This window comes from Dreissena polymorpha, chromosome 6, assembly GCF_020536995.1.
Source record: "Dreissena polymorpha isolate Duluth1 chromosome 6, UMN_Dpol_1.0, whole genome shotgun sequence".
Classification (NCBI taxonomy): Eukaryota; Metazoa; Mollusca; class Bivalvia; order Myida; family Dreissenidae; genus Dreissena; species Dreissena polymorpha.
Genome location: NC_068360.1, coordinates 962052 through 1034140, shown reverse-complemented (window position 1 = coordinate 1034140; position 72089 = coordinate 962052). Strand labels below are relative to the sequence as shown.

The 72089-nt window shown below is 36.0% G+C and overlaps 2 protein-coding genes and 1 long non-coding RNA gene across 3 annotated transcripts; 2 read left to right on the top strand and 1 right to left on the bottom strand.

Annotated features, from left to right (window-relative positions):
• Positions 1 to 32153: 32153 nt before the first annotated feature.
• Positions 32154 to 42314, top strand: LOC127836192 (uncharacterized). Its single transcript, XM_052362671.1, has 4 exons — positions 32154 to 36602; positions 39887 to 40014; positions 41053 to 41253; positions 42168 to 42314. Exon 1 carries the CDS (start codon positions 32176 to 32178, stop codon positions 33796 to 33798), a length of 1623 nt encoding a protein of 540 aa, XP_052218631.1. The 5' UTR covers positions 32154 to 32175; the 3' UTR covers positions 33799 to 36602; positions 39887 to 40014; positions 41053 to 41253; positions 42168 to 42314.
• On the top strand, positions 38827 to 41252 carry LOC127834117 (uncharacterized). The gene is made up of 3 exons (XM_052359737.1): positions 38827 to 39214; positions 39937 to 40014; positions 41053 to 41252. Exons 1-3 carry the CDS (start codon positions 38827 to 38829, stop codon positions 41250 to 41252), a joined length of 666 nt encoding a protein of 221 aa, XP_052215697.1.
• Positions 42315 to 61583: 19269 nt separating the features above from the next.
• Positions 61584 to 69769, bottom strand: LOC127834561 (uncharacterized). Its single transcript, XR_008027995.1, has 2 exons — positions 69531 to 69769; positions 61584 to 65281 (listed from the first exon to the last, which is right to left on the bottom strand). It is a non-coding gene; the product is annotated as an uncharacterized LOC127834561 (long non-coding RNA).
• Between the last annotated feature and the right edge of the window lie 2320 nt (positions 69770 to 72089).

The following is a 72089-nucleotide window of genomic DNA, read 5'->3' as shown; positions in this document are numbered from 1 at the left end:
AATGAGTGTTTTTTCTTATAAATAATTATTTAATTGGCATGATCGAGTTAATTAATTCTGTCAATGCGTCGAAAAATCAAGCAAGCGATATCGACAAAAATTGTCGAAGTTGAAAACGCAGACATACCAAACATGGTCAATGGTCACACCGTCGATATATCAGGTAAATTGTTTTGAATTTGTGGAAGTTGCTTCCGACAAAATGTTGTAAAAGAAGCCAATCGACCCCCTAACTTTCACGTGGGATGTTTGTTTTAACTAAACACAGTTGGTGGGAATCATGGTAAGTGATAATCGAGATTTTTTAAATATGACCATGCAAGGGCAAGTCGTCTGGCAGTTTAGACCAAAAAAGTGATTTGTTTGCATCTTGCAGATTATTGTACGAAATTGTGTGAAATCAGTTCAGGTCAACTCGTATACATTCACACGATTGTCCGATTTCTTTGGATTTCCGGCGCCGGCTCTGAAGAGCTACGGAGAGTGACATACCCCACAAGTTCACGACAGAGCTATTTGTTCTATGTGCTCACGCCGTGCTCAACCGTGCTCAGGTGAGCGATAATCCAGCATTTACATTTTTTTTAATTCTTCTTATGATTTCTATGTATCGTTGCACATGACGATCATATGTATAAAAGCAGTCTGGTTTAAGTTGTTAATGTACGTTGCAATATCTCTTTAGTTAGTTTAAACTTTCGTGATTGTTCATAGACTCAGAGATAAAAAGAGACGTTTACCGTTAATTCTCCAGACGTAAGTCATCTTTAATATTGTGGCTGTATCGTTTCTTATTATATACGTTGGTTTTTTTATTATCAATGCTGCAATGTTTGGCTCTTTTTGATTCGATTAAAATGTGTAAATGGTCTTTATTTGTTAATGATTTATTAGAATTGGTAATGAGACGCGATAAGTAAATATGGTTTTTCTTTTAACTCCTACTTACAGCATTATTTTAATATAAAGCAATTCTAAAAATTGGTTTTAGTTACGTATTGGAACCAATCCTGAAATCATATTCGATTATTTGTATATTCTAATTACAATATATTCGAATATTCGATATATCCTATGTTTACGCCCCAAGATACAAATATCCGCCCTTTTCAACTTCTGAAAAAAAAGGATATATTCTTTATGTGTTTTTTTCATTTCGTATATTTACTTTTTTCCGATTGAGGTGGCTGCTAAATAATACATACATTCTATTGTTCAGACAAAATAGGATCGAGATTTGTCATTGTATTGGGACAATGCATTAATTGTCTTTAATATTCATGAATTGACGTACCAATCAAATATTGACTTCGAATTGAACTGTACGTAAACGTTAAAGGGGCCTTTTCACATTTTTTGGCATGTATTGAAGTTTGTCATTAAATGCTTTATATTGATAAATTAAAACATTGGATCTAAAAATCTCCAGTAAAAAATCATGAATAAAATTTAAAAAAAGAGAAAAATGTAACCCTCAACAGGGCTCAAACCACTGACCCCTGGAGTCCTGGAGTAAATATTCTCCCATCTAGACCAATCGGCCGTCCGTAAGCATACAATGGTTGATGTATTTCATACTTTATATAAGCAATCCTCGTAGGTTCACAAAATATAACGACTACAACCGAACTCTCCAAATTATTCAATCGTTTCGCGTTGCAACGCTTTATAATTTTCAGGTTTTAAAAATGTCAAAAGATGCATCTAATGGCTATTTTAGAGCGTGGTAAATGTTCAGTATTACTGTTTACTCACAAATATCATAACTAAAACGAAAATTTGCGAATCTGAAACAACTTTTTTTTTAATTTTGTCAATTTACCAAAACGTGAAAAGGCCCCTTTAAATCATCTGTTCTGCACAAAAGCACGCAAATTGCATTCAATAACTTAACATACAACGCCTCTTCATCTGAGCGGCGGAAAGCGTGGGACATTGATTGTCAAATAAAATATTTGCAGCGCATAGTGCAATGTATATATAAATGGTGTTATTTGACGCTTGACTGCCGAAAGTTGTAATAAGTGTTAATTTAAGAATTAACGCAGTATAGTAAATATTTACATCACTGAAACAGCCATCGATTTATGTGATTGACAAACTGCATTTCAGCGGGACGAAAAGTGACACAGCACTTGTCAAAAACGTTTATACCATCAAGTATCCAATTATCTAAACAATTACGACAGCTTCATCAAATAATTGACTGCCGCACTTTATTCGTCTGCACAAATATTTTATAAAGTTGTTCGATCTTACATTTTATGTATAATCTCAATTATGTGAATTTCAACAAATCGAATATTCACACCGGAATTTGAAAAAGAAACGCTCAACCGTCCAAAATGTATGTGGTGAGCCGCAGAAACCACTGAACATACCAATTAATCCTTATTTCAAAATAACAACCATTTAAATTAATGAGACCTCATGATAAAAGATCTCACAAAACGATTCACACAATCTTGTTTAACAAATGATTATGTTACAACAATCTAATAAAAAATATTGTAATTATTTAATTCCCCGGTTATACAAAAGACAACATTAAGTTATTTTTGGTAATTCAAATGTAAGGCTTATCGGTACGACGGGTACAACGTACGGAGAAGTAATATAATATATAAAAAAAATCGATGGCAAAAAATTATCATTTTTTCTGATCAACTCTCTACGCTGGAATAAAACTCATGATGCAAGAGTCGAACACATCTATTTATTAGATTAATGATTTCATAAAACGTTGCATCTTTGAAACTTTTAAAATAATCCTCTTATTGAATGTCTTGAAATTGTATTTTTGTGTTTTTATAATTTAAATATTCCCCATTCCATTGATTTATTTTTATTTTTAAACTGTAAGTTTCTATCATTTTCCGTTTAAATGCATTATTTTTCTTTTAAAGTAAATCGTATACGTATGATGTAGTTTCTGTTCACATAACGCTATTCTATTGAAGGCGACGTGTTTATATTAAAACATCGTTAAGCGTCATGGTGTTGATTCCGTGAGGTTAAGGACTCATTATCGAACTGATTAATGCAAACCGAGTTCAACTACTAATGGGCAAGACTCGATATAGGTTAATTAATATAAATAAAAGGTATTTATTTTGATCCGATTTCCTTAAATGTCATAAATTATTTAAGAGCATGCTTTCGTCCAGCACAAAACACGTTAAAACATATGATCCACTGGTCTCAATCCATGCAGTTACAGTACATGTATATACATCCACTGAAGGTCATATTCTGACGGTGATCAAGTTGGCGAAAGTGATTTAGTTCGAGCTTGATTTAAAATCGGTGTTGTTTAGCGTAATTATACATCGGAATTATTATGAAATCAATAAACACATTTTAATATTTACAATTATTTATTATTCCTCTTGTTTACGTTCAGTTTTTAAATTAAGAGATTACTTGTATAACACATGTGATTTGTTTTAGTAACCATGCTGTGCGTTGTTTTCGCAATTGCCTTTCTGGCGTTTGGTGGCACATCAGCATCGACGGGTAAGAAACGCAGACAAATTGAGACAATTGCGGAAATGAATATTCATAGTTCCATAGTAATAGTAGCGAGTGTTTTTGCTGCCTTCGCGAACCACGTCCACAACTATCAGCACGATATTGTATCGACCAGGCTTACATATTAATAATTGATAAAATACTATCGGTTATAATAAAGGATGAACAAAAAACTTATTGTTTAGTTGTACAGACGTAAACATTATCACTGACTATCTGAACTGTTGTCAAATTAATATCTTCGAAAAATATGTATGTTCACAGACTCAAAGATTTACGATTCGTTCTCCCGTGTGGCCGAAGATTTTCCACAATCTTGCCCAATTCTCACAACTCGTTTAGTAAAATTAAAATATCCATTTCTTTAATCGAAAACCTCAAATTTAAATACGTTGAATGTAATTTATGGCTTGTTATTGTGTGTTAATTGTATAATAAATAGTATATGCACAACAAAAGTTGGGTTCTTTATGAACAGAGCAGAACATAAAATAATTACGACTTAATGCACATATCAAAAGTTCATGTGAAGAGAAAGTGGTCATACAGTAATACGTACTATACATACAATTTAACTTTATACATGACAGTAGTTTGGAAATAAAATCGCCTTTAAAAATATGTAGGCAACAGGATGACTATAATGCTGTTTATATTATTTTAGTATGAATTTCAAATAAACACTAATAACTCTGAAAGTTGGTTTTCGTTTATTCAATTTGTGGAACTAACGAATGACTGGCATAATTAATTTGCTTCATGACACGGCAAACCGATAATAAACAAGTTTTGCTCAATAAAAAGTATTATGCCTAAAGTAAAACATACAAATGAAAACAAGCTGGAGAGATTGAGCCACAACATCACCATTCCATGTAGAATAACTCCTTATTGGCCTACTTGGAATATGAGAAAAAATAAAAATATCAAGGAAGGATGCCTCCAAATGGCCAACCATGATCTTAAGTAGCTGACAGTCTATGCGAAATTTAATGAGTCGCAATAATAAGCAAATCTAATGCAACGTTAATGCTCCGCAATAATGAGCAAATCCAGCAAATCCGCAATAATTAGCAAGGCAAATCCAGCAAATCCGCAATAATGATAAATTCCAGCAAATCCGCAATAATGAGCAAACCCAGCAAAACCGCAAAGGTAACCTCCATCCTGCAAGTCCATTTAACTGCATAAAAATATGCCAAATAAGAGCTGGGAGTTACCTATCCGAGCAAAACCCATCTCCATAAAAAAACTTCTTTTTTTTTAATCCAGATGGTAATTGCCCAATGATGTTTACATTAATTTTGTGGAAATAAACAAAATCGAAAATTGAGTAGCATGCGTATACCATGCGCTATATTATATTTATGCTAATAATAGTAGTACATGTAATAGCAATAACTATGTTTCATTGATAACATAGAATCCAAATAGCAGCAAATATAACAATAAGATAAGTTCGTTTTACATTTTGTCTTTAATTTGTTAACAATATTTTATTAATCTTATGTATATGTGGATATAAAGAGGATATTAAGATTTCTAGTTCTTTTGATTTGGAATAACCACAGGCTTCGTACGAATAGTTAAGTATAGGTGTTACAAAATGCATCGAATAGTTGACAAAATGTTTCCGTAAGATCAAAGTCGTCGCATTTGCAAGATAACACATTCAAAGATTTTAAGGCCTATCAATTTAGATGTTCAATGTTGTGGTTTTTTAATAGTCACAGTGTAATTAAAACCAGTGCCTAGATTTTTAAAATCATCGACTTCTTCAATTCGTTCGCTAATAACGTCCTTCGTTTCCGAAAACCATTATTTTTGTTTTAGATTATGTTTGTTTTCATATATTTTTTACATTGTAGAAAGTAAGGAAGTTGTCAAAGAAACAAATATTTTGGGTTTAAGTAATTTATTCATCATTTATATTTTTTTGTCATCTATTAAAGAAACAAGAGTCCCATGAGGGCCTGAATCGCTCTACTGCTATAAACACTGTGTAAGTTTGGAAAAAAATAAGATGGAAAATGTGTACTTAATCGCGCAAACAAGGAGAATATTCTCAAATTCTCAAGGGGAGATAATTGTGTTATTATTTCTCCGATATTGCTCATATTCAATAGGGTTCAAGTCCTCATTGATATAAAGATACTGTGCAAATTTGGAAATAATTGGATAAAAACTGTGGTATCAATTGCGTAAACAAGCGGGATTTCAAAATTTTCTCATATTCAATGGGAAGTAATTCTAGACTTATTGCTTCGATATTGCTCTTTTTAAACAAGGGCTGTTTATAAAACATGCATGCCCCCCATAGTGGTTGTCAGTTGTAGTGGCAACGATTGTGTGAATACGTTTTTTGTCACTGTGATCTTGAACTTTGACCTAGTGACCTGAACACCAATAGGGGTCATCTGCCAGTCATGATCAATGTACCTATAAAGTTTCATGATCATAGGCCTAATTATTCTCAAGTTATCATCAGGAAACCATTTTACTGTTTCGAGTCACTGTGACCTTGACCTTTGACCTGACCATTAATAGGAGTCATCTGCCAGTCATGATCTATGTACCTATTTAGTTTCATTATCCTTGGTGTAAGCATTCTTGAGTTATCATCCAGAAACCATTTTACTATTTCGAGTAACTGTGACCTTTGACCTAGTGACATGAAAATCAATAAGGGTCATCTGCCAGTCATGATCAATTACCAATGAAGTTTCAAGATCCTAGGCGTAAGAATTCTTGAGTTATCATCCGGAAACTATTTTACTAGTTCGAGTCACTGTGACATTGACCTTTGACCTAGTGCCCTGAAAATCAATAGGGTTCATCTGCCAGTCATGATCAATGTACTTATGAAGTTTCATGATCCTAGGCGTAAGCATTCTTGAGTTATCATCAGGAAACCATTTTACTGTTTCGAGTTACTGTGACCTTTAACTTAGTGACCTGAAAATCAATAGGGGTCGTCTGCCCGTCATGATAAATATACCTATGAAGTTTCATGATCCTAGGCATGAGCATTCTTGAGTTATCATCCGGAAACCATTTTACTATTTCGAGTCACTGTGACCTTGACCTTTGACCCAGTGACCTGAAAATCAACAGGATTCGAGTCCTTATTAATATGAAGACACTGAACAAGTTTGAAAAGAATCGGATGAAAACTGTGGACTATATCGCGTAAACAAGAAAAAGTCTAACGCACGCACGCACGGACGTACAAAAACCACGCCATCCCAATAGCTCTTCTGGCCTTTGGCCGGTAGAGCTAAGAACCTGCTTACATTTCCTATGTTAACAATAACCAATATTGTTAACAAAGGGAATTTAAGCATGTTTTGGCCCAAGTTAAATACAATTAATATTGATAAAACTCTAAATTAAAACATGCTAGTAATGTACAGGTCTGACAGTTTATTGGAAACTGGCATAAAACGCCACCTTTAAAATGTTGATTGTCCCAATAAAAAATGCATGACAGAAAAAGACTGTTTAGTGTTAACAAGTTAATATGTGCCTACTGTCTGAATAGATTTTAAGAAAACATTCTGGTCCAAACGAAGTTTTACCGGTCAGGACTGCCCTACAGTCAATATAAAAAAAATACTGGTCTGATTACCAGGCACCAAAATAGATGTTTGCACAGTTTTGGCTTTTGTGATTTGTTATTGGAATGAAATGTTCAAAATGTACAGAAACAGACTCCTGATTGTTTATAATTCATACCATACATTCTGTCTTGCAGTGTGTGGAGGGGTCTTGTCTGGTAGTAACCAAGGTAACTTCTCGAGCCCCGGTTACTCCAGAAACTACCCAGATGACCACGATTGCGTCTGGTTGGTCAGCGTTTCCCTTGGCAACCGCATCATCTTCTCATTTGCCACCTTTCAGCTGGAAAACCGTTCGAACTGCTATGACTACCTCGAGGTAGACATTAAAGCCTCAGTTTGGGAAAACTGGGCTTAATGCATGTGCATGAAGTGTAATCCCAGATTATCCTGTTTATGGAAAACAAAATTGAAGGAAGAATCATATAAACGAAAATCCAATTTAGGCGGAAATGTCGTCCCACAGTCCACACAGGCTAATCTTTGACAACATTTTATGGATATTCAGTAAGCCCAAATATCACAGAACATGATTCATATGTATGGTGTATTACAGCTTGTATCATTGTCACTACTATTTGCTACTGATATGGTATTAACTTCAAATGATTGCTGCTAAAGCATTTAAAGCCCTTTTTTAAAAACCGTGTTTTCTTCCAAATAATACAATTACATATGGTTTGGGAATATCATGTGTTTCTAAATAAATAATTAACTTTTATTTAAGAGTCTCTCCATTTGTCATTGGATATTAGAGTTGGAAAACATTTCACAGAAACTGTTATACATTGACCATTATATGTACACTTAAGACAGCTATGCCATTTCTGAAAATCCTCAATGTTTAATGCGTGATAGTCGGATGATTTTCGATTGTGCCTAAACTGATTAAAGTGCATGCACAAGCTTAGTAAGCTTTTTCCAGCTAGTTTTGTTGGTAGAGCACAGCACTATCTATCCAGGGATCAGAAGGTTACTCCACGTACTGGCCATATAACTCGCATATAATTATTTATGCCAACATTGTGTCCTAAACTAGGATTCCACAAGAACAGTTCTCATTTTCTGTCATGAGTGAACATACTTACCATGACAGGAAAACTGCAAAGATTGTATAATCTTTCCCTAAAACATTGTGAAAGTTCACCAAAGAACTATACTATAACATAACTATGTTTCAGATTCGCGACGGTGGTCTGGATACCAGCCCTCTGTTGCAGCGGTTCTGTAACACGACCTCCCCACCCCCTCTATCCACCACAGGACCCAACGCCTGGGTGAAGTTCCATTCAGACGGCACCTTCTCCAACAACGGATTTAATATCACTTACCATGCTCAACTTAGTATGATTAACTCTTTTTTTTAAAACGAAAAATCAGACATTTTGATGAATGCCAAATAGTAAAAAATTATCAGTGGGACCTTATATCAAGAATATAAACAAAAATCAGACACTTTTAATGTATGCTAAATAGTCGAATATTATAAATTAGATAAATCCTTATATCTGACAACAATTCGGTTATCTCAACTAAATTGATCAGTATACGTCAGATACATTCTAAAGCTTAACTCTTCCATACTGATTTTCGCAAAAATTGTGCAAAAAATGCCAAATCATCAAAAATACGAAAACTAATCATGAACATAACGGAATCCTCAAGACTTTTATAAACCTGATGTATGCACGCTTTCAATCAAGTGAGCGCCAATTTCACGTGATTTCCACTTCCGCGCATTTCAAAACAAAGAATGACTATTAAATAACACAAGCAATTTATAAACAAATAATGTCTACGGATAGCCCTAGCGAAGTGATTATAAAACATGTTGTTGTCTTAATGGATAAATGAGGATCATTGGGTATTGAATATCATGTTCGTAAAAAGTCAGAATGCAAGCTGATTGCATAAAAACGATTTCTCAGATCAGAGCGAATTCAATAAGGCCGATTTGTGTATTGAAAACAAAAGGAGTTTTTATCAAGCTTGATGAAAGTTTATTGAAATTTTTGATTTATATGCATAGATATTGACAACAATCACGCTGCAAAAAAACATTACGCTGCTATGTCCTGTCTGTTTGCTTATCTTTGTACTGAATTATGGCATTTTTTGACCGATTTTGACCAAATTTTCTGACATAAATGCAAAAACATTTTGACTAATTATCTCCTTTTTGCGACACATAACAAAAATGTGAAAATATACCAACATCAACTCGGGGGGTTTTAATTCCCATTATAAATCAGTTCTTTTAATATATACATTATTTATGGAAATAATGGTACACACATATTTTGCAGTTGACATTTTGCTTTGGTCCCATTATAAATCAGTGTAATAAACCAGTAAATAACTAATGAAAATGATACAAAACCGTTTTGGAGTGGACCGTTTGCTTTGTTTCAATTACAAAGCAGTTCACTTGATATATCAATTACTAATGAAAATAATGGTATGACACGACGTTTCAGTGGACGCAGGTTGCGGTGGCGCATTCACCTCAGAGAGTGGCGTTCTCCAGTCACCCAACTATCCCAACGCTTACAACCACGACGCCCAGTGTGTGTGGACGGTCACTGTGAATCCCGTGGATAGGATAACGCTGCGTTTCACCAATCTGGAGCTAGAGGGACCGATCACCTGCCAGTATGACTATGTGGAGGTGAGATGGTTAATAGCTCTTAACCGTTTAACGCTCAGATACCCATTTGTGCACTTTTATAGTAATTCAGAAAATAAAAATTAAAACCTTTCTTTCTTGTTTCAAGCTTTAAAGTCTTCATTTGAAGCCCTAAGATACTGATGTACAGCAGCAAACAGCATAATGCCAGAACCGCGTGTTAATTACTCGCAGACTTCTGGTTTTATTGTGGTTGCATAAAGCAATCTCCACTTTGCTTCATAGTTGAAAAGGGTTAAGAAGGGATTGATTGTTTGATTATGGTATATAGACAACATATGAATGGACGGCTGGTTGATTATGTCAGAATATTCAGTCAGTAAATAAATTCTAACTATTTTTTACGAAAATTAACCCAGAACTCGAGTTCAGCATAAGATGAATAATGTACATTTTAATTCTCATCAATTGAATTTAGTTTACATAATTGTTCAGGTTAATATCAAATTTAGCCAACAGATGCGTTTTTGGTTAACAGTATATGTCAAGGCTAAATATGATTATTTCCTAAGGTTCGAGCTGGCAATACTAGGGGCTCCCCATTGATGGGTCGTTACTGTGGCAACAACCTGCCTGCTCCCATGACAACCTCAGGCAACATGCTCTACGTGAAGTTTGTGTCAGATTCCACAGTGAGCAGTGCTGGCTTCCGTGCAACCTGGGATGTGGGGTGTAAGTTGGCGGGGGCGGTATTTCATAGCTTCTTTATCGAGGATATTTATTAAATCTTAGTAAAATAAAAAGTCGACAACTTCGTCGTATTAAGCCGGTTTAAATCGAATGTGGTTTTTATTTGAATTCTCAAATGTGTTTGTGGTGAAATAATATGTTCATACTTCTTGTATTAAACGTGGATTGCTTGAAGTTGCTTATATTCTACAATGTTGGTGTAAGTAGTGAAAATACTTTTACGAGTGAAAATACTGGGAACAGTCTGTACCCCACCAACTTCTTTACATCATCATCTCGACTTGCGATCTTTTTGGTCAATGACTCAGTATGCTTATTATCTGAATCTTGTGACCATATTTTGAAGTGTTTCAAGAGAACAACATATACACCGCCTCCACACAAAATATTATGCTACCAGCTGGTGACTCCAAGAATTTTCTCGCGCTTTCGTTTTTGAAAACAGGTTCGTTTCTGAATTTCACATGTTAATTAAAATTCAACGAGTCGGCTTGTTATGAAAAATCTTAGACAGTCGTTTGAGCCTTATATTAGTTATTATAATATAATATAAGACGCAGAGACCAAAGGTGTTTTGTTTAAAAAGGTTCCTTCCTTTTTCTGACCCCATGGTATATAACTAACGAAGCGAAAACAGAAAAAAAATCAGGTGTTGCATTCGTTTTTGTACATAACCTATACCCATATGCAATCAAATAAGATCTGCAAAGTGCATACCACTCATATGCACCAAAATGCAATTATTAAACAATATCTTGTCTACGTTCATTGTAACTTGCAAGTTTGGCAGTGATTAAAACTGACTTAGAACAGAGCGATTATTGTGTACAATCCTATTCCAATTAAAATTTATTTCTGGAACAGGTTTTTTTCATTTCTGAAACTTTTCCATACACAGTGTTTCTTTATAATTTTTGTGGAAGATGCATTATCCCTGATAAACAAGGCTTTCTTTGAAATTTCCACAAATTTAGCAAATCTTTTCCTATTCTCAAATTTTGACTTATCCCACTTCTGGACCCCAATTTGTTATGCTGTATTACACAGAAGAAAACAAAGGGTTCATTAAAGTTTATACTTTTATATTTTCACTTTCCTTTATGACAACATATTATAACAATATACAATTAATAATTCACAATATTTTCAATAACAATATTCATACCTGCATCTCTACGACTTTATACCTTTTATTAAATGTTTATATTAATATTACCGTATAACAAAGAAGAAAACAAAGGGTTCATTAAAGTTTCTATTTTTACTTTCACTATCATGTATGGCATAAGATTATAGCAAACTATCATATACAATAAATAATCCACAATATAATCAATAACAATATTCATACTTGCATCTCTACGACTTTATAACTTTTCTTAAATGTTTATATTAATATTAAGTATCCTTATCATCTATTTAAATGTTTGATCTTATCGGTTTAAATCTATATTCGAAACTGAAAGTTGTTTATTTTCGAACCCGATACCCAGTGGGCATCAAACGTTTAACAAACGTTGTTGAAACGTAATATTTAGGTCGCAACGTCGGCAACCACTACCAAACGTTGCCATAACGTTGCATTCTAAACAATACCATGACGTTTCATCATAACGCTGCAAGGACGTTTCAGAAACGTTGAATTCTACTCGCGACATTAGGAATCACGTCCGAACGTTCTGCAGCGTTGCATGCGAAACGTCGGTCGAACGTTTGAGAAGGATGTTGCAACAAGTTGCTTCTTGTTCATTGTGCACTGTTTTAGCGTCTGCAGTTTTTCTGCAGTTTTATCCCTGGTATTCAGGATCGCCGCTAGGTGGAATGTATACTTTTTTTTAAAATAATTATCTTGCTTCAAGAAACGAGTGGTAAGTTTACAGTTCTTTATAATAATAGATTTCCTGCATCGCATAAATGAAAATATGATTTCTTGTAAATTTTATAAATTCATTTTTTTTACTTCTACAGATCATTTGCTCATGTACATTTACTAAAAATCGCTGAATAAAATATATTGTTTAAGTTGTTTGATGCATTAAAATGGTAGAATCTAGTTTCAATGTTTCAACCCCCCAAAAATGGTCAACGAAATTTGCTAAATTGCAAAATGTCGCTGTGGTGTAGTAGATGAGGTGTCCGCCTAGCGATCAGGAGTTAATAGAGTTAATATAACGTATTTAGCTGTTATCGGTTAATGAAAACTACTTCATTCCCTATGAAAAATTAATATTACGGCAATCAACAAACGACACTTTAAAAACAAGAAATTACGTTCGACACCAACGGGGATAAATAATGTTTAAAACACACACACACAAACTACGAATATAGATATATATGTGTGTTAACATGTTAGATATTTGTAACTCATTCTCACTAGTAACGAGTTTTCAATATACATGAATACACAGTTCAATTTGCATCATGTTAAGTTTTTCAGTTGTATGTTAATATTTCTCAATTAAGTCGTTCTCTTTACACGAACCATCCACATCATTTGCTCATGTACATGTTAATATTTCTCAATTAAGTCGTTCTCTTTACACAAACCATCCACATTAAAATATCATGTAAATACCGTCATGCACTTCGCTTTTAATAGGACTTTGTAGTGCGTTTATTTTCAATGCAATCCTTACACTTTTTATCACTCATTTTGATCACGCTAGCGTACTCATGCCATTGATAAGTATAAATTTAGAATTAGATGTTTTATTATTTCAATTTATTGAAGCTTTTATGCAAAAATAAAATCAAACGGCTTATGCATAGAGTTTTTTGTCGTGTCAAATTGTCGGTCGTTCAGTCTTCAGACAATCTGTACTTTGATGCTAATGACGCGTTTTTTTTAAGATGCAAATACATGTATTAATAAATTATTTTGGCATTAAATATTATATTTTTTTAAATATTATTTATGTGTTTTATTTCGGAATCTTTTCGATTTATTGACTAAACACGTGTCGTTACCCATATGTTTTGCGTTACTGAAACACATGCTTTTGACTACCAGTGCATTGCGCATGCGCGAAAATCCGGATTCAAAGCAATAACAACGAACTGATCTATACGAAATGGCGGATTAACTGAATAAATGCGATGCAAGCGTGAACAACAATAATAAGTTTAATCGTTGACAAATACACAAGTTTAACAATGGGTATGACTCTAAATCAATTGATAAGATAGTTATCTTTAATATTTAAAATAAATACTTTAAGTTATGATATGATGATTTTCAATCGGAAACGAGCCTTATTTACATCTATCTATACAATAACGACTGTGTGTTGTAACGGCTTTGCAATATATATACTCACACGGTTATTGCACTGACAATTAATGGTTTCAGTGGGTCTAGGCGACCAACAGTACTTCAGCAATGTGTGTTACGGTGCAGATGCGGCCTGCGACTTCTTCGAACTTCAGTGTGCAGAACAATCGGTTATTCGGTTGATAGACCTGATTGTGGGACGTAAGGATGCTACGGTAATCCAAAAATAATGACGAAATAATTGCAGTATTTTGTAATCGATGTCGTCATTAACGCCAAAATATTGTGTGTAAACACAACATGATTAAAGGCTAAAGCCTTCTGTAGATATATCGTGAACATTGCACTATAGCTTTATATGGATATATCTCGTACATTGCGCTATAGCTTTCCATAGATATATCGTGTACATTGCGCTTTTTTTAAATAGATATATCGTTTACTTTGCCTTGTAGCTTTCTGTAGATATATCGTGTACTCCTCGCTAGAGGTTTCTGTAGATTTATCGTTTACTTTGCTCTATAGCTTTCTGTAGATTTATCGTGTACTTTGTCAAGTCAAGTACTGAACCGTACTGTTGGCAGAACAGCTTTCTTGATATCACTTCAATATTTGTTTCATTCTCCATTGGCTGCAAAATAAAAAGCTAAAATTAAGATTAAAACATTCATTAATAAATAAATAGAGAGATATGCATACGAAAAGGCGAGGTTTGCCGAGCAAATTTATTTAAGTGATACACGTGATTTCAAATACTCATTACATATATGTTTTATATTTGTTAATTAAGATTTCCAATGTGTTTCCGGAGTGTTATTCTTCGTAAAATATTGTTTAAACGTAATACCTATAGAACAAAAGTAAATCTCTCTATCACCAGGTAATTTCAATGGATTGCAAGCCAAGTAAATAAACCATACGAAGTAACAGTACAACCGAGTACGCGGACTATCAACATTTATAACAGTAGTAGTTGTAGAAGTCAATAGTTAAAGGAGTGATATACTGGTTCTGGAGATTGTATTTTAAGCGGCGGGAGTTTTTTTTGCTTCATGTCCTGAGATATTGATTTACTGCAGCAATGCCTCTATGAATACCACTGCGACAATAGCAGTAAGTGCTGCGAATACAGCCAAGAAGACCGTTGGTCAGTCTTAGCCCTAGAGAACAGGTACAATACGTACCGCCACTGTTCCGGACGCTCCAACTGCTCCGAAATCTTGAAGGCGCCTAGACAGGTGATCGACACCATCACAGGTGAAACGTCATCCTATATGGAAGTGGCATATAACTGCAAAGAAGGTAGCAATCATTGTATACACATCGCCGTTCTGTTTTCTGTCTATTTTAACACAAATAGGGATGACACATATCATACGCTATGACTATTTGCAAAACGTTCCCCCCCAAACTATACTAAAATAATGATAATGGTAATTATGATACTGATAATAATAATGCTAGTGATTATGATAATACTAATAATTGAAATTGTAATAGTAATAAAAATAAAAATAAAAATTAGAATAAGAATAAGAATAAGAATTCATATTGACATCGATACAGATGTTTGTATTGACAGATATGTTAACACAGAAATGTTTCATGTTTTTCCCTTAATCTCGATGTCCTAAATTTTGTTATTGATAAACGAACAACAAAATTACCACAGTCATGAAAACGTTTTCATTGGTGAATTTCAAATTATCAAAGAACAGACAAATATGATATTAGATGATTTACACTAACAACAGCTTAATTAAACATAATTTACAACAAAGCACTGAAAAACAATCAAAGCTAAAGTCATCTTCTTGAAGTGGACCCTACAAAGTATTGAAGGCTTTAGCTGGTTAAAAGTAAACCAAACCTCAATCTCAGCCATTTTTTTCAAAATGCATTTATTACAGATCATATCTCAGCGCTCACTTTTTTAATGCGAATTGTTGACAACATACTTATTCGTCATCAATAAATGAAATCCTGCTGAAAATAAATGATGTTGATGATCCACAGTGGCTGATATTATTCCAATGTGCGGGGGACCCTTGAAGAAAACCACCAAAGTCACCAAATCCACCGATATCTGGTTTGATGGATCAACCGAGACCTTTGACCCTTATAGACGCAGCAAGGAGTGCAAGTGTTCGTTCACCAATCTGCACACACATAATTCGACCGAACTCTTTCTGGCATTAATAGACGTACGTCTTGAGAGCCACAACCCTGACGTCAACGCCTCTACAGCAATGTGTTCCAATGCAATATTGCAGTCTGTTGACTACTCTTGGCGTTGTAAGGAATCAACTGAGCATTGGAAAGATAACTTTGTATATCGTACATCAGAGGTCTCTTACCAGTCAATTACCTTGTCACCAGGACAGACAAGGAATGTGCTTCTAAAGGACATTCACAGGAACGGTCCACGTGATATCCCAGCTATGATCTGGTTTTATGCCACCGGTAAACATTCCATATTATGAATTATGAACATTTGAATGGTTTTCTGGAGTGAGCTTGATAACATATTTTGGAGGATGAAATTTCGTTAACGCTATTTGTTTATACAATTACCATAAGAGATTATACTTCAAAAAGAAAAGATAATAATGTCTAAAAACTAAAAATAAACCAATTATATAAATGCTTAAAATAACTACACAATGTATCATCGTTATCAATTGTATTGATAACATATCATGTACTTGTTATAGTCACACCACAGAATTCTGACCTGATGCTGAACATGACTTGCGAAGAAGTAATACCCACAGAACTTACAACTTCTTTAACAGCCATTACACAGCAACCAACAGCAGGTACACTTGAATTATTTGTTCTCGTTCCAATTCGTTGACCAGAGATTTATTCATTTATGTGAACAGTTTTTGGCATTGTCATTTACTCTGTATAGACAATTAGTCACGGATGTTAACAAGAAAGATCGCCGTTGTGTAGTGGATATGGTGTCCGCCTACCGGGAGGTCACAGGTTCGATTCCCAACGTGGGAGCGTTCTTAAGAATTTCGCATAGACACCAAGTATTAGTACTAGTCCCAGGAAACTAACCCGAGAGCGTTTCAAATAAGCCTTAGGCTTAAGATTCAATCGGGCTAAAATAAATAGGTTGAAACTAACAAGAAGTTCAGTCATTATCAGTTAGAAACTAAATATTTAACTGGCAAAAACTTTTTTTTAATTCCAATTTGCGGAGAAAATGTAAACAATAAATACAGTGTATATATTTAGGTAAGGTAAAACAGAATATTACATTTTAACTAGAATTCGGGTACAATATGTAAACTACACGTGGGATTCGTTTTAATTCCAGCCGATACAACACGGGCCGATACGATGGCAAGTGATGGGAATCTTTCCACAGGTGCTATCGTTGCCATTTCCGTCGGCAGTTGGGTCGCTTTAACCCTAGTTGTCGTCGTAGTGTCGAGCACTGTGTACCGCGCTCTGCGCACAAGGTAAACAAACAACAAGTAAATGTTTTAATTGAAATATTTAAAAAAAAGTTTCTTAAATCATTAGTCAGTAAAGTCATTTTACAATCTCAATTGTGTTACAATTGCAAAGATGCAATATCCGATATAACAAAATAGTATTGATTACAATTGACTTGCTTCCAATCGTATGTTGTTTACTATGGTGTTGCTTAAATATATAAACAATTAAAGCATGCATGTACCATGTACCACATTTCGCAGGAAAACACATACTTCTGTTGAGCTTCATAGTCCTGCGCTACATACCTTAGACGATACAAATATTGCGTCCACTCATAAATGCGAGCACGAAGAAGATGATATTGATGGTACTGTGTACCATACAATAGACGATACACATATTGCGTCCTCTCACAGCAACGTACACAAAGCACAAGGCTACGAGGGCTTTAGCAGAGGTGGCGACTATGACAACCATGAATATCTTGGTGTTATGCCTGCCGACAACACAGTAGTTCGAGAGCTACGTGACTATGAAACACCCAATAGCCATATGTATATAGACTTAGAGCCTAGAAATGGAAATACAAATGACGAACACAGATACAAAAACGTGTAAACACGATGCCCTGACGACCCTTCCCCTGGATGTAACTATATCGCCTACAACGTAGATGAAAACATTACATTGAGATGGACTAGTTTGGGTTGTTTTGTGACGGCCCGGGTTACATAGCATCACATTACGTATTGTAGAATTGAATCAACTTATTTACATTCGCGCACACGAGTTCTAAAATGTACGGGGGGATTGTAATAACCAAAATATATATTTTTATCTTTGCTATAGTTTAGTGAATATTGTACCTTTTTAGCTCATCTGACCACAAAATGCCCAAGGTGAGCAAGTGTGATCACCCTTTAGCCCGGAGTCGGTCATGTGGTGAAAGGTCTGTGCACTACGACATCAACTGTTCGTCAGAATGTTTATCTGGTCAATATATAGCTTGACTTTCAATCTGATTCACGTGCGTCCAAAATATAGTCACCATGTAAAATGCTAGGAACAAACATGTAACCATGGCAACAGCTAGATAAAGTTGGAATCTGGGTCAGGTGCGTTCACAAACTTGGTCACCAGGTCAACTGTGAATAAAACCTTGTAACCACTCATAAATTAAGTCATAAATTAAACTCCTGTTACATGTGAGGCAACTCTTATCAATATTGAAAATGGGACTGATGTATTGCCAATTATGTGTGCGTTATTGTTAGCTGAGGTTCGATTAGGTTCGGGTCCCCTTTCGATAAATGCGACACATGCATCAGTGACAATGTCCATCTGTACGTCTTTCCGTCTGTGCATCTATTGGAAATTGTATATATCAGTCATAACTTAGCCATATATTTATTGATTTTTGTAATAACTTTGCACTTATGTCCACCATTATAAGAATACATGTTGAGTGTAGCTCCCGTCTTCCGATTTCAAAGGTCAAGGAATTACTTAGTGTTAAAGGTCAACTTAAGCCATAAAATAGCTTGAACAATGCTTGCAATTTTTCAGCCATAACTTTGCCATATAGGGGTGTTTGAATAACTAGCCAACAAGTTAACTATCATAAGATGACATTTCGCGTGTAACAACCGTCCCTCCACATCGAAGGTCAAGGTCTCATGTAGAGGTTAAAAGTCAAAATTCACCATAAACACATTGCGCTTTGAAATAAGCGCAGTTTTGATAAAAAATAAATGTTGATACATCTATAAACACATTTCTTGTTCATGTAGGTCTAACCTATTGATCTTTTTTAATAGGTTGGTACCTTCTTCAAGTCTTGAACAATTAGTGTCCGCCAACTAAGGTGAGCGCTTAAGTGCATCGTGACCCTTTTGTTATGGAAAGGTTTAATTCGCCATCTACATTTGTAATTCCTTTTTTCCTGAGAGATACGACGACCATTTTTTATCAAAATAACGTGTTGCGATAAGTCTGATCAAATGAAGTGCTAGTAGGTTTAATTAATTTTAAAGTGAGGGCAATACATATAAAACAAAATGTAACTTTATATAACTATGTACAGTTGCATTCATATGTACGTTTAGGTGTTTGTAGCTGAGTAACTGATTGATTGGTAGCTGAATAACTGTTTGATTGTTTAACTCATGCTACAGTGTTACAATTCACAACTAAAACAACCTGAACATTCTCTGATTGTATAACTGTGTAATGTATTTCTAAATTGTACTAGTCGTTCAAAATAACGATTAATCTAAAGAACTAATTATATATAAAAATGTAAAGGTAAACGTTACCATGTATAGTTAAATAAGTATATATACATGTATGTGCTTATGCGTATGCGTGCCTGTGTGTGTGTGTGTGTGTGTGTGTGCGTGCGTGCGTGCGTGCGTGCGTGCGTGCGTGCGTGCGTGTGTGTGTGTGTGTGTGTGTGTGTGTGTGTGCGTGTGCGTGTGCGTGTGCGTGAGCGTGTGCGTGTGTGTATGTGTTTTTACCAAAATTTACATACTTAACGGACCATACGCGCATGCCCAGACAGTCGGCGTACGCTGCATTTTAATGGTGCAACTAGATTTCGCATTTTACATTATATTGCATGTAACATACATTTACTTATTTTATTTTATGCACAGTATGTCTCCTTTCAGTTAATAATTAAACAGGCATCACTAACTCATGTTGGAACTACTTTCCATAATTGCTTTCCTTTTGCTTAAAGTTCCACTTTCACTTTCATTTCTAATTTCAATTTCATTCGGATCTCTGCCGGGTACCAAACAAAACATTTTATTCGTGCCTCTTACAGGACAATACATTGAATGAAAGGTAAAATCAAAGGTACTGTAGCATAGAGGGAAAGTCAAACAAGCGTGTGGCAGGGGCTTGACGGGGAATAATGGGACCTCAAGGCAGCTGGGTGGGGCTTTGTGACCGCTGAGTGCTGTGCCTTGCGGTACAGGTCTAGATGGAACACTCGTGTGTGTATAAACGTGATAATGTTTAAATATTCCTTAAATATTTCCACGGTTACTGTCAAAGTGTTTGCTTCGAGTTACTGTAGCAGTTTATCGGTAAGATACTGTCCTATTTTATAAGGACCGTATTTGGGGTTTGAAAACATTTCTACAAAAAGAAATGTGAAACACTGTTATTTAATGCAAGCTATTGTCAAACTCTCATTTTCTGATGGAATTACATTGCCCAACCTATTTTGATCTATTCTGTTCCTGTGTACTTGTATACTATGGCCATTAAATAATACGGTTAAAAACATTGGAATGTGTTCAAAAGGCTTTTTTGCAATTTATAAGAATTTCATTCTTTTGCTTTTACACTAATTTAAACATATTGTGAGCTCTTTGGGTATTATCCCTATATATTTTCACTGTGGCAATACATTTTATTACCTGTGTTGTGTTTGTTCTTTATCCCTGATAAATTGTTTACTTAGCATTTAAATCAAAGCTCTAAGAATGTATGTTACAAAGTTTATCTCACATTGCAGTCTTAATTTCCCTGTAGCCTGCCAGATACAGTATCATAGAAGGCATTTAGATAATCTTTAACATAATGAATCCAAAATATAGGAATACAAGACAATGCAAAAATTACACAACATCATTAATTAACCCATTTATGCCTAGTGGACTATCCCATCCTTCTAAATTAGATCAATGTATTTTCAAAATAAGGGATGTCTAGTATATTTATTTCTATATTATTAGGGATGTCTAGTATATTTATTTCTATATTTGGAATATTACTTACAGAAATTCCTTTAAGCAAACAGCACAGACCTAGAGGAGACGCCGCATTATCCGGCGTCTCATCAGGGTCTACGCTGTTTCTCAAGGCCTTTTTCTAGGCGCTAGACATAAATGGCTTAATGTAGAGGCTTAAAGGGTGGAGGTAGATGGCATTTCAAAGTCCATTTATAGTTATTATCCATGTATTGACTTTGACCAATACATGACGGAATGACAAATACAATGACAACATTTGTGCAGTCGGAAAATGTGATCCTATGAAATATAATGAAATTAATGTAAAATAAATTAACGCACTTTCCAAAACAATATCATTTTTATCGATACAAACACTTATTTAACTTTCCAGGTTGGAACACGTGTCAACCAAGAGTAGCGGAGTTGAGTCCACTACACGTTCATGGTTTATGCAAGCGTGTTTAGTACATTTAGAAGATCTAACAAAGATTTTCATATGCTGACCTATTAGAATCTTGCATCGGAGCAAGAACTGACTTTAATTTGACACTATTGCATCAGCCTGCATTGGTGAATGCACATTTGAGAGACGTTAACATTCCCTAAAAAAGTTTATGTGCATTTAATAAAAAAGTTCTCCTGCTTATAAAATATGAACTTTGGTGAAAGTCTCATTCAATGGGTCAAACTATTCTATACCGATATTAACAGTTTAATCATTAACAATGGCTTCTTTTCAAACAGTTTTAACATCGAACGAGGGGTTCGACAAGGATGTCCACTCTCATCATCGCTATTTATTATCTGCATCGAGTATCTATCACATCACATCCAATCAAATAAACACAATCACATAAAAGGCATATCACTAGAACCTGACGAAGAAATCAAACAGTCCCTATTTGCTGACGATGCAACTTATTTTTTAAACGACACTTACGATTCTTTCCATAACCTAATAGAATCGCTAACCCTTTACGGAATGACATCGGGTCTGAAACTAAACAAAAGTAAATGTACTGTGCTACGAGTAGGTAAATTAAAACAAAATAATGTCCAATATAAAAAAGAAATGAAATTTAATTGGACATCCGATGAAGCCACAACGTTAGGAATTACTTTCACAAATAATGAAAAAGATACAGTTCTTAAAAACATACTACCTAAATTACAGAATTTTAAAAACTGCTTAAAATCATGGCATCACCGTAAACTTACACTTATCGGAAAAAACACAGTATTGAAAACGTTTGCACTTCCTAAATTAATTTATGTATTAACAGTCCTCCCAAATCCACCAAATGATATTATTAACGATATAAAATCAGCAATATTTAATTTCATATGGGACGGTAAGCCTGATAAAATAAAACGAACTCAGTTAATTCATTCTGTAGAAAATGGAGGTATCCAATTAACGAACATTGACTCATTCTTGAATGCAATCAAATGCAGCTGGGTTAAAAGATACCTAGATAATGCCAATACAAGTAAATGGAAATTATTCTATCAGAAAATTCTAAAAAAATATGGTGATTCCTTACTCTTTGAATGTAACATCAGCAATACTATCTTACATGAAATTGCAAACGAAAACATATTTCTGTCTGATGTTCTATCAGCATGGAGTGATGTCACTCATAACCTAGAAACCCAAACAAGCAGCAAAACTATTCTATGGAACAATAAAGACATAACTTCAAACAATAAGACGTTTTTCTATAAAGATTGGTTTGAACGAAGCATTAAATATGTCGACAAATTATATGACTACAGAATTAAGGATTTCTACTCTTTTAATGATATATGCTACATATACGGAATACCTTCAAATAATTTTTTGAAGTACTACACATTAATCAAAAGCATACCCATACATATTAAATCTGAAATCAATACAAATAATACACCATGTACTCAAACAACATTCGTAGAAAATATACTTGGAAGAAAAAACAAAACAAATAAAATATTTTACACACTACAAATTAAAAACCCTACAGAAAACTCAAAAACCCAAAATAAATGGCAAGTCCTTTTCGGAGTACATGAACTTAATTGGAAACACATATTTAACATGCCATATAAAGCAACTATTGAAAGCACTCTGAGAAATTTTCAATATAAATACATCCATAGAATTATAGCTACAAATAAATATCTCTTTAAATGCAAATTATCTAACTCAAATCTGTGTGACTTCTGCAGTGAAAACATCGAAACTATAGAACACCTGTTTTGGGAGTGCAAACACATCCAGCCTATTTGAAATCAATTAACATCTTTTCTTGAACAACAGCAACTAAACGTTAAACTATCTTTCTTAAATGTAAGTTTCGGAATTTACTCATTGAAATCAAAAGATTGTAATAATATTGTGAATTTTATTCTTATAATGATGAAATTGTTCATCTTTAACATGAAGTTCAAAAAACAAGTACCAAATTTTAATTGTTTTATCCATAGTCTCAAACTTAAAGTCCAGATTGAGAAAGAAATAGCCCTCAGTAATGACACATTACAAAACTTTGAACAAAAATGGAATCGGATTAAATTCTCATGATGTTTTTCCACTTATATACATTTCACTCTAATGTAAGTTTATCTTTCTAAAATATTTTTGTATGTTTTTTTTTTCAATCTTATAAGATCATTTTGAATATACAACGAAACACACAAGTCCAGTATGCTTTCTTCCGACTTTATACAACTCATCATTTTTCATAACAATTCTTCTATTATTTTTTTCTTTTCTCTTTAAAAAAAAAATACATATTAGCATATCTTGTATAACATGTCTGAACTTTATTGCTTTGTACAATCACTATGTTGTATATATTCATGTATACATTGTATGTATTATATTGAATAAAAAAAAAATTTAATAAAAAAGGAGATAATGAATAGAATGCACTATATAAAGTAGCATGACAAATAATCAGAATAAATAATTAAGGACATCACCTTAGTCTCAAACAAGGTCAATATATATAAGTAGCAAATTGGTCCCAGATTTGCCTCTGCGGATTGAACAGGCTTATACAGGCTTATCTGTGACACAATTTTCACACATTCATTAAAACAAGTTTTCCCAGAGTGAAGCTTATTTTGAAATATTGTATTTACTAAAAAAAAATTAACCAGTAACCAACCTTTCATATACGATTTTCTTCAGTAAAAATCCACGATTCTTTATTCAACAAATGCATATCCAGACCTACAAAACATGGTCAGAAATAATTTCAAAAGAATCAATGAACTTCGTTTACGTTTGACATTTTTTTTCATCGCGATTTTGCAAACAAGGGAAACAACGATTCACTCTGTAAAGTACTTCGTACATATAAACATTAACCGAACGCTTGATCTAGAAAGAGAAATGTCAAGCTTGTAGATTTACAAAAAATGCAATACAATATTTGTGTTTAACATTTGAGAAAACGTGTGTCTAAGAGCGCGTTCAATCGCATAGAATGTCATATTGCAAAAGCTATGATGGTCCTTGACCATGCCTAACTTTTACGTCGGAACTTGCGGATTTGTCACCAGTGGTTTCTTAAGAATTGTATTACAAAACAATCGGGTTTTCTAACGATCTTTGCAAGTATTCGTACGAAAGATTACCTTTTCCTACGAACTTTATGAAACGCGCCCGATATTTTCACTTGCTCTCAATAAGGTTCGTGCATTTATTGGACTCCTTTTTAGAGAGTTGTCAACATAGCAACTAAGTTGTACGCTACGTTCGGTTTATTAACGCATATAGAAAAAAGTACATAACTTTATATGTACGTGACTTTTCGTCCGTAAAGTTGCGTATTGTACCAGAAACGCGCCCCTGGGGTTCGCACTGGCGAACGCAAGTTTCATGTTGTTTATACTTGATATTATAGTTAAGTTTGGTGGAAAGAAAACGTGACACCCTTTGACCTAAAAACATATGTTGGTCAAAGTGTTCGACAGATACCATGTGTCTGTCAAGTAAGTGGTGGATTTCAGTCTGTTGGTCTGCTGTTTTGTATGATGCGTCTGATTTAACGTAACAAAGATGACGTAACACAGAAGGCGTAACACAAGATGACGTAACAGAGATGATGTAACACACATGACGGAACGCAAATTTTTATGGACAGATCAACCCATGCGCTTTTCAGAGGTTCATTAAATACAAACTATGTAAATGTTTAATAATATATATTCTTTATTTCCTCCGATATCGAAGATTCGAACAACATAGTTATACAATAATCACAAATAATCACAAGGCATGTTTAGCAAAGCAAGGGTGGCATGATTTACAAAACATGTAATCATGAATAGATAAACAGAAAAAAAACTTAATGATATCATTTCACCTGTTGTTAAGTTTACAATATCACATACTAAAGTCGAAAGCGAAAGTTGATGTATTATTTGTTAACTTATAAAGCTATTTTCTCATAAGAAGTTATTTATCTAATACCAAATAGTACGTAAATAAACATCAAGTATTCGATTACCCCACTATTTTACTGTTATTGATAACATAATATACTTTACCTTAAACGAAAATTTAAGCTAAAATTAGGCTATCAATAATATATTGACAATTTTATCCTGTCCATTTCATGCCATTACAAAGAAACATTAAAGTCGATTTCAAGCGAATGTATCATAATCAAGTTAAAACAAATCACATATGAGTTTGAGTAAAACGAAATTTCTAAAGATGTCATCTTCATTAACTGTTAGTGCAAGACACACTAGATGTCTACTCATTGCCATTACTGGAAGAATCATAATTTGCATAAATTTGCAGTGCCCAGTCACTGTGTACAATTCAACAATAAGATTATTCCTTTTGGATTCCGTTTTATCACAAAACCAGAGAGTATGGTTCACAATACTGTAGGTGAACTTATTACAAATTGCACATTTACTTGCAAACTGCCTCGACATCGCCATACTTAGAATCTTCGTTGACTTGTGGATTATCACAGAGAGTGAAGGTGACGTCTTACAAATGACGATGGCGGTTAGCGTTCTATCAGCTTTAAATAGCTTTGAGTCCTCGAGGCATGTAATTTCATTTGCATTGTGTGAGCGTCTTTGTCTATTTGCCATTCTAACACTTTGTTTGATTGTCCGTTTCCATGACATCTTTCCGGGGAATACACCGCGTTCCAGGTACGTTTCAAGAGTAGGCATCAGACTGTACTTTTGTAAAAGTCTGTAGATGTCAGGAATCAGTCCTTGCATATTAACGCACCCTAAGCAATATCGTACTAGTCTATGGATGAACACTTTCTTGGCCAAAAATCTCACTGGAAGCCGGCACAGTTGCCCAAAAAACTCAAGTTTCTCAAAGTCTATCAGTTCTTCCGCGGATTCAATGTTTAAACATGACAAAGCAACATCGGTGTTTGTGTTCCTACCGACGTTAAGAATTTGTTTAACACATCTTCTATGGGATACTTCAAGTTGCATTGTGTCACTATTAGAATAATTGCACCATAGCGGCGAGCCGTATAAAGCTTTGGGCAAAACCACATTAACATATATGTTTCGAAGTGTTATAGGATTAAGTTCGGCAGGATTAAATCCTCAATGAAGAATAGAATTGAGAGTACCTCTCATGTTCGACGACGCTTCACACATCAGTGCACCGCTCGACATGTTACGGTCACATTTAAGTCCAAGATGTGTGTACGATTCTGCTTCCTGTATAGCTTCGCGACCGAGTGTCCAAATACGTTCCGGTCGACTGCATCGCTGTTTGTTGAATATTTTAACTGCACATTTTGATGGATTGTATTCAAAGCGCCATTTGCACGAATAGTCATAGCATATTTTCATGATGCCATCAAGTGCGTGCTTTGAAAATGCAAAACGAATCATGTCGTTTGCTACTGTAGGACTGTTCACATTCAATCCGTACATACAGAAACCTAGGCCAGAATGTTCAAGAGCATTGATTAAACCATTAATATATACTAGATAGCAGATCGGTGAACTTTTCCCGCCTTGGCGGGTTCCCTGACGAACAGGGAACCATTTCGATGTATGGCCACGAATTTTCACACAACTACTCATGTTCGAGTATAATTCCATGAATGCGAGAAGTGAAGTGTTGTCTATTTTTGTTCGGAGCTTGTAAAAGAGGCCGTCATGCCACACTTTATCGAACGCTTGTCTCCCATCCAGGTAGCACACGTATAGCTTTGATCCATGTTCACGTGCAAAATAAACACTTTCGCGTAACGTGAATGACGTCATCAGACAACCAAGGCCCTCTTGGAAACCACACTGTTAAATGTTAAGGTCGGTCATCATATTTGTGCTACATCGCTGTAGCAGTACAGATTCAAAGAGCTTTAACACAATAAAGGAAAGGGTTATAGCTCTGTAGCTATCCGGATTGTCCTTCGGTTTCGATCCTCCTTTATGTAGGGTTATTATAACACCACGCTTGAGAGTGTCAGGAATGTACACTGTACGAAGAACTGCAGTGAAGAGATTAGCTAATAATGGCGAAATAGCACTCACTACTGGCTTGAGATGCTCGTATGTTATACCATCATATCCAGGAGCCTTTCCATTTGGACAAGAACGTATACACCTCTCAATGTCTTCGGGCATTACTGTGGCGTTGCTGTCAGGTATCAGTGCCTCACGCAACGTTTTGTGACACATGCTCACGCCATTTGCCATCAAAATGTTCAGAGTTAGATGGCGAATATAGTCTTTCAAAATAAAATCCCCATTGTTCCGTAATTGCTTTCTGGTCACGATATACCATTTCACCGAACTTGATACCAGATGTGGACGTATTACAGTTATAGGTCGTACGACGTGTGTTGACCTGTTTCCAGAAATCATTCGTATTCATTCTGCAGATTCGTCAATTTACCGGTTCAGCTGCCTCATATGCTCACTTGCAGCCTTTCTGTGAGCTCGCCGGAAGTCCCTCTTTGCCGCCTTATAGGACATATACTCTGTGTTAGTTTTGTTCCTCGGACGTCCAGCACGACACCACTGGGACCTATTTTGACGCATCTGTTTATGGTATTCACGTAAACCACTATCCCAGCACGGCTTTAAATGAGACTGAAATGATCTATGACCGATACAAGTTCCTGCCGCCCCTGTCAGCACGTCACATAACATAGTATATGTTGAGTCAATACTTTCTTTACTATCGCACGTATAAGTACATTGATTCAAAGAGTTTGTAACATTTCCCACATAGTCACTTATTTGTGCATCCGTGGCTCTTTTCCAGTTAATACGTCTAAAAGATTCTTCACTGGCGTTGAATTTCCCGTCTGACACAGGAAAGTTTATGCTAACTGCGACCGGCCTATGTCTAGATACATTAAGACAATCATCATCTAAAATTTCACAATGCATAACGAGATCAATACAGTCACTGGATAAACAGATATAGTTAATCACTGATTCATATACATCATCATATGATACAAATGTAGATTTCATACCATTACAAACTGGCAAACAATTTACAGGTATATCCCGCGAATCTGAAAAGAACTGCCTAAGAAGAAAACTTCTTGGTTTGTCATCAAGAACAGAACAATTAAAATCACCCATAAAAATTACCATACCTAACTCACAATAGGCACACCAAAGTTCATACAGTTTTTGCACGTAATCCCTGTATATCACATAAGAATGATTGGTACATGGCAGATACACTTGAAAAATAAATACATAATTACTTGGTGATATTTGTAACTGTAAACCAATAATCCTATCATCATCAATTTCAAGGGGCGATACTCTGTCATTAAGATCATGTCGCCAAAGTAGGGCTACTCCCCCTTTACCAATTTTCCGTTTGCTAGGCAATAATAGATCTTTATCACACTTGACAATATATCTATATTTTTTAAAAGCAGAGACGAGAAAATGTACACTGTTATGAAGCAACCAATGTTCTGAAATACCACAAATATTTATGTGAAGGTTAGTCAATGTTTTGCACAAGTATGATGCGCTGGACATAATACCAGTTGCATTCCATGTCAATAGTTTTAACGTATAGTCTTCCATTTTCCACACATTAAATAGAGCCATTATCACACCCACACTCGGGTTAGTGCACCACCATATCCAGATTGCTAAATCGATTTGCCCAAGGGTCGTTATCGTAGGAGTCGAAGCGAGGAGAGTACACCCGAATGTCCGAACGTTTACGTCGCTCTCGAAGTCTCGCGATTGCTGTCTTGCCGCCCGTGTACGCAATGGCCTGCAAGAAATAAATCTCGGCCAAAAGTCATATTCTAACAAGCGGTCGGCCATGTCATTATTGTAAACGTTTAGACGAATCACAACCTTTCCTGGACTTGACTTAGAGGGGAAAACACGCAGCATTGACACAGTTGGGCCTTTTCGTTCTAAAACTTGTGTAAGATTGTCTGTGTTAACCTTTTCACTAAGGCCAAGTAGACAAAAACGACGCGTCCGCCTGAGTCGTTTCACTTCAAAGTCACCCCCTCCTGCCATTCGCCTGTAGGTATGTCATCTGACCGCTCTGTGACACGTACCGGTATCGGGAGTTGCTGCGACGAGTGTTTTGTCGTTGTAGGAACACGAAGCGAGAAGGCACGATTGCTCAGCTTTTCAACCTTGTGAGTTTTATCGGAGACTCGATGTTTATTGCACTGATTGTCAATCACTTCCGGCACAGAACTAACGTCGCCCCTTATGTCAGGCGAACCTATGACCGATACGCAGATAGGAACCGCGGTGAATGTAACGCTGCTATCTAACACACAGTTTCCAGTATATTCCGTGTTTAAATCCTGATTATTGGCATCATCTAACAAAGGGTGCTCCTCAAGAACCCTAAGTCTGACCTCTAGCTCAGTGATCCTCGCCACAGATGCACTGACTAAGTTTCTAATGGTCCATAAAGTGCTGTCAGAACAGTCTTTTATAGCCTCATTACACATCAAAATGTGTACCTTAATTGACCGAAGTGAGTCTTTTGTAGCTTCCGTTTCCTTCGTGCGCATCTCGTTACTTGCATACACAGCCTGTTTGAGGATCAGGTGATCCGCCTGAAGGGTAGAAATCTGGTCTTTCAGTATGCAGATATCACTAGAACACATACACTTCCAAGGTTGTCGACCATTACCAACCTGATTTTCAACATCTGTATCCGGAATCGCCCGCGCTACTGTTGATCTCCTAGCCTTTGCAGTGCTGATCATCGACTTCAGCATGTACGCGTCTCCACCTTCAGCAACCTCAATTATAGCGTAAATGTCCTGTGCGAACCGAACCGGAAGTGGCTCCCCGCTCCGTGTAAACATTCTTTTCTTAAGCACAACATCATCGTTAAACGGGAAGTCCTCACACGTTTGCTTTAAGTGTTCAAAGTGTTGTGCCGGTGCCCGGTCTACAAAATGCGCACATACCTCGTGATTGGGAACCAGCGACAAATCGGTATAGTGCATGCTGGGTAGCACGAGTTTGTACGGTCTCTTATGCACGGTTGACTGATGCGAGTAGACGTATTTTCCCAAGCTGAGTATTGCTTGGAGTAATTGTGAGCCTGAGTGAGTAATTGTGAGCCTGAGTATAGGTTATATTGTATTATATTGTATTATATTGTATGTTATGTGTGTTCAACACGTATTTACCTGGAAGGCCATTCCCAGAAGATATAAGTGAGTCTGTGACTGTGTATGTGAGTCTGTGAGTTGCCTGTGATTGTGTAAATGACAGGCATTTCCCTGGAGGTGTATTCCCAGAAGTATATGTGTATGTAAGCCGGTGACTGTGTGTTTAAGTACGTATTTGCCTGGAGGTGTATTCCCAGAAGTACATGTATAGTGCCATTTTGTGACGTGCAACCGACGAGTATAGCCGACGAGTTCCCTCGAAGACGACGAGGACGATTGGTGCCATCCTGACGAGCATTCCAGTCGATGCCAACGTGAGTATTGTATTTAGTGCCGTTGCAAGTAATTGCTGTAGTTGTTGTGAAAGAACCCCAAAGAGCTAACCGTAAAAACACTACAATGGCGCCCAACGGGGGACTCAGTGAAAATTGTGTTTAACGGTTAGGCTAGTTGCAAAATCAATCGGCATCGCATAATTTATTTTCAATCGACGGATCAAATTTAATTTAAAGTGTATAGAAACTGTTCGTTTCATAAAACGTGATTTCTGTTTTTAACTTGTTGAACTCAGTGTTCGTCTATTTTAAGAAGTGTGTAACAAACAGACGGCATCGTAGTTTTTTTCCATTGTTGGCATTCGCCGGCCATGTTATCAGTTGGTGAAATATTTCTTAAAAAACGTGATTGTCCAATGCTGTTTGTTACAGTTTAATTGCTTGTGTAATCAACGGATGGCCACGTGTTTTTTATTGGCAATTTTCCCGTGATTAGTTGGCGCGTATTCTGTGCGCAGCAGTTCATGAAAAACGTGTTTGGTTGACTGTTGTATATAGCAGTGTAAATTGCTGATGTATCGGTAACTAAAGTCCGAGGAAATAGAAGTTTACACGCACGAGTTTTGTCATTGGCAATTCTTTTTATAGCAGTGCTTTGGCGAATGTAAACTGGGTCCCGGGAAATTAGTGCTTAACTTCAAGTTAAAGCGACGTGTTTCTTACTTTCAGTTTTTATTGATTATTGATAGCAACAACAGTGATAGCGATTTTGTTAATTGGTTATTGTTGGGCAATTAAATGTTAATTGTCTACCAGTAGACACAAAAGTTTTTATTTCAGAATTTCTTGGCCCATTTATTTTAGGTTTTTTATTAATTTAACTTTTTCATATTTACTTGTAAAGTTCTAAATTGACAATGGATATGGGAAGTGGATATACCCCACCATTTTTACTGGTAGCCCCAAGAAAAATTCGAGTGAACTACGACACTCCCACTAGATTATGCAATATTCTGGGTGTGGGCAGACAACTGGCACAGGCCATTGTTTTGATACGGGAAAATACGGGAAATTTGTTACCACATACTTTAGAGGCAATTATAGGGCGGCCGCTGACCTTTGGTGACATGACCGAGTTGGATTTTAGTACTAACCCCGCATTATTTAGAGAAGCCCTGGGGTATGGGGATGGGGCGGAACATGTTGGGGAGGGTAGAATGGGGCGGTCAATCGCAAATAGGCCCATTGACCCACACGAAAGGTGGATAGATATGTCTGTGCTTGAGAAGGAGTCGGTAAGTCAGGATCGCGAGAGGGCCCAACTCGAAGCCCAAATTTCGGCTCTTGAGGCGGACGTAGCTCAATGGGACGATTTTCTTCCCCAGATTGCAAAGCTTTTGCTCCCAAAGCGTCTGTTGTTACAGCCGGACAATATGATGACAAGCATACCGAAACCGTTTAATGTCGCATCAAGCGTCCCCGCCCCGCCCCCTTTGTTAGGTTTGCCTCAGAGTAGGGACAATGGGCCTACGGGATCCCATCGTGCCTCAAAGGGCCTTCTTGCCCCGAATGGTCTACCTGTCCCAATTCCATCTACCATCACTATTCCCATACCCAGCAATGCACCGATTTTCAATAACTTGCCCGGACCAAGCAACCCTCCTGGCCCAAGTATTCCCCCGACACAGAAAGATCGGGATGTTCTGACAAAATTGCCTAAGAGCCTGTTATATGATGGGCAGAGCAATTGGTTTGTTTTTCAGAGCAAGTTTGAGCGCTACGCAAGGGTGCAAGATTGGTCTGACGCAGAATGCGCCGATTGCCTTGGTTGGTGTTTGACAGGAAAGGCGGTCGATTTCTATGCGTTGCTTACCGAAGGGAGAGGGGCGGTACCTTACGCAGAGCTAATGCAGCGACTGCAGGAGCGTTTTGGCGCCAGGGAGCTTACCGCCACCGCGCAGGGCCGTTTCCACGTTGCCCATCAGGAAGTAGGCGAGTCCCTAGACAATTGGTCAGATCGGGCGCTGAAGCTGGCAACAGCGGCGTTTCGTGATCTGCCCTATGCATACGCCGCTGAACAGGCAGTGACGAAGTTTTGTCACGGTTTGATTGACGAGGAGGCCGGCAAGCATGTTAGTCTGCAGTTACCAACATCTATGGGAGATGCGATGAACATGCTGAAGATATATAGCCATGTTCAGTCGGCTTGCGCCGCGGCTCCGAGGTATACCCAGGAGACTGAGCAAGAAGAGTCAAGGTGGGTTCACGAGGTGAAGAAAGCACCCACTGCGGATGAGGTCAGTGTGTCGGCGGTCGACAAATTGACCCAGGTGGTCGAGAAGTTGCTTGATGCTGTGGAGAGATTGTCAAACTCTTTTGGAAGTTCGGCCGTTGATCCAGTTGTCCGACAACCGGGTAAGCCGTTTCGAAATAAAAAAGGCTATGCCGAATACCCTGTGGAGTGCCCCTACCCAGGGAAGGTCAGGAACCGGTGGTACAACGACCAACGCCAGGTTATGTATCCTTCGGGTGCGGGTGGCGGAGGTTTACGTGGGCATCGAAACCAAAATTCAAAAGTCCGCCCTGAGGGATCGTATCGCGGCAGATATGGTTCCAACTGGGGACATTTCCACGCCATGTCCTTGCCCAACCATAAGGAGAAGGAGCCCGTTGTGGTAGCTGCGACGACTAAGCAGTTGGGCCAACCGGAAGTGGATCATGTAAACCAGCTAGGTCCGGTTTCCCAGTTCTGCATGAAGGTGCAGCATGCCAAGGACGTGCACGATGCAGTTCCCTTGGTGCTGCCAACAGTGCCAGATGTCGTCAGTGATCCAAGGATGGTCATTGGCGAGAGCACTGAAGGAGACCATGGAGATCCTGTGTGCGATGATTAATTTCGCGTGCAGCGCGTTGCGGTTCAGTCTGCGGAGGCGGCTAAAAGCATGGCGACCGACAGGGCCGGCCAGGTGGGGGCCAAAATAGCCCAACGAAAAGCTGCTGAAACTACTCCGGCCACCGGAAGGCCAGTCCCTGTCAGACGGGCGACAGAAGTTGCCGCGTGTGACCGCCGTGAGGGCGGCGCATGCGGATGCCGAGTTACCCCAGATGACAGCTGGGAAGGTGGTGTTCGAAGACTTGTTATGCGTGGTTCCAAAGGGTGGCGACCCTCTAGTTCTCGCCGCTGGGAGCGGTCCCAGCGGTGGAAAATAGGGTGGCGACCACCAGAGCGTCTAACTTCCAAAATCTGTACCGCCTAAAATTGTAAATGGCGAGGTTACTTGTTAGTAAAACTAGGAAAACAATGCAAAATACAAAAGACCCCCAATTTAAAAAATTTACAGTAAAGTTGCAGTGACATTCTATTCGCGGTGTTGATAATGTATTACGGTGTACGCGGAGTATCTCTAGTAGTAACACTAAAAGCAGCAGCAGTAGTAGTAGTAGTAGTAGTAGTAGTAGTAGTAGTAGTAGTAGTAGTAGTAGTAGTAGTAGTAGTAGTAGCGGTAGTAGTAGTGGTAGTAGTAGTCGTAGTAGTAGTAGTAGTAGTAGCAGAAGTAGTAGTAGTAGTAGTAGTAGTAGTAGTAGTAGTAGTAGTAGTAGTAGTAGTAGTAGTAGTAAAAGCTGTTGTTATGAATATTACATAAAGTACGCGGTGTATAAAAGTAATAGTTCTCTTAAACATTTTGATTAATTTGATTAGATTGTTTTGAATATATATGTCCTATTGTCTCAGTTTAAGCCCAGTCTTTTATTGCAATATTGTTGGAACTATAAAATTGAAATTAATCTGAGCAGTGCTCTGCGAAATGGGGGTTTAATGAATAGGCATAAAGTGTCGTCCCAAATTATCTTGTGCCGTCCGCGCTTAACTTCCTGTAATTTTTGTATTACCGCGCTAAGAAGTGCTTTGCACAGTCACGGATGTGTTTGATTATTTCCCGTGAAGTATGTTGGGTTTTTTTTCCTTATGGTCGGGTGTGACATTGTCGGACATTGTCGGACGACCGCTGTCACACCGCACCATCGGATGTTGTAACTACGCAGATGGTGAATAGGAACCCGGTTTCCCCTGCAATATCCCAGTCTTGGCACCTCCGTCACCTTTTATCCTTCCATGTTAAGATTTGTGAGTCGATCTAACTTCAATCACTTCGTCATTGCTGTATCATGTCATTTATTACCGTAATTTTCTATAAATTCTTTTCTACCAACCATATGCTGAGCAATGTCGTAGAATTTTGCCGCATGAGTTTGTTTTTTATAGGTGACAGTGCTTGACGACCACTGTCACACTCAATACTGTTGGCCGGAAGTGGTATTTCCCGGAGTTGTTCTTTTAAACAATATTTGCAGGTCTTTTTTAATTTGTGTGTGACCGTGCTTGACGGCAACTGTCTCTAGCTTTGATTTTTTGAATGGCCGGAGATGTTTCCCGGTGCATGTACACTTTTATTTTGTTTTTATTTTTGTAAAGTACATTATTTCTCAGTGGGATCTCCATATTCTAATACATAACTGACTGTACTTGTTGGACGAAAGCCAACAAGAATGTTTTTCCTTGATTAAGCAATTGTCGGACGATAGCCGACAATAATGTTGTTTTTTTTAATTAACTAATGTGATGGAAATGTTCTTATGCAAGAAACATATTGGTCACTAACCGCTAGAATGCAGCGGTCTGTATGTACCCCGCTATGCGCTGGCACTCCTTTGCCTGCGGGAGGGGGATCATGGTCCCATTTGAGTTTCTGTCTCTTCTGCCTTGGGTGCGACCGTACGGCGGCGGCCCAAGAGGAGAAAAGTGGGAGGAATGTAGTGGGTACAATAGTTTTATTTTAGTTGTCTTTTACTCCATATAATGTCAATGATTATGTTGCAAAATGTACGTTCTCTATTTGAAATTAAAAGCAATTGTATGTATTATTTGGACAAAAATAAGATTATTTGTATTCTTATATTTTTAACCTTTTTGTCACTTTTATCGTATATTATGCAATCACATGCAGAGGGCGTAGGCCTTCTCATTTGGGCTGCGAGGGGATGTATTTGAATGATATTTTATGATTTTATTTGATAAGTTATTTTATTTGTTAAAATTTGTGAAAATGGATTGTAAGGTGGGTGCTCCTGTCCATTCATTGTGTAGACAAGGGGGGACAGGACTAGCCTGACCTTGTTTTTTTTAGAATATTGGGTCGAAAAGCTTTGGTAAGGCACCTGGTTTGATTTTTGTATTGATACACTCGGGTTTGGGGGCGTGTTGGGGCACTTGAGTTGATGGTGTGCTATTTTTGTTGGTACGGGCCGGTTTGTTTAAATTATAAATATATACAGGATGACCTGTCGCTGGATATTAAACATTTGTTTTTGTGTAGTGTTTTAATAATTATATTACAGGCCAATGGGTACTGACGTTTAATGGAGATGCATTAACTTTAGGTGTGGTCTATGGCAGGCGTTGCGCCAAAAGAGAGGTCGGACGAAAGCTATACCTGACTTAGGGGAGTTGGGTCAAGGTGCTTACGCAAGGGGCACTATTACTTCATCGGTAGCGCCGGTACGATTCCTTCGCTGTGTGGCGTCGTCCCAAAAGGACAAAAGTGGGAGGAGTGTTGTGCCGGTGCCCGGTCTACAAAATGCGCACATACCTCGTGATTGGGAACCAGCGACAAATTGCTTGGAGTAATTGTGAGCCTGAGTGAGTAATTGTGAGCCTTAGTATAGGTTATATTGTATTATATTGTATTATATTGTATTTTATGTGTGTTCAACACGTATTTACCTGGAAGGCCATTCCCAGAAGATATAAGTGAGTCTGTGACTGTGTATGTGAGTCTGTGAGTTGCCTGTGATTGTGTAAATATGTGGTAGGAAATGTTTTAAGATTGTATCGATCTTGATACACACATATCATTTATAGACAAAAAGTATACTTATAACTGTGAACCATTCCAGATAAGAAAATGAATTTTAAAAATACAATTCGATTCGGGTTGGTACCGATTTCGTAATAACCCATTCATAATCAATTCTAAGTGTACATGGACCACATCTTGATTTTAGTTTATATAAACTAAGATTATGAATTGTTTTAGACTTATCAACAACGATTTAAAGTTTTGAAATTTAAATAGTGTTTATAGTCACTGTAAACTATATCAACTGAACAATATTCCTAAATTATCATAAATACGTATAATAAATATGTAAATTTAAAAGGGAACAAGTTGAAATCTTACCACTTTGAAACAACAGTTATTTAACACTGTATATTCGTGGCAACACAAAAAATTACAGAAATGAAACTTGCTCTGGGAAAACCGGGCTTAATGCATTTGGGTAAAGTGCCGTCCTATATAAGCGTGTGCAGTCTGCACAGGCTAATCAGGGACGACACTTTCAGCCTAAATGGTATTTGCGGTAAGAAAAATTAATTTTTAACGAAAAATCGGAAACCGTCCCTGATTAGCCTTTGCGGACTTATAATAAAGCCCCATTTACCCAGAGCGAGGTTTTTAATTTTTGTTTGTTTGTTAGAGTTGCCGTTGAAGCATAGTGAATATAACTATTGTTACAAAGAAGTAAAAATTATCGCACAGGCTTATCAGGGACATCACTTTCCGCACATGCATTAAGCCCCGTTTATCCAGATCGAGGCTCAAATATCATTAACACACATACCATTCCACAACCCGGACCATTAACCGCTTCCGTGACGATAGCACCGCACTTGGCAGACGCCACTCCTCCCCGATCCTTGGAACTCGCCAAAACCGCATCTGGGCTTGCAGCCACATCGGGAACCACCGAGCCCCTACAATGGCGCCACCGCCAATTATACCACCGCCGCTTCCGCCGACGCCTCAGATAATACCGCCACCACCAACCACGCCGCCAATGACTCCTCGCCTTGCTTAAATTTAATTTGAATTGTATTTTGTAAAAAAATACACACACAACCAGATGCACATGTTCTAGAGTTTGTTATTCAATGGACCTTTTCACGTTTTGGTAAATAAACCAAATAAAAAAATTGTTTCAGATTTGCAAAATCGTTTTAGTTATGATATGTGCGTAGAAACAGTAAAATTGAACAATAACCAGGTTATAAAATATACATTGTATGCATTTTTGAAGATTAAAAAAACTGAAAATTATCAAGCGTTGAATAGTTTGCTGGTATCGTTATATTGTGTGATATTACGAGGAGTGCTATAAAATGTATGAAATACACCAATCACTGTATAAGCACGGATCGCCGAGTGGATTAATACACCAATCACTGTATAAGCACGGATCGCCGAGTGGATTAATTATGAGAATTTTACTTTAAGAGTCAGTGGTTCGAGCCCAGTTATGGGTTACTTAAAAAAAATGTTCTTCTTTATAACTGTAGCTATTTAGTTCCAACGTTTACGCTTATCAAATGTAAAGCATTTATTGACAAACTTCACTACATGCCAAAATCTGTGAAAAAGTCCCTTTACGCGACTTTACAGTAATTTAATAAATAAAATAGAAAATATGTAATCTAGAATCCGTGATGGAACTGACTGGTTTTCCTAGGTTTTGTCCGACTTTGGGTAAGTAAAGCATGAACATGTGGGAGAATTCTTCGCATACACGGTTTTGAAATATATTTAGGCCGAAATTGTGTCGCAAATCATTAAAAGCAAACATGTAACAATTAATTTTGATATTTTTTGTTTTGTGTTTAAAAATCGAAAGCGAAAACGCTATTTTAAGCTACTAGATTCCGCCCAAAAGTAGCGTTTTGTGGCCGTGAACAAATAAACTATTTTTAAGTCTAGTGAAAATAAAAAATATGAAATGCTGGGCCTTTACAGTCGTGTGATCTATTGAGTAGTCCACTAATACTATTGTGTATCTGCCCATGGTATTTTGCAAGTAAAGTGTCGAGTATGACGTCATCGAACACGCCACCATCGCCAACTTCACCGCCACGGACCCCACATCCCCAGCGCCAACTACACCGCCACCACGGACCCCACATCCCCAGCGCCAACTACACCGCCACCACGGACCCAACATCACCAGCGCCAACTACACCGCCACCACGGACCCCACATCCCCAGCGCCAACTACACCGCCACCACGGACCCCACATCCCCAGCGCCAACTACACCGCCACCACGGACACCACATCCCCAGCGCCAAATACACCGCCACCACGGACCCCACATCCCCAGCGCCAACTACACCGCCACCACGGACCCCACATCCCCAGCGCCAACTACACCGCCACCACGGACCCCACATCCCCAGCGAACGCTAACGCCACCAACGCACGTCTCCGCAACAAACAACGACTTTGTCTCCGTCTTAAAGTTCACCGCTTAATAATTAATAAACACTGTATACGCATCGTATTTTTTTATTTAAAAGATACCTTTAAGTACACCGCTACATTATTAATAAAAAATATACGCAACGTATTTTTTTTTAATTTAAAAAATGCAGTTGAGCGGGTTTAGGGCTATCTTAGCCATTTTATTAGATTTAAATCCAATTGAAGTTCTTGTATGTCAAACTGTGAACTATATATCATAATGAAGGTATTTCCAAAACATTTTGTTAATAATTAAAAGAAAATGGAATGGGACACATACATTAGTGGTTTTGTAGTTGCTCAACTACAAGTAAAGCGAACTGAACTCTGAAAATCATAAAAGCACTTATTTTTAAACTATGCAACGCTTAAGCATTTATCATTGTCTAAATAATGACATCTGCATAAACGATAGTCCGAATCCGCGGGCAGTTTGTATATCGCATTTTTACAAGCTGTGTCGACCTTCTGCCATCAGTACTCTTGAAATAACTTTACCAAAGTTCGACAGTTGCTTCAGGCTATGGAAAATAACTTGATTAGTTTCAGGCATTTAATAAATATTATATCGCGATAAAGTTGCCATGCTGTGAAATATCTGCAACAGATGTATAAATAGTGCTTCATTTCAGTGAACGGACACAAGTCGAGATCAAGAGATTTATCCAGATTCATTCTGCAGTCATCACAGCACCAGCTATGAACACGTTCATATTTGCGCTGCTAATCTTTGGCTTCGTCGCAATGACTACAGTGGAGGGTAGGTGGACATAATTATTAATATAATGATTATTATTTTCATCGATTACATGGACCGTGCTCTGTGTAAAGAGGGTTTAATGCATGTGCGTAAAGTGTCATCACAGATTAACAAAAGCGGAGCCTGTGCAGTCCGAACCGGCTAATCAGGGACGACACTCTCCGCATAAACTGTATTTTTGATGAGAAGAGACTTTCATTAAACAGAAAATATCATAAAAGTGGAAAGTGTCATATCTGATAAGCCTGTGCGCGCAGGCTGATCAGGGACGGCACTTTACGCACATTTCTCGATTGTTTTCTCGATTGTTTGTCGTTATTGTATGACTTGTTCATTGATCAATAATTTTATCAGATGTTGAGTATTTATTTAAGGAATTTCGCAGATTGTAGGTTTTTAAAAAAATACTTTTTGTATTTTCAAGAAATTACATCGTCCCTGACACTTTCTACCGATCGGTTGTTATATTTAGTTTTCAATAAATTATATTGGCTTCTTCATGTGATACGCTGTCCGCAAATGGCACAAGAACAAAAGGTTCTTTCGTTCGTATGCCATAAACGGCAACATAACACCGACAGTCTTAGGCAATTACGCAGTCTGGTCAGGAGCTACCATGTTAATGATAACAACTGTAACACAAGGTTTCGTTGTCTTAAAAGCGGACAGGGGAATTCCTGACAAGACTGCGCGATTGTGCAGGAGAGTCTCAATCTACGCAGGCCGCATATGGCATGAGGCCCATTTTCTAATATCGCCGATTGGTTGTTTAACATGTTTCTGGAACTTCTTTCATTTATCAATTATGTATATGATCACTTACTTATTTACTTGTTTGATGAATATAAAGTATTGGATTGCATAAAAATACAATATGCTAGTTTTATATACATAACGTCTACGAATAAGTTGCACCGTTACACAATTGTAAATAATCACGTTGCGGCATACTGACAGCATACGGATAACGTTATGTCCACTAAAATTAGGAAGAATAAAAATCAAATATGCATGATTTGCCTTGATTTTATGATACAGGCGGCAGAAGAGGTGGTGTTATTGCCGGTGGCCAATTCAGTGGCGGTATAATCGGCGGTGGAGGCGGACATGGCGGTGGCGGCGTCATAGCCGGGGGCAGTGCATCGGGCGGCATCGCGGCAGGTGGAAACAATGGCAACGGCGGCTTCATTGCAGGAGGAAGCGCCAGCGGAGGCGGAATTTTCGGACGTCCAGGCTAAGGTGTTTATGGTTTTATAAAAAGAAGCAAAGTTAAATATATAATATTAAAAACATTACCAGTTAATCTATGATTGTAATTGGTTAATAACTTGAAAAACTTCAAAACGCTAAAAATACTTTCAAAATGTTAAAGTGTTTGTACATGTAGACTCTTTAAAAACGAAAAAATTTATTGACGCTAACGTGTTACATACGCGGTCATATCATAATCGTGATCTTAATGTTCTTTAAATGATTCGTTTAATTTAATATATTTTAAAATATATTTTTGATGTTTCATTTAAGAATGTGAATAAGAAAAAATAAGATTTAAAATATCCATTAATTATCCCCCGTCATAGGCTGAGGAATATGGTTTTAGCGTTGTCCGTCCGTCCGTCTTTCCGTCCGTCCTGAGCCATATCTTGGAAGTGCTTTGGCGGATGTCATTGAAACTTGGTATGAGTATATATATATATGGATAAAAGGATGATGCACGCCAAATGGCATTGCACACCATCTGTTAATAACGAAGTTATGGCCCTTTGTATCTTAAAAAATGATTTTGTGTGTGTGTCCGGAGCCATATCTTGGAAGTGCTTTGGCTGATTTCATTGAAACTTGATATGAGTATATATATGGACTAGAGGATGATGCACGCCAAATGGCACTGTTAATAACAGAGTTATTACCCTTTGTATCTTGAAAAAATGCTTTTTTCAGTGTCAAATATAACACTTTTGTGTCCAGAAGCATATTGGCGGGGTATATCAATTCAACGAATGTGCTTGTTTATATTTGGTGTCGCAGCTTATGTTCGTGTCGTAGCGCTTACAACTATGCTTGTTATTATTGTGATTCTTTCTTCATTCCGTTTTAATTTCATTACGGTCGAAATTAACATTATGTAAAAACGACGTGTTTTACTGTTTCAGATCGACATGAAAAAAAGACGAGTTTACATAGTGAAACCGCGTCAACCCTTATTACATGATTATTGTATGTAACCTAATTATGATAATCTAATATCAATTACATATTTAGCCAAATAAGTTAGAGCTTGAATAAAAGACAAAAAGGAATAGTTAGTTTTATTTTACCTTTATTAGTATGAGTATCGAAAAATATAATACAAATCAAAAGAAATATCTAAACATATGAACAACAACAACAATCATTGTTATCGGACGGAAACATTTTGAGTATTTGGTATATACTGTTTTTGAAAGCTTAAGCGTACACATGCATAAAACATATGAGCCGCGCTCTGTGAAAATGGGGTTTAATGAATTTGCGTTAAGTGTCGTTTCAGATTAGCCAGGCATTTTGAATAAACTGGATTTTTGCTAAGTAGAGACTGTCTTTAAACAGAAAATATCTTAAAAGCGGAAAGTGTCGTCCCTGATTAGCCTGTGCGGACTGCAGGTGCCAATCTGGGACGACACTTTACGCACATGCATTAAACCCCCTTTTCACAGAACACGGCTTCTATATGTTGAGCACTAAATCTTTTAGCACATGTAGGATGACGTTTATTGATATCAATACAAATAAATGATTGGATGTACCGCAATAAAGTGGGATGATGGAACAGCATAGGTGTCAGAAAACACGTTATTAAAAGAAGATCTTTTGAAGAACATCAATTAGTGAAAATATACACATTACACTAAAAATCATTTTGAAGGGAAAATAAATTCATTGTAATGCTATTTATATATTAATATATGTCATTGAAACGCAAGCTGTTATTTCATACGTATGTGTATGGCAATCAGATTAATATATCCTTAAGTCTAAATAAACTTTTCTTTTCTGTTATTTTACAATGATGCTAAAGTTTAATTCAGTTTGTTACACTTTCTTTCTTTAAAAAAAAAACACAAAAGACGAATATTTAAATGCAATACTCGCAATGAAGTCAGCCAATAGTAACTGAATGTACTTGTTGTAACCTTTATTATGATTCATGTTCATCCGAATTGTATACAATGTGTGTGTGCGTGTGTGTGTGTGTGTGTGTGTGTGTGTGCGTGCGCGCGTGTGTGTGTGCGTGCGTGTGTGCGGATGGCAATCGGAACCTCCTTTATTTAACTAGCTGCTGGGAAGGCAACATTTTAATGGTCGAATCGAGAAAACCCTTGACAGAAATTTGGGCGATTGTTGTTTAAACAGTATGTTTTTTTATAGTATGCTAAAAATCTTGAACTTGTGTGGGTAATTTGCGGGTTTCGCTACACATCTGATTCGTTTGTATTATTAAGATGTATGTTTTATGCATATATGTTTTGCAAACATAGCAACACTCTACCTTCTGGTGGTCGCTTATTTCCGTACAGCACGTTTTATACCGGTATAGTTTGTGACAATTAAGGGACTTGTCAACAGATTGCATTAAGAAAATAAAACTTTCATTAAATAGTTTCAAATAATTATTGCAATAAGGAAACAACATACAATTAAAAATATACTTGAATTGAGTTCTAACACGGGACATTTAGAAGCAAAAGCTAGCCAGCTGCCACGCAGGCATTCAAATCTGGAGGATAGTGTACGTTTTATGTAGGTAATACGCATGTTTGTTTATTTATTAAGAGAAAGCGTTACAACCGCTATTTTTTACGATTTGTATAAATGAATAAGAATAAACAATCACATATTTAAACATTAATGTTCACCTGTTTGAAAAAGATTCTTCTTTGAGCGTATGTCATTTTAATTATAATTTTGCTAATCTGTAGACAAGTCCCCTAAACTCAACTTAATTATCGTTGAAGATTTGTACAATGTTGACGCCATAATATGACATTTGAAGCAACATTGTTTAAACATTAGCTCCGGAATGAAAGCGTGAGCTCGTTTAGATCTTTCAAGCTCAAAAAATAATAAAACACACGAACACTGATGTACCGCCCCTCCCCTACGAACATACGTTTCTACACGATAGTTAAGGAAGTCAATTACTTTACTTTAACTATGCCCAGCTGACATATTTTCAGTGGTATTTTCGTATCTAAGAAAGGAGAAACCCATGCACAAGTCATTTCCCTAAACCGTAGCGCCATTCGTTTTTCGTTCACCGTTTATTTACGCATACACGGTAAACGGGAATACAAACTTCATTTTAATTGTCAAACATTGATGTTCGTGCTTTTAATAGTAAAACGAAAAATAGATTACAACTATGTCTTGATTTTCGCGTCGTTTTTTTTCGAATTCAAAACGAAGCACAAACAGACACCTTATTCGCGGACCATTTGGTTGCCTGAATTGCATTTAAACGTGGGAACATCCATTCATATTTGATTTACAAAGATAACATAATTGGCTGTCGCCGTATGTGCTTCAATAACCCCTATTTAAATATTTTGTATTTGATTTGCATATTACAGCGTCTCACATATTTCATTTTACAAAATCATTTCTCTAATTGGCCATGACGATGGTTGCCTTTGAAGTTTAGTTGATTTGTTACCACTTACATCGCAACGACTTTAATGTGATAATAGACTGCACCTGTTTAAGTATTCTAGTTGTATGCTGGTAAAGGGCGCATTTGAAAATTATATCTAAAAGAAACGACGTCAATGTGCAATGTCAACTATTTATAGGGAAATTAATATCATAAAGTGTGTTGTTTTTGTTTTTGTTTTTGTTTCAAGCAAATTAACAAGTGTTTAGTGGCAAGCATTCAAGTACAGTAATAGTTATTCTTATATTTATCCGAATAAACTGCGTCGAGTATTTACTATCAAATAAAACGCAAACCATCGGTCGGCACGTCATACACTAATTAATATGCAAAAAAATCTTCCCCGGTTTGTTATTCACGTTACATTATTCCTTCACTAAGACACACATGTATACTGTAAACACATGTGCGGACATATAACGTTGACTTCTCCAAAAGCAACAATAGCAATGACCATGGACTCAATAATCGAATATGATCGACATTCATGTAAGTTAGTCAATGTACACTTCAAGCATTGGCTTTCAACAAAAACAAAAATATCTGACTATTCTTAATCAAACTTTACAAATAAATACTTATTCAAAGACAGGACTTCGTACTGAATTCACTGTTTGGGTGTTAGAAAACTAACGCGACTGCCAATGCCATATATATTCTTGACCTCAACCTTACGGTAAAAACTTAAAATGGTTTTTAAAGTAAAAGAAAAAAGTATTTAAGGTACACCATTGCGCTTTTGTGCGTTTTGTGAAGTTTCATCTTGATACCTACCAGGAGAAATAACTGTTTATTTTTTAGAATAAGTATTTATGGTTTTTATGCACTGCGCTTATCTTTATTGCGATCAACCTACTTATTATATACTCCAGATAATATTAAAGTATTAATATAAAGAAGTGAAACTCCAGCTGCTATATTGAATTCTCATTATATACAGTTAGTTGGTCCTTTATTTGTGGCAAGGCAAGTGACCAATTGCCAAAACAGCACAATACAAAACAACATACATAACACATAAATGAATAAAGCTGGGGTGACCGCCTTGGAACGGACATTGCAAAGCATTATGGGTTTAAACCGGTTTTAGAGCGCTCAACCTCACACTTGGCCCAGCAAAATGCATGATACATTTAAGTGTAAATAAAATTTACACTATAGTGGGGGACATATTGTTTTTGCCCTGTCTGTCTGTTGGTTTGTTTGCGCCAACTTTAACATTTTGCAATAACTTTTGCTATATTTGAAGATAGCAACTTCATATTTGGCATGCATGTGTATCTCATGGAGCTGCACATTTTGAGTGGTAAAAGGTCAAGGTCAAGGTCATCCTTCAAGGTCAAAGATCAAAACTAAATCAAAGCGGCGCAGAAGGGGACATAGTGTTTCTGACAAACACATTTCTTGTTGGATTTGAGCTCAGTGCACAAATATGGCTTAAAGATCGCTTTCAAATACGGTATCCAGTTCCATAGTATATCGCAAACTGTCATCTAATGTTTTGATCCATTTACACGTGTATACATATTATTATAAAATCTGACTGGGGTAGTCAGTTTTCTTTAAATAAACTCCCATGTACTGAACATTCAACATTGCGTTTCTGATATAATATCTCAGCACCACAAGATAAAGAAACAATAACAGATGTTATCTGCAACTTGTACGGCACATTGCTGTATAATTAACAAATGGTATCAGCAGACGCATGTGCGTTGGTTTCGCAACATTAAAGCGATTCGTTCAATTTGCTTTGTTTTATGTAGAAATTACACACTTTAATCTGCCTTATAGCTGAACGCTCTTCGGAGTCCCATTGATTCAGACGGCAACCCCATGCAGGACAACTTTCGGCCTCCCCAACAAATTAAAGGGAGAAAAGTCGAACTTCCTTTAAATGAGACCCAGTTCTGAATAACTTCCCTTACATTATAGAAAGCGTTTACAGCAGTAGACATTTAAAAAGGTGTACGTTTTGGGCGCATACATACATTTTGGTTGCACATAATAATAGTTTATTCATGTTTTATTCCCCAGTAGTTGTATAAAAAAACGAGGAGCCCATGGGTATAAAATGCAACTATTTGTGCAATATTGCGTGTGGGCAATACACAAACGACTTGTCATTGGAAATCTAAGATATTTAAATACTCATGGCATTTCTTTGTTAACACTCATTTATATTGAATTATAAAAATACCTGTCTGAAAAGAATAGATATTGTTGAAAGGATGTTTGTGTTTTGTATAGATATTTTATATTTGTTGTTATGTTCATCTAGAAAGATACATGAGCTCATCATATTAAGAGCTAATCACGTTTTGACATGACTCTTTGAATTCTCTTTGAGATTGCGGCATAGTATTCTTTTCGTTTGTAGCAACAGGAATTGATTTATGTGTTAACGATATATCTTCAACTCTGCAACATGATAACAAAATACCACACTCTGTAGGACTATGCTACTGCTACTTCTACTGCTACTGCTACTGCTACTACTACTACTACTACTACTACTAACTACTACTACTACTACTACTACTATTACTACTACTACTACTACTACTACTACTACTACTACTACTACTACTACTACTACTACTACTACTACTGCACCACCACCACCACAACCACCACCACCACCACCACCACCACTACCACCACCGCCACCACCACCACCACCGCCACCACCGCCACCACCACCACCACCACCACCACCGTGACAAAAAACGTATTCACATAATGGCTGCTACTACAACTTATAGACCATATAGGAGGGCATGCATGTTTTACAAACAGCCCTTGTATTAAGAAATGGGTTTCTGCTTTATATCTAGAGAATGCTTGTACTCCTAATGTCATCTCAATTGGTATGCTGGTTACATGGGAGGAAAAAATGACTCCTGTTGATTTTGAGGTCTTCAGGTCAAAGGTCAGTTGATTTAGACATGACATCAACAATGTACTATTTTTTTAAGGTCCTGAAAATTATTTGTTACAATATAAGGATTAATCTTTTCTTTCTTTGGTTTTGAAGTTTTCATTTGGTGTTAAAGTTTTCGTCTTGGCTTGTTTCTATTATAAATTTAAAGATGTATTACGGTATCTTAACTTAAATATATTTGACTTTTGGACATCTAAATCGTTATTGCTCCAGTCTACTTTTGTAATATACTTGAGTAGTAATTCCGTTTGAGGGTTGTTTTTATGCTCCCCCCAAAAAAATTGGGGGGAGCATATAGTCGCCGCTTCGTCTGTCTGTCCGTCTGTGTGTCCCTCCGTGTGTCCGTCTGTGCACAATTTTTGTCCAGGCTATTTCTCAGCAACTAATGACCGGAGTTCAATGAAACTTTATGGGAAGCTTCACTACCAAGAGGAGATGTGCATATTAAAAGCGGGTTCTGGTTGGATGATTTTTCACAGAGTTATGGCCCTTTGAAATTTTCCATTAACTGTACATATAGTGCAATTCTTGTCTGGTTTATTTCTCAGCAACTAATGACCGGAATTCAATGAAACTTTATGGGAAGCTTCACTACCAAGAGGAGACGTGCATATTATCAGCAGGTTCTGGTCAGATGATTTTTCAAAGAGTTATGGCCCTTTGATATTTTATATTAAAAAAAATTATTGTCCTCCCCCCCCCCCCAATTACTGTGCCCTCAAGACGTTTCCTTTTATCTGAATATATAGTGCAATATTGTGACAAAAAGAACCTTTGGGGAGCATCAACCATCTCCAACGGTTTCTTCTTTTTAATAAACATCAGGCTTTTGTACATGTCATTGTCTCACTTCTTGCGATAAAGTTCTAGTCCTGTCTAAGAATGTCTGTGTAGAAAACAAAGGTTTTAAGTTAGTATACATACAAAGATGTCACATTCAGTATAACATTTTATGTATGTATCTTGATTTATAGTGTTGATTAATTTTATATCGGTATGATATATACTACTACTTTATAGTAGTGTTCATTCCATTGTATTTGTGGGGATGGGGACAGTGTTAATTTGTGTTTCGTTTTCATGATGTCTATTTAATTGATTCCTTAATTACTCCTGGGAATGTCTTTGTCCTTTATAAATACTTATCAAATTTCAAGACTGTTATTGATTACCTTTGGAAATATGAGGCTGATATTAATTCATTTCAGTAGAACCTATGCTTTTAAATGGTGAAAAGGGAACATTCCTTTTGCCCCTCCTGTTCCCTTGTAATATAAAACCTCATTGATTTGGGCAGATAAAGTTGAGCAGATTGTCTGTGGCGGACATTCATTTGGATGACTGTTAAGGCACAAACATTTCTTATGCCCCCCTTTGAAGAAGAGGGGGTATATTGCTTTGCACATGTCGGTCGGTCTGTTGGTCCGTCCACCAGGTGGTTTCCGGATGATAACTCAAGAACGCTTGGGCCTAGGATCATGAAACTTCATAGGTAGATTGATCATGACTTGCAGATGACCCCTATTGATTATGAGGTCACTAGGTCAAAGGTCAAGGTCACGGTGACCCGAAATAGTTAAATGGTTTCCGGATGATAACTCAAGAACGCTTATGCCTAGGATCATGAAACTTCATAGGTACATTGATCATGACTGGCAGATGACCCCTATTAATTTTCAGGTCACTAGGTCAAAGGGTAAGGTCAAAGTGACTCGAAACAGTAAAATTTGTTAAGTGATTTAACTACTGTGAAAACTTGAAAATAAAATATAAAAAAATAATGATGTCAAAGGTATTATTGTAGTTAATATTTTCAAGAATTATCATATATTAATTTGGCGCAAAAATGGTTAAGTGAGATATTAAGAAAAACTGCATTTAAACATAGATATGTTGTAGTATATAACGTGATTAATTTCAAAATACAGGTATTGTGATACAAGTCTGTGACTTGCACTCTTACAAAATCAAGCGTGTTGAATGAAAACTGTAAAATATGAGTACAAATAAAGAATATTGTCCAGTACGTGTACATTGAATTTAATCAAATAAGGATTATTTACATGATCCATGGGTTGGCAAATTAATTTTTACAAGATTTTTATAAGCCACATAGTTGACAAATGTATTTTGTGGATTTCTCTGATAAATGCAGATCAATGTTGGATGCAGCAACAAGTTCTGCTCTTCCCAATTCAGATCAATGTCTGGTGCAGTAACCAGTTCATTCCCTATTCAGGTCGATTTTGAGTGGAGTAACCGGTTCCTTCCCTATTCAGACTTAAATGTCCAGTGCAGTAACCAGTTCCTCCCCTATTCAGATCAATATTGGATGGAGAAACCAGTTCCTTCCCTATTCAGATCAATGTCAGGGGCAGTAACCATATATAAACATGAGTTCCTTCCTTATTCATATCAATTTTGAATGCCATAACCAGTTCCTTCCCTATTCAGATCAATTGTGGGTGCAGTAACCAGTTCCTTTCATTTTCAGATCAATTGTTGGTGCAGTAACCAGTTCCTTCTCTATTAAGATCAATTGTGGGTGCAGTAATCAGTTCCTTTCCTATTCAGATCAATTTTGAGTGCAGTACAGTAATCAGTCCTTCCCTAATCTGATCAATCTTGGGTTCAGTAACCAGTTCATCTCTTTCCAAACTAGATCAATGTTGGGTGCAGTCACCAGTTCCTCTTTCCAATTCAGATCAATGTCAGGTGCAGTAACCAGTTCCTCTCTATTCAGATCAATGTTGGATGCAGTAACCAGTTCCGTTGGGATCATCCGGTGCTGCTGCAGTACTGGCCACGAGGTGGGAATGGATTCAAACCAGTACGACAGGCGTGCTACCCGGAGATGGCTTGCAACGGGCACTACACCGAGGCCAGCATGTACTATGCTGGCCCTCATGGTCACTGGGAGCTTGTCGTTATTCCTGTCACTGAAGAGCTTGCTAAATAGTAATGTTTCATTATGGTCGTGTCTATATAGGATCCTTAATAAATTGCTACAATGGATACCAAATCTATATATTTGCAGCATCGTTTACGACAATGTTTTTTTTTTGTTAAATAAATTATTTGAAAAGAAAATCGCTGTTGATAAAGACCAAATTTGGATTAAAGGGTGTCAAAGTATCAATAAAACTGTTGATATGCACAATGGCTACAAGTAAAATCTGTCTTTTCAACCGAAGTACCGCTCATCAAAACAAAATTGTATCCATTATAGACGATTTCAAGAATATAGCCAGCCATTCTATACATAGATGGTGACGTCACTACGTTATTGTCACCTCTATACTTAGACGCATCACGCACCTCCATTTGGAGGCATTTATGACTACGACACAAAGAAGTCCGCGGATGAATGAAGAATTTGCTTTATAAGTAAACATTCATGTTATGATTTAAAAGTTAAGTATTATTTTGTTCAGTCTTACGGTCTTATGTTAGTATCAATTATAATTTTCGTTAGTTTTCAACTATTTCGCTCTTTATTCATTTTTTTAAAAAAAGAACTTTCACTTTCGGTTGTATAACAACATGTATCCTTTATTGACGAAAGTTTGCAATGAAATAGCGTTTTCAAAACCGCTTAAAAAGTTTCAGAAGGTGTGTCTGATGCATGTTTTGAAAAGACACAATGTCATAGTTATATTGCCGACTAGTATGGGAACAATTTGATATTTCAAGTGGCTCCATTTGCATTGCAAGAGAAGTTCAAATTGACTTGTTCAGTTTGTTAAATGTTGACACCCTTATTATATATTTTTTTATAAGTGCCTGATAAATTTATTTCTTTAAATAATTGAAATCATTGAAAATTTAGTAAAAGCACGGCATTGATGTTCTATGATGGTTATTTTTAGTGGAATAGTATGTTACAAATTACAATAAAACAATTATAACTATTGTATTAATGAATTTAGATTAGGTGTCATTTTTAAATGGGGTAGTAATTCATTATATGAGATTAGCACATTATATAGTTGAAAAATAAATAACACATAAATGACTTACCATAGTGAAATAAAGTAGCATAGAATATGTTGCAGGTCACAAAATGCAAAACTGAAGTTCAAACTCAGAAGAAGCTTTGCAAATATTTTACACTGACAACACTGTTGATTTTCCAAAAAAAATCCTTCCTATCTTCCTGCCCTAGTTTTTAGGGGAAAATTTTAATATTATTAATATCATTGAATTAAATTATTAAAATATCAATATGTTTTGATTACATTAGCTAATTATAGTATTATATTATTAGTAATGAAATACTTTGCGAGGAAAGTCCCATTCTGTTTTAATTAGTCTTAATTACCTACTAGTAAAATTGAAATTATCAGTGACATCCAATAATTGGATTATATGCGTGTGAATGCATATGTTTTTTTGACAGTTACATAGTACCATATTTAATTGTATAACAACAAATAACTATAGTTCCACAACCCAGCCCAAGTTTACACAAACTGAATTAATTCATCAATTGATCCTATTTAATTATATTAAAAACAACATGTGTAAGATTTTGAGAATATCCCATGTATTCCTCTAGTATTCCTTTAGTACACCCAGGGTTGGCACCAATCGACCGCCCCCGGTTTTAACCGGCGGTTTTTACTGGTTAAAACCGCCCCGGTCAATACTCCCAAATTTGTCATGACTGGTCAATACTGGTCGATTGAACTTTACCCCCAATTTTGATTAATATTCCATGCTTAATTAACAATATTGATAATATAAATTAAACAGACATGTTGCCAATAATGTCTTAAGCTATTAATACCCACTAAAGACCGGTGTGACACAATGTATAGCCAGCTGTATTGATACTTACCAAATTTGGATCCATTCTAGACAAAAAAATTCAAGAGTCTAGCCAGCTCTTTTGATAGAGTCTAGCCATCTCTATTGTACCGAAATTGGATCCGTTCTAGACGATTTCAAGAGTCTAGTCAGCTCTCTTGATGCTTACCAAAATTGGATCAATTCTAGATGATTTCAATAGTAAACCAGCTATATTGATACTTACCGAAAGTGTATCCATTCTAGACGATTTCAAGAGTTAGCCAGCTCTATTGATACTTGCCAAAAAGGAATCCATACGGCAATTTCAAGAGTCTAGTTCTATTGATACTTACCGAAATTGGATCCATTCTAGACGATTTTAAGAGTCTAGCCAGCTCTATTGATACTTACTAAAATTGGGATCCATTCTAGACGTTTTCAAGAGTTAGCCAGCTCCATTGATACTTACAAAAATGGGATCCATTCTAGACGATTTCAAGAGTCTAGCCAGCTCTTTCGATGCTTACCGAATTTGGGATCCATTCTAGATGATTTCAAGAGTCTAGCCAGCTCTATTTATACTTACCGAAATTGGATCCATTCTAGACGATTTCAAGAGTCTAGCCAGCTCTATTGATACTTACTAAAATTGGGATCCATTCTAGACGCTTTCAAGAGTTAGCCAGCTCCATTGATACTTAACAAAGTGGGATCCATTCTAGACGATTTCAAGAGTATAGCCAGCTCTATTGATACTTACCGAATTTGGGATCCATTCTATACGATTTCAAGAGTCTAGCCAGCTCCATTGATACTTACCAAAATGGGATCCATTCTAGACGATTTCAATAGTATAGCCAGCTCTATTGATACTTACCCAAATGGGATCCATTCTAGACGATGTCAAGAGTCGAGCCAGCTCTATTGATACTTACCCAAATGGGATCCATTCTAGACGATGTCAAGAGTCGAGCCAGCTCTATTTATACTTACCAAAATTGGATCCATTCTAGACGATTTCAAGAGTATAGCCAGCTTTATTGATACTTACCCAAATGGGATCCATTCTAGACAATTTCAAGAGTATAGCCAGCTCTATTGATACTTACCGAATTTGGGATCCATTCTAGATGATTTCAAGAGTCGAGCCAGCTCTATTTATACTTACCAAAATTGGATCCATTCTAGACGATTTCAAGAGTATAGCCAGCTTTATTGATACTTACCCAAATGGGATCCATTCTAGACAATTTCAAAAGTCTAGCCAGCTCTATTGATACTTACCAAAATTTGATCCATTCTAGACGATTTCAAGAGTCTAGCCAGCTCTATTGATACTTACTAAAATTGAATCCATTCTAGACGTTTTCAGAGTTAGCCAGCTCCATTGATACTTACCAAAATGGGATCCATTATAGACGATTTCAAGAGTATAGCCAGCTCTATTACCGAATTTGGATCCATTCTAGACGATTGCAAGAGTCTAGCTAGCTCTCTTGATGCTTACCAAAATTTGATCCCGTCTAAACGATTTCAATATGTAACCAGCTCTATTGATACTTACCGAATTTGGATCCATTCTATACGATTTCAAGAGTCTAGCCAGCTCTGTCGATGCTTACCAAAATTTGATTCAGTCTAGAAGTTTTCAATAGTTAACCTGCTCTATTGATAATAACCGAAATTGTACATTCAAGACGATTTCAAGAGTAAGCCAGCTCTATTTATACTTACCAAAATTAGATCCATTCTAGACGATTTCAAGAGTCTAGCCAGCTCTATTTATACTTACCAAAACTGGATCCATTCTAGACGATTTCAAGAGTATAGCCAGCTATATTGATACCAAAATGGGATCCATTCTAGACAATTTCAAAAGTCTAGCCAGCTCTATTGATACTTACAAAAATTGGATCCATTCTAGACAATTTCAAGAGTCTAGCCAGCTGTTTTGATACTTACCGAATTTGATTCCATTCTAGATGATTTCAAGAGTCGAGCCAGCTCTATTTATACTTACCAAAATTGGATCCATTCTAGACGATTTCAAGAGTCTAGCCAGCTCTATTTATACTTACCAAAACTGGATCCATTCTAGACGATTTCAAGAGTATAGCCAGCTATATTGATACCAAAATGGGATCCATTCTAGACAATTTCAAGAGTCTAGCCAGCTCTATTGATACTTACAAAAATTGGATCCATTCTAGACAATTTCAAGAGTCTAGCCAGCTGTTTTGATACTTACCGAATTTGATTCCATTCTAGATGATTTCAAGAGTCGAGCCAGCTCTATTTATACTTACCAAAATTGGATCCATTCTAGACGATTTCAAGAGTATAGCCAGCTTTATTGATACTTACCCAAATGAGATCCATTCTAGACAATTTCAAAAGTCTAGCCAGCTCTATTGATACTTACCAAAATTGGATCCATTCTAGACAATTTCAAGAGTATAGCCAGCTCTATTGATACTTACCAAAATTTGATCCATTCTAGACGATTTCAAGAGTCTAGCCAGCTCTATTGATACTTACTAAAATTGAATCCATTCTAGACGTTTTCAGAGTTAGCCAGCTCCATTGATACTTACCAAAATGGGATCCATTATAGACAATTTCAAGAGTATAGCAAGCTCTATTACCGAATTTGGATCCATTCTAGACGATTGCAAGAGTCTAGCTAGCTCACTTGATGCTTACCAAAATTTGATCCCGTCTAAACGATTTCAATATGTAACCAGCTCTATTGATACTTACCGAATTTGGATCCATTCTATACGATTTCAAGAGTCTAGCCAGCTCTTTCGATGCTTACCAATATTTGATTCAGTCTAGACGTTTCCAATAGTTAACCTGCTCTATTGATAATAACCAAAATTGTACATTCAAGACGATTTCAAGAGTTAGCCAGCTCTATTTATACTTACCAAAATTAGATCCATTCTAGACGATTTCAAGAGTCTAGCCAGCTCTATTTATACTTACCAAAATTGGATCCATTCTAGACGATTTCAAGAGTATAGCCAGCTATATTGATACCAAAATGGGATCCATTCTAGACAATTTCAAGAGTCTAGCCAGCTCTATTGATACTTACAAAAATTGGATCCATTCTAGACAATTTCAAGAGTCTAGCCAGCTGTTTTGATACTTACCGAATTTGATTCCATTCTATACGATTTCAAGAGTCTAGCCAGCTCCATTGATACTTACCAAAATGGGATCCATTCTAGACGATTTCAATAGTATAGCCAGCTCTATTGATACTTACCCAAATGGGATCCATTCTAGACGATGTCAAGAGTTGAGCCAGCTCTATTTATACTTACCGAAAATGGATCCATTCTAGACGATTTCAAGAGTCTAGCAAGCTCTATTTATACTTACCAAAATTGGATCCATTCTAGACGTTTTCAAGAGTATAGCCAGCTGTATTGATACTTACCAAAATGGAATCCATTCTAGACAATTTCAAGAGTCTAGCCAGCTCTATTGATACTTACCAAAATTGGATCCATTCTAGACAATTTAAAGAGTCTAGCCAGCTCTATTGCTTCTTACGAAAATTTGATCCATTCTAGACGATTACAAGAGTCTAGCTAGCTCTATTGATACTTACTAAAATTGAATCCATTCTAGACGTTTTCAAGAGTTAGCCAGCTCCATTGATACTTACCAAAATGGGATCCATTCTAGACGATTTCAAACGTATAGCCAGCTCTATTGATACTTACCGAATTTGGATCCATTCTAGACGATTTCAGCAATACACTGCGCTGATAAGCCCATCACAGGGCTTATCATATATATATGTGTGTATTTACTCTGCAGCTTTATAGTTTTTATAGGATGTAACATCTTTCAACAAAAATATGTGTTTTTGAATAGCTATTTTCCTTTTTTGTTTAATTTGGCTGAAATGTGATAATAATGTTTAAAGTAAATAAACTACCTAATTGCTTAACATAATCATAATTATTTGAATACAATTAAGCATGAACTGGGTTTAGCTTTTGAGCCGTTTTGGCGGAAACGCCCTACTGATTGCTAGGATGACATTCAAATCCTGATTTTACGAAATGATGTTCGATCCATTATTTCCATTTTTGATTAATACGGTCAACAGTAATAGCGTTTCAACCACTATTTGTTCCATGGTCGTGACTACGATTAATTAAACTAATACTGTTGATAATGGGCGATTTCCGAGCCACTTTATCCAAACTGAAACTTCTTACCAGCCGGTATGAAATTTCAAAATAAATATTATCCAATATCAATGGGCAAGCAATCATACTGGAGCAACACGAGTCTCTATGTATTGTCGACTGTGTTATCTGTAGCATGTGTCTATTGTTAGATTTTGTTGGGTATCCGTTTTATATTATTTAAATGTATTCAAATGCCATTTCTTTTACTGGTTGTGGGCATTTATTCAAGTTGCGTTTGATGAATCCCCGAGTTTGTGAAGCTTTCTTGGTTGCGTTATCGATACGAGTGTTTAATTTCAGATTATCACAAAGATCGACTCCTAAGTAAGGGTGATGTTAAAGATTTTCGAGGGTTTCGTTATTCATAGTATAGTTGTAGTCTTTTCTTAGTGGAGTTGGAGATATTCATGATGGCGCATTTTTTAACATTAAACTCCATCTGCCAAGATTTGCTCCAATATAGCTTTATATTTTCCATATTGACAATGAGTTTCATGTAAACCTGATGAATATTATTTTGTGTATGTTCCTCTTGTGTATAATTTTTTACCCTGTTAATCACTAGTATTAAATATTAATACTATCTGATACAGAGAGGTTTGTAAATAACTTTCAAATAATCAGAACCGTATATAGTGATATTTATCTTAATTATTAAATAAAGGCTGTTTTTTTTCGTTATTGTATTATTTAAATATATAAATTTGTATTGCAATTATGGTGTGTAGTTAATTTTAAACTTCTAAGTTGAATAACTGTGCTAAATTTTCCTGTACATGATTCTAAGATCTGTTTACATCTTAGTAATAGGTCAACCCTCAGCAGATTGAACAGCTGTTTTCAGGCATATATACAGCTGTAGGTCATGATCTTACTAATTTTTCCACTCACTTTAACACTCCAGTCCTTGTAAACATTATCTACTATAGTGGAAAGTGTACGCAGTAATTTTAAATTGCTGGTATAGGTAAAAGTGAAGTATTCTAGTAAGAATATATTAATTTATTTAAATTGTTGTGTTTAGGGTATACAAAAGAAATTAAATCTCAGTAGCAGTTTTTCTCTACAGAGGGAGTATGTAACAGGGTATTCACAAAGACTCATCCTTAATCAAATCACATCAAAACGAATTTATTGTCAGTATGAAATAACATGTATATAACAAACACTGTGTATAGCTGTTTACCAAACTAACAAGCAGTAGCAAATTGCAACACATCAATAATACATGGCATACATAAGAAATATTTATTCTAATAAAGCACAATAAAAACACAATTAAAGCAGTATTCCTATATGACATTATTCAAATGTAAGCAGAAATATAATATCAGTACTATACATTCAAAATTAAGAGCTGTTTAAAAGATTGTTGATGTTGACACAAGGAAGGGGCCTAAGGTACCATAAAAAGAAAATGCTTACAGAGAAAATAGAACACAATAGTGCCACAAAATAAAAAGGGCTTAAAGGAAATTATCACCTCAAACCAGATTTGAAGGAAAATGATCAGCAAATTTCATACAATATAAGCAACACAATACAACACTGATGAATAAAAAATAAAATATAATTATAAAAGCAAAATAATACAATACTAATGCTGAAATGATTATCCTGCATGTGTAACTAGCACTATTTCAGAGCTTCAAAGGCAAATGATGAGCAAAGAAGCATTGATTAATGCAATATACATACAGTACTACAAGTTCTTCAACAAGATATCAAATGAAATGAACGAAATAAGACAACAACAGCAAACTGTTGTAGTGTCACTAGTATTATATATACATACTGTTAAGCTCAAAGAAAGCAAAAGCAAAAAAAGCATCAGAATGCAAACCCAATTAAGCAAATGAAACAAGAGCACCGCCTTTCGGGTGCAGACCGCTCATCTATTTTCTTTTTAAAGTTGAAGGGACTCTCATTTTCAATCACAAAGGAGGGAGGGGTGGAGTGAAGAGGGGTGCATTGTGTGGGGGTGTGGACATTTATTACAATATCTTCCTAAAATGCGAAAAAAAGGAAAAACAAAAATTTGGGGGGTGGGGGGGTGGGGGGGGATTCTTGGGCAGGCCTCGACACTAACGGTGGTCCGGGGACCCGAGGCCCCCAGATTTTGGCGAGGACCACCAGTTCCTTCAAGCTGGGTGGTCCTCCGGGAACCCTAAATTTATAAAACCACTTTGTCTTGATTGACCATTTGAATTTTTAAAAGTGCCTCCAATTTTTTAAGAGCGGCGTATAAAAAAACATCGGTAAAATCTTATCCGAAAATGTACTGCGAATCGAAAGCACGCGACTGAGCATTAGCGGCCAGCGTCTGTAAGTTGTAAATATTGATTTTCGACGATGTAAGCGACCTACAGTGCAGAGAGTATATTGAAATCACTGAGGCGTGTAAGTGTTACAAACGGTGTTTTTACTGCCAAGTTTTATGGGGGTTATTATCGGATTATCGGATTATTAATGGCTCCTTTATGATATTGAGCCCCCAAAAAAGTAACATTGGGACAAACTGTCACGACGATCAGTAATTATAATAATTATTAGGGCCTCTATTTCTTTAATCAAAACCATAGGCGATCGGGCTGGCAAAAGCATTTAATTTCTCCACAAAAACACATGCCGGTATACACTTGTTTCTACAGGTATTTGTGAGCATTTCTGTTTAATAGTTCCATTATTATAATGACCTTGGAAGGATATAATTTGATTAAGATACCAACAATTTCTGAAATAAAAAGTATATCGTTCACTTGGTGTACTATATTTCGGATATGTTAAAATTCGGACATTTAAAGATAGTGACATGTATGTGTTTGTTTGTTGTTGATAGTTTGTAAAAAAAAATGCTTTATGTTATTTCAGGCAACAAGAAAAGATGGTGGTAATTGTCTGGGCCTTACTGTCAGGAAATAGGCGTGAACAACTATAATTTAATTGATCCTGGAAATCATCCACCACTAACAGAAAACGTTTTAATAACAGAAGCTGATGTATGACATGTCCAAATGACCATATATAACTGTTTAACAAATTAAGTGAGATGATTTATTTTCTGATGTTTTATATTTCTTTTTCCCTTTCAAATGATGTAAATTGGTGTGATCCTATGTTTAAATAAATAATTTTGAAACATTTAGGCAGCATACTGTTTAATACATTGAAGTTAACATTGTTATATTATTTTGGTTATCTGTGTTGTTAATCAAGTTGAAAAAAATGGTATTTATATACAAATAAAGCTTATTAAGACTTATGAAGGTATGACTTATGAAGGTACTTATTGTTTTTTATGTAATAATATACTTTTTAAAGTGATAATATAGGCAATCACATTAATGTAGTAAGGTTTCTTTAAATGATTGTTCTTATTAATAAGGTTGGAATAATCGACAGTTTTCACGGCGCGAAAAAGTTGCAACAAGTTTTGTTGAGCCAGTGAAACCCCTGAATGCGCGTAATTACCTTTTATTTCTTAAAAGTTTATAATAAGAACTTCCGAAACGCTAAGTTCTGGCGGCGAAGGGCAATGCTGAACATGATAATGCTGAAGATGATTATGACAGGGATGATGATGCTGATGATATTGATGAAATACATGAAATCAAAAGTTTACAAGACAAAGTTATGAGCTTTTAATGGGTCTGCTTTAAATGGCAACAGAATTGAATATAGGAAATAAAATGTGTACTAGTATGCTTCTTGTACTTATTTGCCCTTACGCCGAGAGAAGCTGTGTGTTGAAACAAGAGGACTCCCTAGGTTTTGGTGAGGGCCACCAAAAGTTGAAAGTAGGGTTCCCTCCGGGTACCCTGTCAAAAAGTTAGTGTCAAGGCCTGTTGGGTGCGATGGTTAGACGGTATTTCAAACATAAAATAATAAAAATAAATATTTGTTTTTTAACCGTTTAAAAAAAAAATGGGGGGGGGGGTGAGGTGGGGGGGGGAGGTATAGTGTGAGGGTGTGGTGGTAATTTGTGAGATGATCTGAAAAAAAAAAAAAAAAAAAAAAAGAATTAGGGGGGGGGGATTCGGGTGGGGGGAGGGGGGCTGTGGGGGATTCTTGGGTGCGATGGTTGGACGGTATTTCAAACATAAAATAATAAAAATAAATATTTGTGTTTTTTATCGTTTAAAAAAAAAATGGGGGGGTGAGGTGGGGGGTATAGTGTGAGGGTGTGGTGGTAATTTGTGAGATGATCTGAAAAAAAAAAAAAAAAAATTAGGGGGGGGGATTCTGAGGGGGGGAGGGGGGCTGGGGGGATTCTTGGGTGCGATGGTTGGACGGTATTTCAAACATAAAATAATCAAAATAAATAGTTTTGTTTTTTAACCGTTAAAAAAAAAAAATTGGGGAGGGGGTGGGGTGGGGGGGGGTATAGTGTGAGGGTGTGGGTGGTCATTTGTGAGATGATCTTAAAAAATAAAAAAAATAGGGGGGGATTCGGGGGGGAGGGCACAGGCGATGGTTTGGGTGGAGTCTATTGTGGTATGTCAGGTAAGAGTAGTTTTGTCAAAGTATCAATCAAATCTAATCATAAATAAAGAAGTTATGGCAATTTTAGCAAAATTTAATAATTTGACCTTGAGAGTCAAGGTTATTCAAAGGTCAAGGTAAAATTCAACTTGCCAGGTACAGTAACCTCATGATAGCATGAAAGTATTTGAAGTTTGAAAGCAATAGCCTTGATACTTAAGAAGTAAAGTGGATCGAAACACAAAATTTAACCATATATTCAAAGTTACTAAGTCAAAAAAGGGCCATAATTCCATAAAAATGACATCCAGAGTTATGCAACTTGTCCTTTTACTGTACCCTTATGATAGTTTGCGAGTGTTCCAAGTATGAAAGCAATAGCTTTGATACTGTAGGAATAAAGTGGACCTAAACACAAAACATAACCAAATTTTCAATTTTCTAAGTATAAAAAGGGCACATAATTCTGTCAAAATGCCAGTCAGAGTTACATTACTTTGCCTGCACAGTACCCTTATGATAGTAAGTGTTTCAAGTATGAAAGCAATAGCTTTGATACTTAAGGAATAAAATGGACCTAAACACAAAACTTAACCAAAATTTTCAATTTTCTAAGTATAAAAAGGGCACATAATTCAGTCAAAATGCACGCCAGAGTTATCTTACTTTGCCTGCCCAGTCCCCTCATGATAGTAAGTAAGTGTACCAAGTTTGAATGCAATAGCATTGATACTCTCTGAGAAAAGTGGACCTAAACGCAAAACTTAACCTGACGCCGACGCCGATGCCAAGGTGATGACAATAGCTCATAATTTTTTTTTCAAAAAATAGATGAGCTAAAAAATCAAGATGCAAATTTCTCAGAGAAAGCAAACAGCAAAAAGGAAACACAATGAAAACAAAACAAAACACCAGTTATATAAATAATTATAACTACTTATCCAATCAAGAGAGATTCAGTGTGATGAATGAGTGAGCTTCCGTATATTAATAATGGAGAATGCTTTTTAGGTGAGCTGATTTCAGATACAATTTATGGTTTTATATATCTGAAACATTTGATTAATTTCGTTACTAAACCTTGCAAGAGGTACAAGCATTTTTCATTTGCTTAAACCTACTATCTTTAGTTTCTTTCTTCATATGGTTACTGGTGAGTTATTTTATTATTTTAAGTGTATTTACTTGTATACTTGTTAAAATTGTAATCATTATATTATTTGAATGATATTGTATTTATCAATTATCTGATTTATAATTTATGATAATACTTATAATACTTTATGTTATTATATTTCATACCATTATCAATTATATAATTAAAACTAGGCGAAAGCATTCTTGAGTTATCATCCGGAAACCATTTTACTGTTTCGAGTCACTGTGACCTTGACCTTTGACCGAGTGACCTGAAAATCGAAAGGGTCATTTGCCAGTCATGATCAATGTACATATGAAGTTTCATGATCCTAGGCGTAAGCATTCTTGAGTTATCATCCGAAAACCATTTTACTATTTCGAGTCACTGTGCCCATGACCTTTGACTTAGTGACCTGAAAATCAATATGGGTCATCTGCCAGTCATGATCAATGTTCCTATGAAGTTTCATGATCCTAGGCCTAAGTGTTCTCATCCGGAAACCATCTGGTGGACGAACCAACGGACCGACATGTGCAAAACAATATACCCCCTCTTCTTCAAAGGGGGGCTTAATAAAAGTTGGCAACTATAACCCCTTGTGTCAATACACAAACCCCGCTACATAACCAAACTGAAATACCTGTGTATTTAACTTAACAGTTATAAAACACCATTTTTCAAAAGTGTATATTTTACATGAAAAATAAATAAAAATGCTAAGAATATAAAAACACATACTTTCTAAAATTTAAAACAGTAACATTACATCATTGTTTCATCATTTAGTAGTAAGTCTGCACATTGGCCTTTAACCAAAAAACAACAACACATTTCCATGGTAATTATGGCAGTACTTATTATTTTCACTAGTCTGTATGTTTCAAGTCAAACCGGAGTATGTACTGAGAAAAATTATAAAAGTTGTTAAAGATGAAAAATGGATCAAGAATGTTTTTTTAAATAGGTCCCAGAGGGCCTGTGTCGTTCAAACAAATACCATACAATATTCAGATGCAACCTCAATTGCAGGCTCCTTATCTTTGTTGTTTAGGTCTAGGATAATAATAATTTTTATAACATGCATATAAGGAAAACGCCATGGTCCCCAGTGTATAACTAGACACAAATTGAAAATCAAATCTTGGTTGAACCCTCAACAGGGATAGAACCTCTGACAACTGGAGTACTGGAGTAAAAGTCTACTGCTTTGACCACTCGGTCATTTGTGGTCATACAATGTGGACGGTATTTTATACTTTATATAAGCAATTCTCGTAGTTTCACAAAATATAACAACGACAACAGAACTTTCCATATTATTCAATCGTTTTGCATTGCAACGATTTATAATTTTATAAACCACTATAGTGGTGGGGGACATAAAAATCTGAAACAATTTTGACAATTTACCAAAACCTGAAAAGGCCCCTTTAATAAAAAGCAAAAAGGTGTGGCTTATTTTCATCCCAGGGACATTATATGATCAATCAAAAATATTTTGACAATTTACAGAATGAATCCGAATTCGGTCAGTATCAACAAGGCTGACTAAACGCTTGAAAATGTCCAGATTGGATCAATAGTGCACGCTAGACTCTTGAAATTGTATATAATGGATCCAATTTTGGCAAGTAACAATAGTGCTGGGTACACTCTTGAAAATGTCCAGAATGGATCCAAATTCGGTCAATTTCAACAGGACTGGATACACTCTTGCAAATTTCCAGAATTGATCCAGTTTCGGTCAGTATCAATAGAGCTGGCTAGACTCTTGAAATTGTCCAGAATGGATCCAATTTTGGTCAATATCAATAGAGCTGGCTATACTCTTGAAATTGTCCAAAATGGATTATATTTTGGTAAGTATCAATAGAGCTGGCTAGACTCTTGAAATTGTTAAGAATGGATCCAATTTTGGAAATTATCAATAGAGCTGGCTAGACTCTTGAAATTGTCCAGAGTGGATCCAATTTGGTAAGTATCAAGAGAGCTGGCTTGACTCTTGAAATTGTCTAGATTGGATCCATTTTCTGTAAGTATCAATAGAGCTTGCTAGACTCTTGAAATTGTCCAGAATGGATCCAATTTTGGTAAGTATCAATAGAGCTGGCTAGACTCTTGAATTTGTATAGAATAGATCAAATTTTGGTAAGTATCAAGAGAGCTAGTTAGAGTCTTGAAGTTGTCAAGAATGGATCCAATTTTGGTGAGTACCAATACAGCTGGCTTGACTCTTAAAATTGTCCCGAATGGATCAAATTTTGGTAAGTATCAATAGAGCTAGCTAGAGTCTTGAAAGTGTCCACAATTGATCCAATTTTAGTAAGTAACAATAGAGCTGGCTTCACTCTTGAAAATGTCCAGAATGGATCAAAACTCAGTCAATTTCAACAGGACTGGATACACTCTTGCAAATGTCCAGAATGGATCGAGTTTTGGTCAATATCAATAGAGCTGGCTACACACTTGAAAGTCTCCAGAATGGATCCAATTTTGGTTAGTATCAATAGAGCTGGCTAGACTCTTACAATTTCCAGATTGGATCCAATTTTTAAGTATCAATAGAGCTGGCTAGACTCTTGGAGTTGTTCAGAATGGATCCAATTTGATAAGTATCAATATAGAATTTTATGGTCATTAGTTATTGTTTCTCTCCTTCACTTGCTAATGCTCGTGTGCTATTAGCTACAAGCATGTGAATTAATATTGCATGTTTGACTTCTTGATCCTGATGTTGTTGAGGCATGGTCAAGGTCCTACTTCTTGTATGTTTAAATTTCTATTTGAAGTTTATTTGCTGTTTATTTTCAACTTTCAATCACAATAGTAGATTTTTCTCTTTATCCGTCCATGGTCTGTTGGCGATATTTTATACGCATGTCCACTCTTTGATTTCTACATTCAAGCCTCTGTGTCCACACAAACTTAAATAAATTGTTCTAATTACTGTCCTCCTGGGCAATATTGGATGTAAACCTTCTGGCATGAACGCCTTGCTCAACAATCTGCAAATTAAAACCAGAAAATCCATTACTAAGTTGCATCACTTTAAAAAACAAACAAACAAAGGGGCTCTTCAACATACACAGTGTCACATGAATAAAATACAATGGAAAGGTCAAAGCTGTTCAAACCTGTTCAACATACATGAAAGTGTGGAGCAATTTTGAAGGATATTTTAATTAAACATGATACTGCTTATTAATCTACATCTCTTGGCCTTGTGGTTTCATTGAAAATGTTTTCAATTGTCACTGTTTGTTTATTTTGGTTAAAATCAAAACAATTGGCTGCTAATTAAGATTTCTGAGCACCAACGTTGTTTCAGGTCAGATAATACATGTATATGATTAAAATAACATTTACAGACACCACAGTGGATAACAAGATGATGTTTTAAGCTAAATATATAAGCTATAAGTCACATTGTTTCAGAGACGATTTTTTGCTGTTATCACTCTGGTTGACTTGCTAACATAACTAATGAATGATATGCAATGCTTTCGCTTTGAAAAAAGAACAGTTCAACACCTGAGCACGGAACATTCCATGAAAGTTTTATCATGGATCGCTTAGTGTTTCAGAAGAAAATGATATCAGTTATTTCAGTTAAAGATGTTAACACACCACCACAGAAAATAACCATTCACAATATCTCATAATGGATCATTAACAGTATTTCTTAAACTACTCCAGATGATGATTAATCTATTTATCAAGGGTGGTCAAGTGGTAACACTCTGGTCTACCATTCCAGAGGTCCCCGGTTCAAATCCCGGCCGGGGCACTGGAAATATCAGAAATGCTTCAAGTGTTTCCCACCCAACTAGAGATGTACTGGTATGAAACCCAGGTAATTCTCGCGTGTATCGGTGCTATACACTGAGCACGTAAAAGAACCAAGGTATCTATTCGCAAAGAGCTAGGGTATCGCACCCGGATTCCTTGTATCCCAATACTGTCTCTTCTGCTTGCTGTCTCTTCAGCAAAAACCAAAGGACCCCATTGGAAATAAGTGCTTGCACTTTCATGGGTTATCCTTGACCGCAAGGTCAAAATAAATACATACATACATACATAATGTAAAAGTCATTAATTGCAATTAACTTATCTTTGCAGTCTCTTGTCTTTTTTTACTTATTATTATTACAAATTCATAAATTAATGTTAGATTACCTAAAGTTATAATAAATGATATGCACATGCTGACTATCACAACAATTCATATATTTGATTATTTTATTAAATTTCGGTACATCTGAGTTCCACAGGTGGTTTTAATTTAGTATTTGTTTTTATCAGAGTTCATGAATCTGCAGTAACAGTATTTTTAACTGAATAGATCAATTCAATACAGGGAAAATACTTGTAGATTTAAGGCTAGTAGACCTACTGCCAATGTATACATTTTGGGCCGAATTAACTATGATGCCTTATCTGATAACAGTTCATATTAATCTATTTTTTTAACTCTAAAATTCCAAATTTTTGGTGTTAACAACACATCTTCCACAACGTCACTGGAATATTGACTGAAAGCGGTCACCAAGATACTGTTTTTTTCTTATCACCCTACTGAAGTATGATTTCATTTAAAGCCACACACCTTGAAATTAAGCACATGTTGATCAATACATATAGATGCAATTTAAAAGTGTGCAAAATTGTCCTTCAATCTATAGCCTAGTTAGCAAGTAAATTTTTATTCTGTTAATTTCAAAACCGAAAGTATAATTTCTTTACGTGTACGTCCGTTTCGTCAAACACGATTATTTTTAAGTTTTAAAGCGCAAAAAAGACGGATTTCTACTTTGTAACCAATAGATATATTCTTATTGAGATAGATAAAATTAAATATATAGCCTAGTTAACAAGTAATTTATTATTTTTCAACCGGCACCGCTTTTAAAACCGAAAGTAGGATTTCTAGACGTATACGTCCATTTTTCGACAAACGCGATTATTGTTAAGTTTCAAAGCGCAAAAGAGACGGATTTCTACCTTGTTACCACCAGATATATTCTAATTGGCATAGATAAAATATGTTTCTTATTTATACTTAAATTTACTATGCCATGTATTTCATTTCAAGATGTGTGGCTTTAAAGCACACCTTGAAATGAAATACATGTTAATCAATACATATAGATGCAATTTTAAAGTGTGCAAAATTGTCATTAAATCTATAGCCTAGTTAGCAAGTAATTTATTAATTTTCAAACGATACTGCTTTTAAAACAGAAAGTAGGATTTCTATAGACCAGTTCACGTGTGACGTCACCCGCACCTGCATGTTTACATCCGGACTACATTGGTAGGCAAAAGAAAGACACAATCAATGGGAAGAAATAGAGCATGATCGTTCATATTTACACGATTTTATTTTTGAACATGCCAACAAGTTGTTCTACTTTACTGAAACACAGATTGAAAACAAGCAATAAATAGATCAATTCCAAATAAACAACATATAAAAATTAACTAAAATGGTATTTGTCTGGGAAAACTAACACGTTGACACATTAAATAAACATTTAATTAAATTAAATGCCAAATTTGTCATTTCATTGTTTGCATCAATCTTAAAATCATGTTAGCCTTTGTATTACTGTGTTATAGTTCTGCATAAACCTATTATCGCGTTTTTATCAAATATTGTCCAGACTTCACTAACAACATGGTGTAAACCACACTTGGTGGCAGATGACAGTCTGGGCATTCAACACAATTGAGGATACCACCATGTCTTCTCTTTCTGGTAGTATTAAGCAGTCATTTGGTTAAATTATTTACCGCTGAAATACTTAACAGTTGTTTAAATTAGATATGTTACATATTGTACAAATTAAAAGTCATGTCCAATATGGATTATCAGAAATTGTAATTAGTAAAGATATTAGCCCGTTTCATTTATAAAAAATAAAGTATTCAATAAGTATATAATTTACGTAGAAAACATTTAACGTATTTAGCGGGTATCAGTTAATTAAAACCACGTCATTCTGAATGATTCTGTAAGATGATTTAATGTTACAGCAATGCACGAACGACATCATAAAAACAAGAAATTACGCTTAACACCAACGGGGGTAAATAATGTTTTCAAAAAATAATAATAAAACAATATGTATATAGATATATGTGTGTTAAAATGTTAAATATGTGTCATGCATACTACTAGTAACAAGTTTTCAATATACATGAATACACAGTTCAATTCGCATCATGTAAAGTTGTGTTTTTCAGCTGTTTGTTAATTTTCCTCAATAGTGTCATTCTCTGTACAAAACCCATCAAAATTAAAATTACATGTAAATACCGTCATGCACTTCGCTTTTAATAGGGCTTTGAAGTACATAATTTTCAAAGCACCCCTTACACTTTCTATCACTCATTTTTATCAAACTAGCGTACTCATGCCATTGATAATTATTATTTTATAATTAGATGTATGTTTATTGTAATTTATTGAAGCTTTTATGCAAAAAATAATACCGCTAATACATTATAGAGCTCTTTGTTGTGTCAAATTGCCGGTCTTTCAGTCTTCAGACAATCTTTACTTTGATACTTATGACGCATTGTTTTAAGATGCAAATAAATGTATTAATAAATTCTTTTTGCACTAAATATTATATTTTTGAAATATTATTTAGGTGTTGTTTTTTTAGGACCTTCTTTTCGATTCATTTACTAAACAAGTGTCGTTATCCATATGTTTTGCGCTACTTTAACCCATGCTTTTGCCTACCAGTGCATTGCGCATGTGCAAAAATCAAAACAATAACAATGAACTGCTCTATATGTAAATTGTATACGTCCATTTTGACAAATGCAATTATTTTGAAGTTTTTAACCACAAACAAAATGGATTTCTACCTTGTAACCACCATATATATTCTAATTTGCATAGATAAAATATGTTTCTTATTTATAATTAAATTTACTATGTCAAATAAGTTGTGTGGCTATAAGTAATTAACTGCAGACTCAGTCACTCTGTTTTAATATATTCACGCCAAAATGGGGGTACGCGTGTGACCGTGCAAAACATAGCTTTACCTTTTAACATACAGGCCTTCAGCAAAGAACTTTGACCACAAGGCATCCCTGTGCCTTAATCTTTAATTTATTACATTTTATAACCAATTTGTGTTGCTTTGATTCATCAATATTATGTATTTAAAATGACATGAAAACATTTATAATAGAAAGATCCATCAGCTTTTAAACGACTTTTTATTTTTAGCCTACCTGAATTTTCGCAACAGTTTTTAGTTCCAATTCAATTGACGACAATTCGCTTCACTCTTATAATTTTATTTAGTCTTTAGCCCATTCTGGACCGTCGAGAAACATTCGTTCCATTCAGCATTCTTTGACAGACTTGACAGACATCTTGGAAATACGACTACTTTGCGGTGAGGCCGCCTTTTTACGGCCAACTTTAGTGGTATCCTATATAGCAAAATAAAAGGATCCATTCTAGACTCCACGTTTCATTATTTGATTCCACTGGGTTAGTTTAGATTATTGTTATAAGTATAGGGATATTTTCCTTTTTCATTTTCGGCACTTGCATTTGACTGGGTTTGCATTTGTGTGATTGACAACAAAGTTGAGCATAACATATGTATATTTAAGTTTTTTCATAGATTTCAGGATTTTTTTCAATCCATTTGTGAAATAAAACGGTGTATGGATTGGGAAAATTATTCTTTGAGAACAAACTCTCTTAAATATCGAAAAATATTAATGGATAAAATTGTCAAGTCTATGTTAAGTCTGTGTACAGTGTATGTCAGGTCCGTGTTGAGTCTGAGTCATATTTATGTCATTATTATGTCATGGCTATGTCATGTATATAAGTTGTACCATGTCTCTTATAAATCATATTTATATAATCAGAATGCTTTCCATGCAGAGTTCAAACTTATTATTTCGTAACCAAAAAGACGGCACCTTTATAACTCCAACACTACAAAAAATATTTCAAAGTACCATTTCACAATTCTTGCAGTCCTATAATCCTGCGTTGGTGGCAGCCAGGTGGCTATCCGTACAACTTTGCCCTTGATGATGTCTATATTGGACCACCTTGTACAGACAATTGCAATAGGAATGGACCATGCAGGCAGGGGGCTTGCTCCTGTGATAGCAACTATGAAGGTTGGAATTGGACTATGGTTTGATTGCTCTGTGGTATCAAAGTACTTGAAATCATGTATTCAAACATTATATGATTGCATGAAAAGTTTCCTCATTTCCCTTATTTTGTCTGTTCTTAAAAGAAAGTAATAAGAACAGATCAGAACAATATTTTAATGTGCTTATTCCTTATTTGAGATTGTCTGATCACAATCAACATCATCGTATGTGGCCTCTTGTCAACATTTTTCTTCAAATGCCTTTTTCTCTAAAACCTTCAAACTTATCTTTACCAAACTTTGCAAGAATATTCCTTCGGGGTCCTTTTAAGATGGGAAATGGTTCAGTTTTCATCAATAGTAGATCTACTTTTAAATGTTAGCTTTCTTGTCAAATCAATTTATTAAATGTAATTGTATTTGAGGGACCCATCCAACAAATTTCAAAACATGATTTTGTTATTAAACATGTCTGCCAAAAGATATTGCATGGCTGTTTAGAAAACTTTGAAAAAAAATCAGTAGCCATTTTCTGAATTTCAATATAATTGCATGTAAGTGTCAGTGACCGCCTGTTTTGTAATATTGACTTTGTTATAAGCATTGAAAAGTTCACCAGTAATAAATGGTACTGTTTCCCAAAAGAACAGTTTGACTTCATCCAATAAAACACCAAAGTAAACATTAAAACTTTCTTGCATAGTGCATAATGTACATAAAAAAAATTAATTATTCCACTCGCAGACCCCTTCTGTCAGTCGGATGACCCGACACCCTATGGAATTGTGGACCGCTTCGAGCAGCTTCATAGACCCTCGGACTTATGGCGCCGTATCCTGGGCGGCCAACTTGGAGCAGGATGTGGGCTTGTTGACAACGGGAAGGCTCTGTTCTTTGACGATGACGGTGCTAGGGAAGCTGTAACTGTTCCCTTGAATACAACGTATCTCAGGTTAAGATTGCAGGCTTTTGTTTTTTTATCATTTGGGTCTTTAGAAGTCTGTGTTCTTATCTCATTACAGATGAATGTGATGAATTATTCAGCATTGACAACAATGAAAATGATAGGTATTTTTCATTTTTTAAATACAATATTCATATTTTAACCATGTGCTGTCATTGTTTTGATGTACACACATTGTTTTGATGTACACACATTGTTTTTGGATATTGCAATACTAAACAAAATCATTCTATTTGATACATGTAGATCTACAGGCATTCATATAAAGTAAAATTTAAAGTTTGTAGGGTAACTCGCCCTTGAGTCAATTTAGCCCTTGAGTCGGATATTTTTATCTTGTAGTTTGTAAAGATAAGTTTTGTTTAGCATACTTTGTGACGTTTTAACAAACACTTTAGCCTCCATACTCTAAATAAATAAAATGTCGAAATATAATGTTATCAAATATTATACACAATGAATTTGGATTTGTTACAGTATTTATAATTCTGGTGACGGTCAATTCCGAATTTTCAATTATCTATCATCTGTATACATCAGCATTTTTTTATAGATTATACAATAAAAAATAGATTACAACTCAATTAGCACTTGAGGCAAATGCAATTCGCCCTTAAGGAAAACATTACTTTATCTATTGGCAGAGGCATACCGTTGAGAATTAACTACATATTCATTCCAATTAACATGACTCAATCTATA

Coding starts and splice junctions, on each gene's coding strand:
- LOC127836192 (XM_052362671.1), top strand. CDS start 32,176: ATGTCTGTGCTTGAGAAGGAGTCGGTAAGTCAGGATCGCGAGAGGGCC.
- LOC127834117 (XM_052359737.1), top strand. CDS start 38,827: ATGACGTCATCGAACACGCCACCATCGCCAACTTCACCGCCACGGACC. Junction 39,215..39,936: donor CGCTAACGCCACCAACGCAC/GTCTCCGCAACA, acceptor TTCATTCTGCAG/TCATCACAGCACCAGCTATG. Junction 40,015..41,052: donor CGCAATGACTACAGTGGAGG/GTAGGTGGACAT, acceptor TTTATGATACAG/GCGGCAGAAGAGGTGGTGTT.